Source organism: Brachyhypopomus gauderio, chromosome 6 (assembly GCF_052324685.1).
Source record: "Brachyhypopomus gauderio isolate BG-103 chromosome 6, BGAUD_0.2, whole genome shotgun sequence".
NCBI lineage: Eukaryota > Metazoa > Chordata > Actinopteri > Gymnotiformes > Hypopomidae > Brachyhypopomus > Brachyhypopomus gauderio.
This window is the reverse complement of record NC_135216.1, coordinates 5,815,762-5,876,254: the sequence shown is the minus strand read 5'-3', so window position 1 is coordinate 5,876,254 and position 60,493 is coordinate 5,815,762. Positions and strand designations below refer to the sequence as shown.

Below are 60,493 nucleotides of genomic sequence, written 5' to 3'. Positions count from 1 at the left end.
CAATTCGCGCTGATCTTCAGGCAATTCCAGAGGGTTCCAAAACTTTATGTTTAAGCTTCATGCCCAATTGCAGCTATCAAATGAAAGAAGTTAGTGGAAATGCTTTAACTGACTGCAGGTGATTTATCCAGCAGGCCCAGTGGGCCGGAGCTCCAGGTGCTGAGTGGAGCCACTGCCTCTGTGTTCGTGGGGGGAGGGATGCTGCAGGAAGGTAATTACAATGCTGCACTGCTCTTGGCGCCCCACGCACAGGTCAGCGAGTTCGCCGACAGCAGAGGACCCGCAGTGCCTTTCAGACGGCCGTCTGTCTGCACCTACACACGCCGAGCTCCTCACAGCCACTTCGGCCCAGACAGCCGGGGGATAACGTGGATGAGAAGAAAGGTGCGCAACATTTAACGCGTGCCACATTTACTAAACAGCTCGAGGTTATAGTAGCTCAGTAATTTTATGGTTAAAGCCAATCACAAGGCTTTCAATTTGAACAATCAGGTTGTCATTCAAAGGTAGGTTCAATACAGGTGGGCAGTTATGGACTGCAGAGGATCTAGAAACATCTATATCAGCTTTCATGACAGGGATAAAACTTAAAATTCCACAGCAGGTATATAAGGGATTCTTATTAGAGATTAGAGTATTAGAGTAACTATTGTGTATTATTAACTATTGTATTATTGTGTATTAGAGTAACTTTGGTCTTACTGATGCATTTGATTATTTTATGTTGCTTTTAAATAGCTTTGGATTCTGTTAAACTATGTATTTGTTATATTTTTCTCTTTGCATTTTATAACTTTTTTTATAAGTTTATAAAAAGAATGAGATGAAGCAGTTATGATGATGAAATGCTTATTTATATCTTTGCTCTGTAAGTCTGTACTACCAGGTGATCTGGTCTTTAGCTTATCACACTCTCTAATACTTCACACACACAATAGACACTGTGGTGTTAACAGTACATAATAGCTACAGGATGTGGATCCAGACTGTGAACAGTAACAACGTAAAGACCTATGTTGTAGGCCTACACAATGTGGTTGGTTTACATTTTTGGCAGAAAGAAGCCTACATGTCACACTAATGAGCCATACACGCAATCACTCCACACTGTACCCACAGGAGACCACTCCCAGCTCACTAAACATGTTGGACAGAGAAATGATAAACACATTCTCTAGAGAATTTTGGATTTTTAAGCTTTAAACTTTTAACCCATAATTAGAAACAATTTTGGAGACTGGAGTTCAAACTGCAGAGATTGGGAGTCTTTTTACTTTCCTGAGGTTTAAGAAAACATTTTGTTCTTTCTAGTTGTAATCCCCTTTCATAGGACCAACATAACAAAATTGATTATTCATAGTATGCCTATCAAGATCCTCCTTCAACAGGACAGGGTTATCATGCCATCTGGTGTCAGAGCTACATCCTTGCTAATGGTTGGCTGACCTTATCCTACACATAAAAAGTAATTTAAGTGTGTAACAACCTGTAAATAGCATAATCATAAATAGTCCTCAAGATGGCAGTGTGCTGCAGGATAAGCACAGATAACTCACTTGTTGGTAACTTCAGACAATGAAATGTCAGTGCAATAATGCACTTATACAAACTGTTGCATATTAAGATTTAAGTATACAATTTGAGTGCATCATCAAGTCCATTAAAGTTTATTTAGGCTTGTGATGGAGATCTGGGTGCTGTGCCATTGAGCTGGTTCTTCGGTCTGGTGGACAAATTTATCTATTTACCTCTGTGACGCCGGGGGCGTCGGGACAGAGGCAGCCGAAGACGGGGGTTGAACAGTAGGATGTTTATTGTCCATGGCAACCAAACCAGTAAAGCTCTTAGCGCACACTGCAAGTGATGCAAGGTAAAGCTCGTAGCGCACACTAGTAAGGCTCGTAACGCAGACACTGCAAGTGTTGCAAAGTAAGGCTCGTAGCGCGCACGCAGGTAGGGAACGCAGTGACTGACACGCAGAAACCAGAGACACTCATGTAGCGGCAATGTGCAGCACTGGACCAGACGACCTGCGGGCTTAAGAAGAGCAAAGTAAACAAGAAACAGGTGCTCAGTATGATGGTGATTGTGACTGTGGGAGTGGTTGCGTGCGCGGGGGTGTGTGCTGGGATCGGCTGCTGGCCGGGATGCGCGCCCTCTGGTGGCGACCCGGCCCCTTCACCGTGACAACCTCCTTTCTGGCCTGGGTAGGGTGGCTGCCTTCAACTGTTGTTATAAGGCTACATTAGCTATTTTGGGATATAAATTTCATATATGTAAATATTAAAATTCAAAGACCTCATCATAGGCTGTATAACGGGGAAAATGTTTTTGCTAAAAACTGTTAATTATGTTTGCTAATTAAAAACTAATAAATTCAGCAGTGGTCTAGACACCCAGGTGAATCGTGGCTACCCCATTCTTTGTGACTTCAGTTCTGTGTAACAAGTGTTTTCATAGAATATCACACAGCCTTACTCAGTGGTACTTCTGAAGCTCACAGCCTCATCCAGCACGACCATTGTCACTCTTGTGTGACTAATCTTTGAGGCTCATAACTAGGGATCCATGGATCCTGAGCTCCAAATGAGATAGTATCAGCTGGTACAGGCTTTCTGGTTTGTTCCTGCTCCTTAAAAACCTGGACCAGTTATCTAAACAAGGTGTGTCATGAGCTCGTTAAAGGCTCTCGAGGTTTATAAACCGCTGGGACAGGCCAAGGAAATGTGGGAGGAGACCTTTAGCCCCACTTACAGGCCCCTCACTTTAACTTTTGGCTTTTTTGTGCTATGTTTGCATTCTGTTAAACAATACAAGTGGATAATTTTGAGAAAACAAAAAATAACTGCAACGTTATTGCAAAAATACTGCAAATATAACTTCACACAGGCCTGAAAGACACGTGTGGAAATAGCAAACATACATACAAAAGAAAAATCTAATCTAATCCAATAACCCTTTTTGTCCAGCTTATGGTAATTTCATTTGTGTTGAACTGGTATTAGGCCAATAGTCAGCCACCTGTGGAAATGTCGCCTGACTAAACGTTCAGTCAGGAACTACATATTTTTTTGTATTTCACCTTGTCTACACGCAGCAGATCTTATGTGCTGCTACAACTGTTATGCTATGCTAATTAAAGTATGGCGTGAACGGCCTGCTAAAAATGTACAAACTAAATATCCCCTCGATGCTTATCTGTTGATGAATCACCGCCCTTTTGTCGCAGAGCATGAAGTCACCTTGTTTCGTGGTGCTAGAAGGCGTAAATGCGTAAAAAAGCGTGACCCAAGCGTTAAGATAATAAAACCAGAACAGAACAGAAGTCCACTAATAAAATAAAACATGAATCTAATATATCTCTAGTTTATATGTCTCTGATGGCAGCGATATGGATCTACAGTATACCAGGTTGTTCATGCATCTGTAAACGTGGCCAAGCTCCACACACAAAGAACGGAGACGGTAATGATCTACCATGATCCCAGCTCCACCTTCCGGTTAGATGCGAAGGATTTTTTTTTATTTTTTACCGTAGTACACAGAGAAAAGCACCCAATCTTTTTGGTTGCAAGGAGATTGTCTCTTCCACGCTCACATAAATAGCAGATTTCAAAGGATAAGAAAAACACATCATACACAAAGATTTATGGAGATATTAGTCGACTTTGATGCACCAGTGCCGTACGATAATGCAAACTTTAATTTTATGTTTTATAACAAACACACATGAAGGCCTGTGTGCACAACCTATCAACAGCTTATAAAAAGGTTATACGACGTGGATAGTGGCGCATTGGCTTTAATTCTCCACAACAATCGATTAATTTTCCGAATAGAATACAAAATTCACTAATATCAAATTAATACAACAATACCATTGACAATGCACTGTATGTTTTGATCCAGCATTACACGTCCAAACCAAAACCATCGCATTAATAATATACGTGGAAGACCAAAGACAGTGGTGTGTTTTGGTGTGAGTAGATGTATTTTTAGCTGTGTCACCTCAGTGTTTTTAAAGACTTCGTCAGGTTATGGACCAAAATGGCGCATATCTGTTCGCCAAGCTGCAAAATACTCGAAATATTTATGTGGTGGAAGCGGCGACCTTTGTGTGCGTCTTCACGAGGAAGACTACGGTAGCATCACAAGGGGTGTATACATGTAGTGGAGGGAGAGAGAGAGAGAGAGAGAGAGAAGGTAGTTCGGTTCAGGCAGTTTTATTCGACTTCTGTATACATAATATTTATATTTAAGGGGAGAGGAAGAATGAAAGAAGTCTTCCAACGAGTCGCTCGAAAAGATGAACGGCGCCCTTTACATTTCGTTTTTCCAAGGTCAACTTGAGTCCGCGCTGGAACAGGTAGTGCAACTGGCGGTTCAGGAAATAACCAAGACCGTCGGGGCCAGCTTGAACCTAATGCTGCTGGATGCAGCCACCAAAGACCAAGAGAACCAGCGTCTGAGGTCCAAGCTCCAGTCACGGAGGCAGGAATGCGCAGCCAAGGGGAAAAGCGGCGAGTCCGAGGACGGGAGAGGCACGAAGGCGACCGACGAGGGCACGAAGCCCGAGCGGAACACCCCGAGTGGAAGCGCCGATTACGGCTCGCACGCCGACGCTCTCCGGCTGGAGCAGAAACGGCGAGCAGTCGGTAAGGCCGCGTGTCGCTCGGTGGTGTTTCCGTACCGAGCTGTTAATGTTTGGGAGCGTCGGTTTGCCGTCGAGCTTGTGTTTCTCGAACCCGACCGAACCGTTTAGTTAGTGCGTAGCTGGTGGCGAGGCTCAGGAAAACAGATCACACACCATTTAAACGGAAGGAGGGGACGGTAGAAATCCTTAAAAAAGATGCGCAGCACTGGCGCTCCCGTATATTATAGACGTGTATGTAATAAATATCCATACTGCATGTGGAACTCAGAAATCTACATTATTCTGTAAAATACCTTGTGGACCCCAAAGCCAAGTTTTTTTTCACGTTTAAAAGGAACTTATAGAGACACTTATTTAAGCAATTGGATCTAGAAAATTAGGTGTTCAGACTGGAGGTGCGTATTTCTCCAGAGCTGACACGTCCCTCATCTTGGAGGAGGGTGGATCAGGGGATGTTGTGAATAAATGAGTTTCTTTGTAAGCCGCCTAAGCTCTTCTTCATGGATCCGAGTCAGCAGTATTCAGACCTTCGGCGGGTCCACGCCGCAGACACTCACGGCTCGCTGTGGGGAGGACGGGTGTCTTGTTCTCGATGCCAGTGGCCGTTTCGGGCGGTGACGCTGTTGTTGTCGAGCGGGTCCTTAGCGCTGCTTTTCTGAACGTGGTGACGGAAGGGCGCCGTGCCGAGAACTGGCCAATGGGGACTGACTCAGAGGTCGAAGCCCCTCCTTCACACTCAAACCCCCCCGTGTGCCCATGTTAGCGCGCGCGTGTCGGTGGTTGGTCCATCAGGTGCGCTGCGGTGATGGTGGGTAATAGAAGCTGAAGGGACATTGTCACAAAACGACGTCAAAAGCATGTAACATGCTGCCTGAGGGGTCAGCACAAACCTGTATCAGGGTACCCAAAATCTGTGACTTTGTGTTGATGATGCGGAGTGTCCAGAATCTTTGGTGGATTTTGTTAACCAAGAATTCAACATTCAAGCAGTCCTGTATCCTGTGGCTCGACTGTGTGTGTGTGTGTGTGTGTGTGTGTGTGTGTGTCTGGCAGTTTACCGTTAGCTGGTGGTTTTAGGACGTTTTAATGATCTTCACAAAGTATTGTGAGGAACCATTTGCATCCACTTAGTTTATTTCAACCGTTAGCAGCAGAGCCCGTAAAACTGCATTTTTTATTATAGTATCAGGCATTGTCTAAAAGCATCTTTAGAGGAACTATGTCTAGACCTCTAATGAGCCAGGCGAAGCCGGTGGTACCCCCCCCCCCCCCCCCCCTAGGTTCCACAAGGAGAGCTGAAAACCAGAACAGAAAGCAACACGGATTCATGTTGTAACCTTGGGAGGAACCAGGCATAAAAAGCAACCCTTTCTCTTTTGGCAACACTGGATTGAAGCAGTGTTCATCAATAAATTAACCTAGTCTTCATGGATTGAGATTAGTACCTCATTAGATTGTGACGTTCTGTGGTATTTGGCTAAATTGCGTTAAGACATTATGCAGGAGAAGGCACGTTGTTGACATTAAGGGATTGTGGGTAGACGACATGGTGAAGGAGCCACAGCCATCATGCAGGCTGACAATGAGGGGGAACGTGTCAGGAGGGTCTGGCGTGCCGTAGTGAAGCTGCTGTCCACAGTCGTGCGTTGGCGTGCCACCAGGGCAAGCTGACGGACTACGCTGTTAAGAAAGCAAAGATGGGTTTGGAGAATGAGAGCAGATGGTCGTAAGTCTGTTCTTCATCTTTTTTCCCATAACAGCTTAATGCTGGAGTTACAGGTCCAGATCGTTGGTCTCAGATTGGATCTGTTGAACTCGAGTCAGACCTGGGCAGAATAGCAAGGCCACTCATCACATGCCCTTCAGTGTTAATATTGTCAGTGAAATTACCGATTGTTTTTTTTGTTTTTACAGAAGATGCTTTTTTAATTATTTGTTTTGTGAAAATGTATGCTCTTAAAATCTAGATTAATATGATCTCCCATCCTTTTTAGCATGAAATATTTGACATATTTTTTGTACTGTATTGATTAACAATAACTGGTAAAAGAAATGATGGCATGGCCTCAATTCAGTTTGTAGTATGGATATTTACAGTCCAGAAAACATTCCGTAGCCTTCGCATTTTCGTAAGGGTTCTGACTTTTAGCCTTGGTGTCTTGGGAGTAAATAACAAATGAATGATGTTTTGTTATTATTTATACTACCACATTTCTGTGTAGTGGTTTAAAGGTGCAGCACGAATTTATTGGTCTTTAGATGGACATTTTTTCCATTCTTAGTCGGTGTAATTAAGCATACTGCTCTCCAAAACTACACGGGCAGGACAGACAGGAAATTTTTGTTGTGACTAAATGCTGACAGTAACCTCTTTCTTCTTGTTTCTGGGCATGTGTTTTTATTTATAGGAAAGTTGATTTCAGTTCACAAAAAAATAAGGTGAATGATTTGCTGCTGTTTATCTTCACATGACGGGCCTTTCAAGTGATACGTGATCGAGGTACTGATGTCTGCGTCAGAAAGACAGAGTGTGTCCGCGCACTCTTGCATCATATCTGATAAAACAACTGAGGTGTCAAATAGAAATACTGATTTTATCAGTGCACGAATGAAGCGTTTTGTATTTGTTTCTTCATAGTGGAAGTTTATTGCAAAGTATAAGAAGTTATGATACGACGTTCACGGTTTTATTTGAAATAATTCTATGACCGCAATTGCTTAAAAAGAAAAGGAACTTAAGAGGTGAAAGTAGACGTTCACTGGTCCTTCAAAAAGTGTTTAAAAGAATTTCATGTCTGAAATCTCATGTGCTGAACAAACGGAAATTCACCAGTGCACAAACCGCCGTTCACCCAGTCTTTCGTTCACGGTTTTATTTGAAATAATTCTATGACCGCAATTGCTTAAAAAGAAAAGGAACTTAAGAGGTGAAAGTAGACGTTCACTGGTCCTTCAAAAAGTGTTTAAAAGAATTTCATGTCTGAAATCTCATGTGCTGAACAAACGGAAATTCACCAGTGCACAAACCGCCGTTCACCCAGTCTTTCCACATATCTCCTCTCTAGCTGACCTTTTCTGCAGCCAGAAGCTTGTGATGGGAGTGTGACGTACAGTTATGAGTTACGAGCACCTCCTCCTTCTGCTTCAGGTCAGCTGAAGGCCGTTATGGAGCAGGTGCTGGAGTTCGCCGTGTGTGAGCTGACCAGAATAGTGGAGGACGGCTTTGACGACGTGCTGCTGGAGCTGGGGAAGACGGAGCGTGAGCAGGTGGAGCTGATGGAGCAGATCCAGGCTACGACGGAGGAGCACGGCGCACTTTCTGCCCAGGCCCAGGAGCAGGAAGGCAGGCCCGATTCTGCCGGAGGCTCAGAGGTGGAGAGGCAGGAGCCCCACAAGGTTCACGACAGGACATCCTCCAGGGAGCGGGGAAAGGAGCAACTTGGAGACACCAACGGTAGATACTATAGCTGTCTGTCTGATACTATAGCTGTCTGTCTGATATTTTAGCTGTCTATGTGGTCCTATAACTGTCCTCAGTTTGGGCTGCTGCTTGATTAACTCTAACAACCCAACCCCCCCTCCAAGAATGTAATATAAATATGACTCATGCACTCCTGATCTGAAAAAACCACGTATATACGTATTTAAATAATGATTAAAAGCAAGAATTAAGCAATGATAATACAGGCATGAAATAAATGAAAAGGCACCTGCTACTATGGCCCTGAAATGATACACTTAATTACGCAAGATTGATAGAAACCTTCAACATCGAAATCTGAAATCCATGGTTGAGTCCATTATGCCTTGATTCATCCAGGTTTTAGCCTGTGGTCGAACTTTGGATTTTTTGCTTGAAATACAGGGCAAAAAACAAGCCACAGTGTGTTCGAAGTCCAATGTCGTCGATCTCAGACGCCTACAAAACGCAAGGGCCTACAGTATTTTTATATATTAGGGCAGAAACTGATGAGTGTTTGTTCTCGGTTTCCTCAGCGCTGGTTGTGGTGATGCTTTGGGTTTGGAGGTCACCTTTAATAAAGCCATTTGTGTTGGACTGCACATTGCGTTCCTCTATTCCTTAGGGCATACCTGCAAAGAGCAGCACTCTGCTTGTGTTAGTTTAATTTACACATGGGCAATTTGTCAGGCCATGTCATTCAATAAATGACTAGTAAATAGTAGTAAAAGAGTAGTAATAACCACAGTAACAGTAATAAACTGAAGGCCAGGGCCACTATGTACTTCATATACCATTGCTACTGGTTGTCTAGTCTAATTCTCTGGATGTATAGATGAAAGCCTTATTATAAACCAACACATTAGATTGCCCATGTTCACTCCAGCTAAAAGTGCATGAACTATTTCTGATCCGTTTTAGTATTTGTTTTAAAGTCTTGGCTTGATTAGTGATTAGCACATTGAAGCACATCTCTGATTTCGTTTTTGGCTCTTTTTTTAGCTTTCAATTCTACATGTGCTGTAATAAATAATGGTTCATTTAAGAATAGTAGATTTCTGGAACATGTCAGCATAGAAAGCTTGGGCCATGTCCATCTCCAAGTTGTTTAAGAGACAATCCCATCAGACGATCCCAGGCTTGTGGCAGATTGTTGCATTCATGCTTTTATGGAGATACACACTCTGACATTACGAGCTGGAGCCCCCTCAGGTTATATTTATCTTTCCCTGAAGGTTGACGTAATTTAGCAGCATGGTAGCAACGCCACTGCTTGAGAGGTTCTATATGGCGTACTTTGCAGTGACCTGCTGGTGACGACTGGTGTTTGCAGTTTACATTGGAAAAGCTGCCTCTGCCTTAACCACATCTTAGGAAAATGACCACTTAGGCTAAAAATGTGAGCTTCCATTGTCAGATGCTGAATCAAAATTAGTATTTTTAAATTTTTTTAAAACATAAATTCCACATATATCTGCGTATGTTTTGTGTGTATTATTATTTTCTTACACTGTCGAGCCACATTCACCTGTTTTAGCAGAACTTGTAGTTCTCTACCAGAGCATTACCTCACCACATCCGCATTTTAGGAAATATTTCATACATGTGAACTTTTACCCTTTATTCTGACATAATGAACTAAGCCCAAAGAATGGTACTTCACAAGTTGTCTAAAGAATTTTCATTCTTTGACATTTGTATTAAGGTGAAATCACCAGTCGTACTCAATTGTTGCTAACCGTCATGAATATACGTATGCAACACATGCTTCACCTGGAAGACTTTTGAGCATACTTGTAAAAAAAAATAATAATTAATAATTAGGCCTATAACAAAGATTACCAGTATTGATTCAGCACATCAGCAGGACTGTCTTGCCAAAACCAATCAGCATTTCACAAAGCCAGATTTTCTTGGCACATTTTGAACTGAAACACACCCGTTAGACCCATCAGGATCAAACGTGTCATATATAGTGTTATGTGGTTTGAAGCTTATGGGGACATTAGTGGTGCATAGCAGCTGAAATCCTTGGACTCTTACATTATTGTTACAGCAGGTAATAAAACTTAAAAGAGGGGGTACAGTCGTGCCAAATAGAGCTCGTTAACAAATGTTTGGATGAGGGGGGGGGGGCGAAGAATGCACAAGTTTAAAATGGATTTCTTTCAGCTTTATTTACTTGCCCATAAAACTTGTAACTGCAATTCACTGTGAATTCAATAAATATTAGAAGACATTTTGAACATGGAAGTACAGAAAACGTATCAATTCCATGTCGGTTCAACAGTATTTCTAGTATGTTGCCAAAGGGCCACGCCCGTGTTGAGTCCGTACAGAGTATGTTATAAGGGTTGTGAACTGTAGATCAGATCAGACCGCAATCATGTCGCTTGACTGAGAAACTCGACGTGCTGTGGGTCGATGGCTCGCTTACAACAGCCGATCTTGATGTCCAAACATATCCACGTCGAATGCGAAACGGTATCGATTAATATTTAAGAATTTGCACTACAAATAAGAAAGATATATGGCTGTTGTTTTATGTGTAGGAGCAGAGCTGTGCTGACTACAGCCAGCATGTGCTGCTTTCTGCTGTGAACTGGTTTCTGGTTTCCTCCTTGAAAGTTCCTTGGCAGCGAGTACTCAGTAGACGCTTGGGCTGTGTTTTAGTGCTCGCCCCCAGCTCTGTGGTTAGCCATAGGAAAGCAGAATGTGCCAGCTCTAAAAACAAAGAAGAAAAAAACATCCTGTATCCACAGCAGCACTGGGTTTGAGCAATTTTATTGGCAGAATCTTAGTTATTTGGTTTTTTATTATTGGGTTAAATTGGGAGAACTTGGAATATACATTTTCACATCAACAAATGGTTGCTAATTCCTCTGCCTGTGGTACGTCTCTGCCGTTTGTGCCTGTGGGGCATATCTGCGGTGCCACTGCCTGTTAGGCATGTCTGTAGTGTTTCTGCCTGTGGGGCATGTCTGGCAGATTCAGAGGGGATGTTATGGTCAGCTTATGAGGGTAAAGTTTGATGCGTGTGAAACAGATTGAGACAAACACAAGTTAATGAGACTTGGATACATATTTGTATACATTTTGGTTAATTACTGTAATCACTAGACTGGAATAGGTTGTAACCTGCAACATTGTCCCACAATAAAAAGAGACGGGTTTTTCCAACTCTAAGAGCCATTAAGTGAAATTGTAGACTTGTCTTATGTTCAAAATATTTAATATTTAATATTCATTAAGCTTTGAGCGTAAAGTTTGGAAAGATTTTAAAGCCATGGTTTTACTTTTGGAACTCTGCACCTTTTCATGTTGGACAGCTTCGTCTGTACAGCGTCGAGTCGGGTACCGTATGATGTTCTAGTGCTGGTTCTGGTGTTTACTTCATACCCAGACCAGTTGATGAGAGGTTACACTTGGGCATTAAGACCCATGCTGCTTTCGCCACATGGAGCTTTGTAGCCAGCAAACAAAGCAAGTCCTAAATAGTACCAATTAGCAGCAGAGAGTGATGGTAACAATGAACATTTAAATAACAGCAAGCCATCGGCTCTGTCTTGAGCTCCCAGACGCTGCTTGCTGTGGCGTAGCTGAGGTTCTGACCAAGCTGCCATTGGAACTCTCAATTAGGTGAGCAAAGTGACTCACTGCCTTTAGTGTTTCAGGTCCAGCTGTCATGAATGTGTTGCCCAATACAAATTCCCGTATGGAAAAGCATATATAGAAATAATGACAGGAACTTGATATTTATGTTCGACAAATTTACATTTATGACATTTTAGATCATTAAAAAAAGAATTTCAAAGACGAAAGGAAAGCTTAACTTGGCTGTCAACTTAATAGGTGTAATTATTTGCATTATGATGTTCCTTTGTGGTCAAATGGACAGCAGACCAACCAGAAGTAGCTCCTCACATCACATGACACCACTCACAAATGTGTAAGCGCCCTGCATGATCTTGTACTGCTTCTCTCCTGCCAGAACCCAACACGGACAAACAAACGGTCATTACCGTCACACAGGACTGGGTGCCCATCCTGGACAAGGTGTTTGGTCAGAAGTGGTGCACTGATCTCTGGCAAATCAAAGAGCTTAGCAGCAGTAAAGAGGAGCGCGCAGGGTTGGGGGCGGGCCTGGGGGTGGGCCTGGGGGCGGGACCCATGGCTAATGTGGACAGCCTCATTCGGGAGAGTTTGGCGTCAGCCCCCCAGAAGAGCATGGAAGTTAGAACGGATCAGGTGCAGTGGCTGCAGACACATGATATGGAAGTGTTGTCCCCGACCTCTGACCCCCAGTGCACTTCAGTAACAAGCTCCTTAGGTGAGTCACACTCCTGCCCTTTAAATGACAAAATCTGCAAATGTGATTGGAATATTATTACCACTTGATTTCTTTAATACCGTTAATAAATTTAATGCAGTTGCAAAAGTAGTACAAAAGATTCAAAAAGAATAACAAGGACACACCGTGTCTGTGCCAATGCTCATCCCTCCGGCCCACTTCACCGACAGACCAGTTTAACTTTAGCGCAGAGATTCTAGCATGCCTGGATGGGTTTTTTTTATGTAACTAACAGCAGCTTAGAAAAAAATGAGGTGCCATTAGCAACAGTGCAGTTAGCAACTAAAATGTAATCAAAGATTTTTGTTTTTTGTTTGAGCATGTTAAAGGTGTTACAGCATGTCCTAACTGCATCACGCTAAGGATGTATTGAAACCACATATACAATGCAAGGTAATATACAGTCGGACAGAACAGTGGTAGGGGTGCCAAATAAGTTAGGTAGAGTCTTTGCCAATATGGGTTAGAATATTAATAAACAATCATTTTATAAACCAGCGGTACATTTAAATACATGAGCTAGGATGAGTTCATAATGTACATCGTCCCAAAAATATAAGAGCCTGGTATAGAAAAAAAAAATCTGCGTGGATTATGAGAACTGTGTGGATTATGAGATTATTCAGGAACTGAATCCCATGCTCTGTGTGTTGTCTGTCATTCAGGCGATGAGTTGCGATCTCCCTCGATGCTGCACCGGCTTCTCACGCTGCCTTCCCAGCTGTTGGAGGGGGACGGAGAGTCCGGCGACGGTCTGGCCGGCCTGGCCGACCCTGAGGAGCCTTGTACCACAGCCTCCCCCGCCACGGCCGCCACCGTCGACCTAGGACAGAGCGACCGCCCCCTCCCCCGAGGGAAACCAGATGTTGAGGACGAGGATGAGGAGGAGGGAGAAGGTGACACGAAGGCACTCGACGAGTATGTGGACGAGTCCTCCAGGAGCAAAGGAAGGAAGGTTCACGCGTGTAAAGAATGCGGCAGGAAGTTCAGCCGTGCGCACCTGCTCAAGGCGCACCGGCAGGTGCACAGGGAGGGGGCCCCGCAGTGCCCGCAGTGCGGGAAGAGCTTCTCCCAGCCGGCCAAGCTCCAAACCCACCTACGGACACATTCGGGCAAAGCAACATAAGGATGTCTAGGCTGGGGTGAAGACCGGAGGGATGAATGGAAGAATGAGAGTGTGAAGAAGGGTCCTGTAGTGGTTTCCCAGAGGTTTTGGTTAATGGTCCTGTGGTGGAGAAACGAACAGCATGGGGAACGCTTAGGTTTCAGTTATCAAACTGGTAAATGAAGTGCTTAACTCTGATGAGACTCTAGCCACCTGCTAGGTGGACGGTACATAAAGATGTGTACAGTAGGAGAGTTTTTATCCTTCAGATCCTTGTTCTCTGTGCTTGTGTGTGTTTTTTTTCAGTTGTTCTCTACTTTTTACCTCCATTTTGTTCTTGGTTCTGGATGTGATTGGAAAAAAAATGGACTCCACTTACTATGTTGCAAGTAGTGAAGTGACCTTTCTCTATTTTTAAATGTAGAATGTGCTTGTACAGATTACTGTCGTTTCTAAGAACTGGAGAACATAAGAGCGTGTATAAGAAATGGAAGCAATTTTGAGACCAATTTGTATTTAAGAATTAAAGAGCTATGGGTGGCTGTGACATTTACAAAAACTGTACAGCTTTTGTATTAGAACTTGAACCTCCATGAACAGAGATTTATGACGGCATCCTGTAAAAATGAATTTGACCGCTAGCTTGTCTGGAACTATGCTATAAACAGTGACTGTATTCTGCCTTCAGATAACGTTAAATGGGGGATGTTAGGACAAGGCTGAAGCTACCAGCTGCGAAGCTCCACTTGCAGTCTTCTCATTATCTGTAAATGTGACGACGTAACACGTGAACCAGGGATCTGTAAATGTTTCTTTTGTCACTGAACTTTGTGGCGTTTGCTGGTGGTCTTCATTTACACAGGACTTGACACGAAATACCTCCACAGAAACAGACTGTCATTGTATCAGACGAAGAGGACTCGAACGACACAAGTCTCCACATGAAGAATTCCGATTTTAAAATGATCGTGCCGGTTATGTGAATCAGCACGAATTTATGTCAGAACTTACATTTCCATATATGTATACTATACGTCCTTCAGAACGAAAAATTTGATGGAGGGAAAATATAATTTCATCATAAACTTCTTAACAGTGGCAATCGTGCTCTCTGACATGAGAGAAACGCATCAGGAAGTTTATGCGGAACTCTTAACAAGTGGTTTCTGGAACTTGACAGGGAATACAAGTTGGAAAGTGAACAGTACTTAACATTGCTAAGGGGGGTTCTTCCTGCCTTTCCATAAATGTCTAGGAGGTATGCACTCTCGGCAGATTCCTCTGGCAATGTCCTGAACTAGCATTGTGTCTTCCTGTTGATATTGTGTATATTTGAGTGAATAATGTAGATGTATCTTCAACCTTCAGCAGTGATTTTTGCTGACAGTTCTGAGAACGTACATGTTGGATGTCACAATGTTGGTCTACATGGAGTTCTGTTCAATGAAGCTTTACTCTCAACACACATACTGCAGCCTCCAGTGTGAAATGTCCAACCCAGGGATCCAATTCAGGTCCTGGTAAGCCAAGGCATACGTGGTTACCCTGCACTAACACAAACAAAAGCTTGGTAATTTGCCCATTGAATCAGGTGTGAATCTCCTTGAAGGAATCTGGTAGAAACCTCAACAGACGGTCAGAGTCACTTAAAGATCGCAGACCAAAACTCCGATTGAGCCTGTGGATCAAAGATGGATGCATGCTCCCCTGATTCACAGCCAGTCGTACCGACATTCCCATTGGACCCGTTTGTTTTTATTTTAAACAATGGCGAGTGTTAACGTGCAGGGTTGTACTGACTTTACATCCATCAGTCAACAGAATTATGATTTCTATGACGGCTACAATAATTAGGAAAACAAGGCAAAATGGGAAAAATTTGTATAACATTGTAACTTGAGTCTTTATCAAGTTATCAATTTTTAGGTTGGAATGTCTGCAATTATTAAATACCTGCATTATTTTCTTGTGTTCCTTATGTAACAGTGGAAAAGGTGCAGATTATGGCCACCTTTTAAGAGCTTTATTTATCTTAGATTAATTAGTGATAAGCCGCCATGAAAATGCCTTCCAAAGATGGAGAGTAATGAAATCTTCCTAACCTATCAATTCTTGGCACATTGGCACCAAATTAGTCCTCAAATGAATCTGATCTTCATGGAGCAGCTTTATAAAACTTTTGTAATGTTACGGCAAATGCATTAAATATGGATAATATTTCAGTAATAAACATAACACAGTGGCCAGTGTTAAAATGAATCCCATTAGTTTTCATTCTGTTGTTCATAGGGGCTTGTAATTTAATGCTCAGCATGTTTATTGGTTTCAGATATTCAAAACAAAGGAAAGCCAATCTTTCTTTTTATTTATATAAATTTCTCTAATAACCCAAAAATCATACTGTATTGTAATTTTATTTTCACTTGATTTCCCAGCACTTCTGAACAAAACCTACCTAGTCTAGCCAGCTGAAACGGAACCATAATTGTAACTGTGTTTTTAGCCACACTTGACATTGTTTCAGCATGTTGCTGCCTAACTGTGTCTGCGTTGGCACAGTCTGACTACTGTTGTAAGTCCTAAGTGCTGCTCACCATTTTGAGAGGTTCAGTTCCTTGATCTACTGTATGCTGACGATGGAAATTAGGGCAGTGCTTCTGAAACCACAATTAAAGGTGCAGCCATAACAATCAATTTTCGACTTCTGGCTGTCATACGTTTCCCACAGTGCATCAGGTAATTGTATGCTTTCATATTCTTTAATTAAAAGTTGATTTTAACTTGTCACTATGGAAAGGTCAATTATTGTAGATATCATTTGCTATTATTGGGGCCAGAAATTGAAGGTGTACCCTTACATTTTGCATCTTCTTTCTTAAATCTTCCGTTTTGATTTCATTGATTTAATTTCAAACATTGAAAACATTCAGTCGTATATCAGATTCTAACACCGATAAGGTGGACATAACCGCTTCCATAACATGAACCATGCACTTCACATTGGATCATGCATGTATTTCACAACACATGCAAAGTAATTTCTTGGTCCTTAGACTAACGTACCCTTGATCAAACTGCAATATGGAGACATTCTGGAATGTCTTCTTTCTCCTGCTATACACAGTTTGGTAACATGAATTAGTAGTGCAAAAATATCTGTCTTTTGTGAACCCTCTAACGTGTATACATTTATGTATACTTTGGGTTAATCCATCTTTCAGTCAAGGGGGCGTCAATGTTATTTCTCATTTAATAATATATGTTATTTTATGGCAGGTATTCTCTGAATTCTTGGCAAACACACACCATAACAGATACATGGTCTTTTTATGGTTCTTTTTCTAATGTTTGTCTATATGATGATGCTTAGTTTATGAAGCTCTTAGAAAATATATGTCCAGAATCAGGGGACATTTGATGGAAGCTTGTGATTATAATGCTCTTAGTTGAAAAGAGTATTCATGTTCCTTGTAGCAGGACGTGTTTGGGTTTGGTTGTTAGGACTGGGGACTTGTAGCAGTTAAAATGTAACCCATAGATTTGACCTGGCCAATATGTGCCAAATTATGTGTGCTGTTTCTCCCCATCTGAAAACGATGTTGCACTTACATTTTTCCATTACTTCACACAGCCATACCTCAGTGACATCAAATGATGGGAAAACATCATTAAACAGGTGGTTCAGTTCAATACCTCAAGATTAAATATTTTAGCATGTTTTTTCTTTGATTTTAATTGTGTATGCATATTTTACAAAGCTGCATTGGGATAGGCACACACATTGAGCTGTTGAGAAACAACGATGCACAAGGTTGGGCAACAAAGGTTGGAAACTGAATGAAAAGAGTATTCCATTATTTTTGCATAAAAGCTTTCTGAGCTCTGCAGGGGCATTTTCATTTGATCACGGTAATTTTTAGGCAATATTTTATGTGTCACTTAAAAAGTGGTGGAATTTTCTGGGGACTGTCGTGCATATATGTTGTTTGTTTCCTAGTCCTAGAGCTGCAAAATTCATAAGTTCTAATTTGACACCAGCAATATCATGTCAATCAGACATTAAGTAGTTGAATTATTGTTGGAAACAACATTAAACTTAAATAATATTTAATCGGAACAGTACTTACTGCTGTGAAACCTTTATAACCAGTCATAGGTGAGCGGTTTAACATTCTAGATGCTTATATTTGTCTCCAACTCTCCTTCTATGTCTTCTCAGACGAGTTTATTATATCAAAAATGAGTTGAAAATGAGTCTTTGTTGCATAATAATGGAGTTATCTGCAGAGACCATCAATATTACAAAAATCTGTCAGGCCAGGGACTTTGTTGTGCCCAAATGTTTTTAATAATCTATTATTTTGTAATGTCACATACTGAGTGCTATATTGATCTTTTTTCAGTTTTCATTGAATAAGATATTCAATGAAATTAAGGTTAAACTTTGACCAGCATTGTCACATCAACATTATTGGGGAACATGCCAAATCATTTTAGTATGTTAATATTGATATATATGATGATATATTGATTAAAAGAATTATTATATGAAATTATTCCATAGAAGATGATCTTCCTACTTGAAAATAGTTTGATTGAGTTCTAGGGATGTTACTTTAAAAATTGAGACTAAAGGAAAAAATATATCTTCCAGGAAAAAATATGTAATTTGCATTACATTCATGAATTAAAGAGAATATTTGGAGAAATGGAGTTCATAATGATGTACATGGCTGCTTTTTAATGGAAAGTTTTGAAGGCAGATTATCAAAGCTTTAATCATAGCCTGTTTTGCTTTAATTTTATATTTCCTTTAAGTTTTCCTTAACTGGCTGTAGGGATTTTTTTTGTTTGATTCATGTGCAAGTACATAAAAAATGGAAAGCTTGTATGAATTATGCCATGTGTTCTTTTTCTGATTAAATCAGACCTTACTCCCCTTGAATGGACAAATGCCTCCAATACGCCTATTTTACCCTTTGTGACATTTTATACATGTTGGACATGAAGATGGTTACTGTGTGGAAAAAATAAATCTATACATGTTAGCAGTCTGAGTTCATTGTGTTGTTATTTCAGCCTTTTGCTAGATAAATTCACATGACACACACACACACACACACACACACACACACAAACTAAATGCTGTTTTGAGTCCCAGGGAGTTGGCACCTTGGTCCCTGGATATCATGGGATTGATTCCCAAGGAGCCCAAATATGGTCACACTAATAAATATGTAACTCGGTCAGGATAACTGCCAAATGCCATAGATGTATACAAGTTCAGTCCGTTTGGATGTGCACACTATCCGGTGTGAATAGAGACTTGTTCCTCTGAGAGGTTTGTAGATCAAAGCTGCTTTTCCCCGTTCTGTGTTTTGCTAATATAATAATAATAGACTTTAGATTTCCACGTACCCAAGGTTGCTTTGCAATAACAAATCCCCTACCCATAAGTAGTAGTTAAGAGAGAGCATAAGTATTATGAGAAAAGATTTTAAACCTGTCTAGATGATACTAAGGACATTCAGAGGGTACAGGCAGCAACATTTAAAAGACCTCCCACCAATATTTGACAAACTTGACCTAAAGAGAGCTAGCAGGCCAGAATTACATGGTTTGCTAGATGGGACATAGGCTATGGAAGAAAACGTTAAAGGATGGGTACAAATCATGCATGTCTTTCAAGGCTAGCGGCAGGATTTTATGATGCACATGTTCTGTATTTGGTAATAGTGTAACTGTTGCATGAAAAACATGGATATCACTCCTGTAATTGTATTAACGATTATAAAATTACAAATGTGTTTCAGCACACAGCCTTCTGCAGCTCAGAAGGACTTGCATTTATAAGAATACTAATACTATTCTCATGATACAAATGAGACTGTTTTTTCTTCTTATTCTATATCAAATATACCTGAAAAAGACCTGAAACACACTTACTTTAAAATTATGTGATATTAGATTTTTTTGTTTGTGATTAGTTATAGCTGTCGCAAGCATGTTTTAATTCTAGACTAAATGTGTGTGTGTGAATGTTTCACAAATGAGTCAATGAGCACCAAACCTCAGAACAAGATGGAGCCTCTTCCCCTCTCATGAGCCGTAGTGAGTACCCTCATTAGGTCACACTAGTACAGGAGTGATGGAGGAATTAACTGGATTATCACTTCCCTGTGTGCTCAGAGTGATCCTAACTTCTCCAAATCAGCAAGCATGATGGCAGCTGAAACCTGTGCCACCTCGGAGTGGTAGTTTGGCAACCCTTTTGACAGCATAAAAACCATCTAGAAATTCGGTACGGACAGTTATTCCCAACTCAAAACTGCTGTGCCGCCGAGTGTGCAGCACAAAAAGTTCAGGACAGGAACTGTGGAAACCATGGCTACCTTAGGAACAAGGTTCTTCTTCTTAGTGTGTGTGTGTGTGTGTGTGTGTGTGTGTGTGTGTGTGTAAAACGTCAGTGTATGTTTTCTTGTTGTCAAAACACTCCTTTCACAGTAGTCTGTCAGAAACTGAGCCAAACTGGACAAAAACGAAATAACTAATTTCAATATACAGTTTAAGAACAATTATGCCTTGCCATTTCCTTTCCAAACGCAACCTTCTTTGATACGTTAGATTTGGTCTGAACATGACTCACTAAAACCTTCAGAAACTGCTTTCAGTCAAGCAAACCTAGACCGATATTTAGTTCAAACGAGCTTACATCTGCATATCCTTTCATCCTCTATAGTGAGAGCAGGTACTGCAGATGTGCGAGGCGTTCTGGTCGGGTTGCGTGGCGAAGCCGTCATCACCTCTGGCAGAACCGAGCAACATCTGTATCAACGCACTAGTGATGCATCCATCAGTTTAACGTGTTTACACGGACGGGACTGCGAGTAAACGTTCAAACATCCGTTCTTTAAACGTGGCGTGCGCTCCGCAGACATGCCCTCTCCGGGTCCTCGACAGAAAACCTACATTTTGTCGGAAGTGGGCTGCTGTGACGCCCGGTGCGCGCGTGCTGCGCGCGCATTAAACGTTTCGCGGCGGAAGTGGCCCCCTCGGTCGAGGCGCCGAGGAAAAAAAAAAGCAACAACGGCCGAAAACGAAGCGGAATCAGTCAATGAGAGAGGGAGGAGAGGAGAGAGGGAGAAGGGGAAAAGACGGGGAGCGTGCGACGCGAAGGCTGCTGGACGCGGGTGCCGTGGTGGACGTGGCGGGTCCGGCCGACTGCAGGTTACGCGCGGTCGCGGCGACGGAAGGCGAAATAAAACACAATGAACCGGGAGCGCGACAGGTAATCGGCGAGAAGGTGTCCGTCTCTCACACGTTTACTAAAATTATTATTTTTTCATTTTTTCTCTCTCTCTCTCTCTTAGGCGACGTGAATGTGCACGGCCCAATGCATGTGTGATAATATGAAATAAATTGCCTTCTTGTAGTTGTTTTCCTTCACCAGTATAATAGCGGGACGAGTAAAATCTTTGAGCCCCCCAAAAAAGTTGCAGCTGGCAGCGAAGTGCCGAACTTTCCCCCTCAGTGCTAGGCGGCTAACGCGTTAGCAGCGCGGTTAGCAGCGTTAGCCACCAACAAGATGGCCGCCGGGCTAGCGGGCTAACGGCGCTAGCAGCGGCGCTTCTCCTCCCTTTGTACGTTCATCACCGCCGCTGGAAGTATCAGACGACGCGGACGCCGCGACCGGCCATGTCGCACATTCACGCTCGACGTGTCGCCGCAAAATATCCGGACACTCGCAGTTTGCTACTTTAGCTAGAAAAGATACTCGGGAAAAAGATTTATTGTCTGAGGAAGAGAGAGAGAGAGAGAGAGAGAGAGAGAGAAAACCCGCCGCCAGATTCAAGACGCCAGTAAAAGTGCCTGATGCGTGGCGAACTGGCGAGCTACCGTGACTGGTAGCTGTTTGACAAGGTGTGCAGATGTTTGTTTGTTTGTTTTAATCGACATCTAGCACATCTGGACTCGTATCTCCAGATAAACCAGCTAACGAAAACGAGCGGCAGCGAGTGATGAATCTTAACATTATTAATCACGTTTATAACGACGCTCGGCGAGCCCGTCAACTTGTGGTTGACGTTTCTGGGCTCCCAGTATTTGTCGGTATTGGTGTGTTTTTAAGTTGACGTGTTCATGAACGAGTTCTGGCCGAAGTCGGCTGCACTGGTTCGGGTTCACGTCGGAACATCTGGCGGCAGTTTCCATTTGACTGATGTGATGTTTCATTATAGATGTAGCTGGTTAGCTGGCCTGGGTAGCTAGAGCAGGCGTTTGTGTCCAACTGTAGGTTTACCTGAATATTAACTTTTAATTCGTTGGAGAAATGAAGTTTATATAAATTATTTAGAATGAATCAGCCAATATGTTCCAAGTATATTACAAGTCTAATTGATATGTATTTCGCATTAGCAGTTTTGACAATGCTGAGTGGGCAAATCTTAAGAAATGATCTCCAATGGGTGGGCAGGAAATACACGTAAAGTGCGAGTAACGTTAAGATTCGTGTGAGTTTTCTTCAGCACTGTTGCTCCTCGTCAGTCCACAAACAGTGCTGTAGTGTAAAGTGAATGTACGGGGTGTGGGGTGTATTCTTAGTAGCACTTTAGTGGATTGTCAAACGTGACGAATTGGGATTCTGTTAATAATTTGTTTTAAAGATGTACTATTTATTGTGATATTACACAATCCACGTATATGCACATGTGTACATATGGCTATTCTGTTTAGGTAAACACTATCCCTTTTATGTTTAAATGATCAAATCTTGGTATGTAACATGCATTCACCAGGATAAATTTACCATATGTGTATCATAACTGGCAAATGCAACATTCAGATTTTGACTCGCTGTATCTGATCTGTGATTTTTATTCAATCAGAATTCTGATTCTCTAAAGCACTGTGTGTTTTACTTGATTGTTTCCTTATTCAGGGGCCACAGGGAAGAGTGGCGCTCCTAACCCAGGGAAGCAGCGGCCTTAGCACTAGACTGGCGCTCCTCACCGGAGGCTGACGTTAAGCACTGTGCGCGCAAGCTATCTCACTCCCGACGGAAGCTTTGTGGAGTGGGCGGACTGGCGCCCCCAGCATGGCCGAGTTGGACACGGAATGCATCGCTTTAGGACTCAGCACTCTGGCGTCCGAGTGTGACTCGCCGCCTTTGGACCCGCTGCAGGCCGACTGCACCACGCCGACTCTCGCCATGCTGTCCTCGGAGTGTGGCGCGTCCCCGCTCAGCGCCCTCGCCTCCGAGATCGCCGAACCCATGGCCATGCTGCCCTGCGTGAAGAGCGAGCCGGACCTGGACCCCATCCGCACCGTGGACCTGTCCGAGATCCAGCCACTCAGCACGGCCGAGCTGGGCTCAGAGCAGATCAAGATGGAGATCAGTGGCCTGGACTACATCAAGTCCGAGCATCACGGCGACCTACATTCCTTCCACAGCACGGAGCTGGACTCCTACAAGTCACATTATGATCCCAGCCTGGTGTTCGACTACATTACCCACGTCTCCGACAGCCTCGAGTACATCAAGTCCGAGCAGCATGCCGACCTGCAGTGTTACTATGCCATGGAGCTGGGATCCAGCAAGCATGAGTACGAAACCAACCTCATGTCCAGTCATCTGAAGTCGGAGATGAATGGCCTCGAGTCCATCCACATGGCAGAGCTACGTAGTGAGCTCAACAAGCTCCGCCCCGACGATGGCGTGGGCAAAGCAGACTCTGAGTTCTCCGCAGGCCCTCTGTACGAGCTGCAGTCTGCTCAGACAGCCAAAGGTCTGAACGCACAGAGCCAAACCAGCACAAAGTCCCATGGCACGACCCCGCGTAAACCTCGCAACCTCACGGGAGAGAAAGCCTTCTCCTGCACTCAATGTGGCAAGAACTTCAGCACTCTCGGGAACCTGAAGACACACCAGCGCATTCACACCGGTGAGAGGCCTTACACCTGCTCCCAGTGCGGCAAGAGCTTTGGGCAGGCAGGCAACCTCAAGAGGCACCAGCTCATCCACACTGGCCAGAAGCCGTACACCTGCGCCCACTGCCCCAAGGGCTTCACCAAAGCGGACGACCTGCGCTCGCACCAGAGGCTGCACACAGGTGAGAAACCCTTCACCTGCGCAGAATGCGGAAAGAGCTTCTGCCAGTCGAAGGAACTTAAAGCCCATCAGTTAAGCCACACTGGGGAGAGGCCCTACTGCTGCTCACACTGTGGCAAGACCTTCACCAAGGAAACCAGTTTCCGCAACCACCAGCAGATCCACACAGGTGAGAAGCCGTTCAGCTGCACTCAGTGCGGCAAGAGCTTCAGCAATTCAGGGGTTCTCAAAACGCACGAGAAGATTCACTCTGGGGAGAGACCTTTTGGCTGCACACAGTGTGGGAAGAGCTTTGGCCGCTTGGGACATCTAAAAGCACACCAGCAGATCCACACGGGGGAACGGCCGTACGCGTGCCAGCAGTGTGGGAAAAGTTTCAGCCAGTCGGGCCACCTCAAAGCACACGAGCAGATTCACAAACGGGAACGGCCAGATCTCAGTAGTGGCAGCAGTCGCAGTAATGATAGTAGCTAAACACCTCTTAACCTCTCAAAGTATTACTCTTTTTTATTTTTTAAACAAAATCTACAGTATATATAAATATATATGTTTCCTTATGTTTTTCATACCTTACGTCCTTTTTGCAATATGTTTTTGGGTCCATTTGTGACTGATTTGCTCTTATGCAAGTGTCTGTGTTGGGGATGAATGATGTTGCGGAGTTTCTCGTAGAAAGCTTTGTATCTTGTCTGATGTGTTGTAGTGAGTGCCATTCTAGTTTTTTTCTTCCTCCAGAAAAAATACTCACTGTGTACACATTTATGGATAACATGTAATTCCTAAACCATGTACTGGAATGACTTATTAAAGAAACTAATGTAAAAACCATCACTGTTCCATTCTTTTGCTGATTTTATGTATTTTTAGGTTTATTTATTATTTATTAGTAATGGATTTACACATTGCATTTTGAGATTTGTAATTCTCAATGTTACTAACAAATGCTCATACCAAGAGTATAGGACTACAGTATGGGTGAGAGGAGAAGTGGAATTGGCTGGATTTCTAGTCAAGGCTATTTTTAAATTATGGGAATGCAGTGCATTTGGATATTATTAAGAGTTTGGGATCTAGCAACAGTACATATGACATTATGAACCATTATCCAGTCGATACGTTTACTAATCAAGAATGTAATACATGTCTGATTTGAACCACATATTCACGGCATGGTTATGGTATTGATGTACAACATATTTGCATTAATTCACTTTCCATTTGCTTCATCCATGTATATGTATTTGAGAAATGTCAGTCTCAAGTCTGTGTTGCTTACAATGTAAATTTGAAAAAATAAGATTTAAGGCGTCTTCAACTCCAATTTTAAAGCTGTTCTGCATGTGTGTTGACTATACACATAAAGGTGGCACTCCTCAAGCACAGCAATTCTGAAAACTGTAAATGTTTTTTTTTCTTCAAGTTTTTTCTCTTTTTTTTTGCTTAAGAACATACAGTATTTCTGTTTCATGTTCAGTGACCTTTTCTCTGACAAAGGGCATCGGTGTCCTATGAGGGGGATTAAGCACAGCCTGCTCTAAACTCAGGAGAGAAAAACACTTTGGAATAACCTAATCCTAAAAGCTAATCCTAAAAAAGTGGATGATGTGTTGCATATTTGAAAATATGAATTTCTTGTACATAGCTTCATTTTGCTACATGTTTCTTGATGATTAAGTCCTAGATTAAGATGGACATATGAAGAGTGAATGTACATGGGTGAGGATCTTTTGCTGCCTTTAGGTCAGCTAGACTGGCATAAATCATGTTGAGCAGTGCTATCTTTGTTGGTCGGTCTGGATATGGCCATTCTGACCCGTAATAAGCACCATGAAGTCCCAGTCCTGTTTGTTGCTGAGGTGTTATTCACATACCTTTGTGTCTTGCTAGTTTTATACTTTGGTCTAGATTGAGCAGTATATTTATAGCTGAAGTTTACATCCCAATAATCTTTTTTGTTAATTTATAACTTCGCTCGTCCTTAGATAATTTCATGCAAGATGTCAGATTTCTAGTTCTATATCTAGTTACAGATTTCAGTAAACCATGTAACACACATTTATATTTAAGAGGAAAATATTTGTACCAACAAAATATAATTGTCAGATTGTCTTGTACAATCTATTGAAAATCACTGCTGAACCTTGTCAAAAGGTAGTTTTATATACGATTAATAAAATAGGATGTATTTTCATTATGTTTTTTATATTTTTTCTGATTCATGTTAAAACATTGTTAGCTTTTCCAGGTGCAAATCTCACCTGGAAAAGAACTCCGGTCAGCATACTAAATTTCTATTTAATGAAAAATGTATGCCCTCTTTGCTTACACATTAGTTTTGAAATAGAACCATATGTACAATCTAGAATGTCAGCTTCATTTTGAGTGTGTTTACATCTGTACTTGTGGAACCATATAAGACCCACACCCCCTTTTATACATTGTTACTTCTAAAACTTTCACAGTCCATTTTTTATGGTGTGCATTGTATTGCATCTGATGAAATATAACATTTAAAAATATGTTGTACCAAGACAATGATACACAATGTTTTTTTGAATTAGTCATACCCAGTCTCAACAATAGGATGCTCTCCAGCAAGGCACAACATTGAGGTTTGTCTGTCATGACCAAAGCCACGAACCACAATCGGAGCCTTCAGACAATCTCACTGTAATGTGTATACGCTGTGGAGGCTGCAGCTAACCTCCTCCATCACTCACATGATATCAAATGATTTTCTATAAAGTAAAGCTGATCTCAGATCAGTGTCGTTTCATGGTGGTATTTGTGACATTGGAGATGCAAGTTTATATAACGTGACACCCCCACCCCTTAATAAACCTGTTTACTTCCTAGAAAGTAATCCTAGAAAGTAATGCAATTATATGAGTTAAACGTAAAGGTCTATAGCAGGGGTACTCAAATAGAAATGATGACGGGCCACATTTAATTTTTTCAATCACTGAAGGGCCGGTTACGGTTGGGGGGGGGGGGCTGGCGAACGTAAACTGTCGACGGGGGGTGAACGCATTGGGGCGTCTGCTACCTGTTTGTTGTTGCCATAAAGGCAATCCCCGGCATCGTCTTGAGATTTCAAAATAAGAGCGGATAGCGCGATTGAAAAAAAAGATTCCTAAAAAAAAAACACTTTTCAAAACAGCTCACGGGCCAGAAATAGATATTTGAGTATGGGGGGTCTATAGTAAGATGTGAATAGTGTAGGTGACCTCAGATGAGGCTAGATCTAGTCCAAGATCTGAGCTCATCAAGTCTAAGTCAGGACCAAGACCTAGACTACGAATCTGCATAAATTGAACATTGCTTGCAACACTAAGTACATCAAAATATAGGTATATTTATCTATTAAGCACACATGTAAGAGCACACCATTTGCATGTCATAATTTCAACAATCTCAATATGAATTGTTAACAAAATATGGCTGCATTTTGTCACCACAGAAATTGAACTAATGGCTCCAGAAGGTAACATTTGATATCAACATCCACGCTCTATTCCCTACTTTCTACTATACTCCCTACGCTCTACTATACTCCCTACACTGTCCTCCCTATGCTGTACTCTACTCCCTACGCTCTACTCCCTGCTCTGTACTCCCTATGCTGTACTCTACTCCCTACGCTCTACTCCCTATGCTGTACTCTACTCCCTTTGCTGTACTCTACGCTCTGCTCTGTACATCTCTGCTGTATTTACAATGTCTACAAAGCTAAATATGGCTTAATGTAGCATGTTTTGTATTTATTAAAGAAGCTGAGCAGAAACATGGTGCTTCCTCACCTGATCCTGAATGACATGGTGATGAGGACCTGGACTGATTTTGATCCTGAGGGATATGATATGTTGTTTGTTTTGTTTGCTTGTTTGTGTTTTTTACACTAGTTTTTCCTTCAAATTTTTTGTTTAATTATAATTTCTGTTGTAAATGTGACCCGATGGCAAAAGTTGATTGTTGTTGTTGTTTGCATATAATAAATGTGAGTCTACTCTTTTCGAACTCTCTTCAAATGTGTGAACTCTTTGTTATATTTCAGCAATAGGGGTGTAACGGTTTACAAACTTCACGGTTCGGTTCACACCACAGTATGGACCCCATGGATCGGTATTGGGGGAGGGAGTAGCAGGCTACTACAGCCTAATACATACTAAAATACTTAAATTACTTCAATTTAGCCCATTTGATCAAAATTCTCCCAGACATAGTATGTTTTAAAAAATATTTTAATTTTTTTTAGTACACTCCAGTGCACAAAGGCGGCAAACTCAAAGTTCAGTCTAACGGTTCTAACAAATTATGGGTCAGAAAATTAACGAGCCAAAAAAAAAAAAGCACTCTAGTCCAACACCATCATTACTCATCACTGCTCACTGCTACTGTGAACTTGTGGGAAGGACTAAGAGGATTCTTGTAGTACTTCCCCATTGGCATGCAGTGTTTTGCTAAGACAAAGCTTAGGTTATTGGGCACTCAGTGGAGGTGTATTTCAGCTGAAAAGTCCCACAAGAGTTTATAAGAAAACTGAACAAAACTAATTTTTCATCTATATTATTGTGCTAAAACAGCACTAATTGTACTGTTAATTATCAATGGTTGCATCTGTTTTATTTTATATAATTTAAAGCAGTTTTGAAGATTTCAGGCAGTCAAATCACACTGAACTTGATAATGCATTATTATTGGATAAGTCATTCTTTCAAAGTGAGCTGCTTTGAATTTGTAATTAGAGTACGGTTACTGCAGTTTGTGAAGACAGCGGCAATTAAATAAACTTATTTCCTGTTTCCTGAATTTTTAAGTGCACGCCTACATCTTGCATTGCGGTAGACCGTAATGCGTTCTACAGCTTAAACATATTTTAATGCAGAGGTTAATGCACCAAAAATCCTTTGAAAGAAAATATTTATTAGAAGAAAAAATCTAAAATTTCCAGGTTTCAAATCCATGCCTATTTCTTTCAGTAAAATTCTTTTTTTGGCCAAGCTGAGTGACACACACCAGGCCACACCAGAGTCTCAAATCATTATCTACTGGAACAGCCTAAATGCTGCCCAACTTAACTACAAGAAAGCATATGACTCACACATGGATTCTTGAATACCTAGGCCTAAAGTCACCATGAAGGCCTTCATTCAGAACTCAGTGGAATACTAAAGGACAACATTAGAAGTCAACTTTAGAAGCTAGGACAGTTGTCCACATCGTGATAAAGTTAGCTATATACCAAGGAGATGCATGCTGTTCTGCATAGGCCTGAATCCTCTCAGACAGATCATCTCTAAAGAGTGGGTGTGGTATTCAGGAGTTGAACTGCTGTCAGCCACCTGCTGTTCATTGATGAAATCGAGCTGTATGCTAAAATGGAAAGAAACATTGACTCTGAGCCTCTTGCCAAGAATCTACAGTTAGTCAGTTAGTTAGTTAGTTTCTGATTTCTATTACAATAGATAGAAATGTAATGTTATATATGAGACACACGCCGTACATCCGATTTCTCACGCTGACAAAAATCTAGTTTATTTATCTCTGATCTACATCTACATCATTGGCAGGTGCACTTGATAAGAAACAGTTGGAAGTTAATTGCATGACAGTTGCTAGTTCCAATAGAGTAAGTTCAATGAGTTACTAGTTCGCCAACCACTGGCGATCGGTCGATCGCGATATAATACTTAATTTGTGTCCATTTTACACCCCCCCCCCCCCCCTCACTCCAAGTGATCTTGAAAAGTTGGCAACCCTGATATATACATATTATACATTCATATACACACTTACAATAAAAACTAGATAATTGTAAACTATCGAGCTAAATAATTAATTGATTAAATAAATTAGAAAATTATTACACAAACTGATATTGTTATAATGATAAGAAATTTCCGTAACGAAAGGACATGGTAGATTTCATCTTGTTTGCCCGAGTTCTTTAACGACATAATTATCTGGCAATACCCACTCCGCCCTGTAGATGGCAGCATTGTGTCATTGAATCACTATTTCAGTCAGTATTATACTTCCAAACTCGTCCATTCATTCAAGGGAGTTGGTAATGGTGGATCAGAACCGATATGAAATTGACCACTCTCCAGGGCTCTGACGTTTTGATTTCGGTGCAGAGTGAGATTTTGTGGGCAAAGGCAGGGGTGGTGTTGGTGGGGGTGTCTGGGCACAGGGGTGGTGTTGGTGGGGGTGTCGGGGCACAGGGGTGGTGGTAGCTTGTATGTGTGTGTGTGCCACCCAGGGTAGGGAGGGGGTAGCTCAAGTATTGTAACTGACGTAGCTCTTCAAAGGGTGACAAAGGTGTTTTCATTTGACCAGCTACAAAAGAAGAGAAATCTACCGTTTTTTCACAACTTTACTGTCATGGTTTAAAGAACATGGGTTCTAACTACAGGAGATGGGTAGATTAGTAAGTAAGCTAGGAAATTACCATATTTTTGTGTAAGGAAGTGCAGTATTGTTATTATTGAATTGTTGGATAGGAAATTATCAATCCAATTTGACAACACTAGTGAGCATATTGCCATCTACCACAAACATGTCACCAACAGGTTTGTGTATTGAATTGAGTTTGTCACATGTTCAGTAGATTAATGAACAAGGAGCAGTCCATTTGTCATTTTTTAAATTTTCATTTAAATTGGTGAGCTTCCTCGCCTTTGTTGTACTTCAACTTCTCTTCAGTACCTCAGTGTAGCGTGTTCGTTGATACAGAAGGAAATAATTAGAAACAGACCAATCTACTGCAAACAAAAAGCTTTATTTGTACCAAGATATCTTAGGAGACCCCACACATACAATGCATGTATATGCTCCCCACCCTAAGAGGTAGAGACTAGAGATCTGAAAATAACTGCTGCTTATATGCCGCTTCTCCCATCTGCCTGCCCTTTCAGTGATCTTCCATTCCATCCATTCCATAGATGTAGTTGAAAACCATTTCATATCAAGTTGATCGCATCAATATCAAGTTTACTACTTAGCAAAATATATTGTTGCCAAGTTTGCTGCTAAGCAAAGATGATTTTCACAACACATCCCACAGATCCTTGAGAAAGCTGAGGAGAGTCCATTAAACACAGACTTCCTCCTGGGCTTAGGGGTGGTCTCGTTAGAGGAAGATACTGCCTCAACATTGGGAGATTGGATATCTGTAAAAGATGAAAGTTGTACAGAAAAATAGCTTAAGAAATAATAATAATAATAATCTTTATTTGTATAGCACCTTTCATACATACATGCAACTCAGTGCTTTACAGTATAATTAAAAATAAACATTAAAAGGAGATAAGACAAAAAGAAAATGTTAAAAGAAATTAAAGATAAATATTAAAATAACAGGGAGTCCAAGGCCCACTTGATGGCCAGGCACTCCTTTTCCATCGTGGAGTACCGTTGCTCTCTTGGAAACATCTTATGACTCAGAAACGCGACTGGCCTGCGCTGTCCTTCCAACTCCTGCAGTAACACCGCTCCCAGGCCAACACCTGAAGCATCAGTCTGCAGAATAAATGGTTGATCGAAATCTGGAACAATCTTCACACTGCTCCGTCCAGATCACCTTCTTGGGAGCCGATGTCCTGGTCAAATCTGTAAGGACAGAGGCTCTCGCAGAAAAATTAGGTATAAACCTGCGGTACCATCCCATCAATCCCAGGAAGGATCTCACCTTTCTCTTAGTTGTTGGGGGACTGCAGCTGCGAATCGCCTCCACCTTTTCCAGCTGTGGACGAATCACCCCATTGCCAATGACAAAGCCCAGGTAACTAATCTCCTTCTTTGCCAAGGCACACTTCCTCGGATTAATAGGCATCCCTGCCTCCTTAATCCGTCCCAAGACCTGCCTAAGCTGCTCACAGTGGTCCTCCCAAGTTTCACTAAAAATGACATCATCCAGGTATGCTGCCGCAAAAAATTCTGTCCCCTTCAATAACCTGTCCATAAGTCTCTGAAAAGTTGCAGGTGCCCCCTGCAAGCCAAATGCCATGACCCTAAAATGGTAAAGCCCATAAGGAGTCCTAAATGCAGTGAGTTCTTTCACTTTGTCAGTCAGTGGAACCTGCCAGTACCCTTTAGATAAATCCAGAGATGTAATGAACTTGGCTTTTCCCAGCCGCTCTACCAGATCATCAATTCGAGGCATAGGATAAGAGTCAAACTTGGAGATGGCATTAATGTGTCTGAAATCTATACAAAATCTAATGGTCCCATCTTTTTTTGGCACTAGCACTACTGGGCTACACAACTCACTCATAGAGGGTTCAATAACACCCATGGAAAGCATTATGTCCAATTCTTGTTTCAGAGCAGGGAGCAAACGTTCAGGAATGCAATAGCTTTTTTTCGCGCTGAGACATTTTCAATGAGGGTGATGTCATGGTGAACCACATTCGTATATCCTGGCTTTTCCTGAAACAGATCTGGCTCGAGGAGCTCCTTCAGCTGCTGTTGCTGGAATGGCTGTAGATGATGCACATCCACTGCCTGTGAGCTGCTACTGGTAGGGTAAGTACTGCTCTGTTGGTTCCTCCTCTTCCCCCACAGCTCGTACATACAGGTGAGCTTCCACAGACTCTGACATTGGATGGAACTCTTTAAGGAGATTCACATGAAAGATCTGCTTCTGCTTAGACCTCTCAGGCATATAGATCTCATAAGTCACTGTACCAGTCTTGCGAAGTACCTCATATGGCCCATGCCACTTGGCCAAGAGCTTATTTTCACTGGTCGGCAGAAGTAACAGCACCTGCTGGCCTGGAGACAAGGATCTCTCCCTGGCATTACGGTCATACCAGGCTTTCTGGTTCTTTTGAGCTTTTTCCATGTTTTCCCGGGCCAGTGATGTCATCTGCTCTAGACATTCCCGCATCTGGATTACATACTGGACCACATTCTTTTGCTCACCCCTTGGACTCTCCCAGAACTCCTTCAACAAGTCAAGAGGCCCCCGTACTGGTCTCGAGAACAACAGCTCAAAGAGAGAAAATCCTAAGGATGCTTGGGGTACCTCCCTGTATGCAAACAGCAGATATGGCAACCACTGGTCCCAGTCTTTTCCAGACTGAGAAATGAACCTGCGAAGCATAGTCTTTAGAGTTCGGTTAAATCTCTCCACTAATCCGTCTGTTTGAGGGTGGTAGGGTGTGGTCTTAATGCCCTTAATACCCAGCAACTTATAGACCTGTTTAAGAAGTCCAGAGAAAAAATTGGTGCCCTGATCTGTAATAATTTCTCTGGGTACCCCGACTCGTGAAAACAACTGAACCAAGCAGTTAGCAATCTGTCTCGCCTTTATATCTCGGAGAGGAAAAGCCTCGGGTATCTTGTGGCATAATCACAGATCACAAGGATGTACCTATTACCACTCTTACTCCTCTCCAAGGGCCCCACTATGTCCATCCCTATTCTTTCAAATGGTGTATCAATTACTGGAAGATTTTGCAACTTAGCATGGGCAATCCTTCTCCCCGAGGTAAGCTGGCACTCTGGACAGGTTTTACAGAACTCACTCACATCTGTATACAATAATTGCCAACTAAACCGGCTACCAATTATTGCTAATGTTTTGTACTTGCCCAGGTGTCCACCCCATGGAACTGTGTGCGCTAGTGTCATTACTGTACGTCTGAGAGATACCGGCACAGCTAAGGACTCAACCCCGCCCTTTACTTGGTACAGAATGCCCTTTTTCACGACATACTTTTCATCAGCTAAAACCTGTGGCTTTCCCTGCCTCACTTCATCAGCCTCTGACACTTTCTGGAACCAACCCTGCAATGTAGGGTCTGCTTTCTGCAACTGAACTATGTCTTCTGGAATCTGCATATCCATAATGACAGGAGGTGCTGACAAAACATCCTCACAACTTAATTCAGTGCCCCTGATTTTTCTCTGCGCCTCTCTTTTCTGGACTTTTACTGGTTCACTCTCAATCACAGAATCCGCAAAAGGCAACTCTCTCCAGCTGTCCTTAATACCCTGAGCTCTTGTTACCACATTACACATTTTAACCTGTGAAATCAAATCACCCAAAATGGGCAGGTCCTGGCCTAACACCACCGGATGCGGCAAATTGGAAGCTAGTGCAACTGGCAAGAGAAAAGTTTGACCATTGACTGTTAAATAAACCTCTACTGTGTTGTAGACTTTAACATCCCCATGTACACAACAAACTTTAACCGGTACCTGTTCACTTCCTTCTGCCTCAGGGACTAGGCTCTCTAAGACCAACGTTTGTGTGCTTCCTGTGTCTACTAGGGCCTGGGCTGCCTGCCCATTAACCAGGACCTGAACCACATTCTCTGGTATCACCTGAGCAATGTGTGGCAAGTGTGGTCTAGGAACATAGCACATAGCAATGTTTTTAGCTTTCCTAGCCTGACAGTATGGCTTAGTGTGCCCCTTTTCTCCACAGTAATAACATTTCACCTCCTGTTTACTGGGCTTATCTGGCTGCCTGCTAAATGCATTACTTTTACCACGGGCATGACCATTAACCCCACCATCCCCAAAAGACTTACTTTGAGGTCCTGGAGTCCACTGGCTGAAGCGGTTTCCCCTGGTGCTTTTCCGTGCGGAGATATAGACCTCTGCCAGTCTGGCGGCCTCCTCTGCTGTTTCAGGGTCATGCTCCTTAATCCACACTGCCATGTCTGGGCTCACCATCCTCATAAATTGCTCCAAGATGAGTATTTCTGCCATTTGTTGAACTGTATGTTCCTCTGGTTTTGTCCATTTTACAAACAGTTCCTTGAGTCTTACATATAGCTCCCGTGGTGTCTCATCAGGCCATATGTCAGTCCCTCGGAACCGTTGCCTGTAAGTCTCAGCACTGATCTCATATTTCTTTAAAATATGTCCATTGCCACATAGGCACTACGAGCCTTACCCGTCAGCAGGGGTACCAGACGTATGGCCCAATTCTCTCTTGGCCAGCGACATGCAGTTGCAATTCTTTCAAACGTTGTTAAAAAATGTTCCACATCATCACCTTCAGTTAATGGGTGGAGTTTTGGCTCTTTGAAGTCCCCCACTTGTGGCATTCTCAGAGGTGAAACTGCTCCACTACTGGCCACCTCACTTCCTCGTTCACTCAGGGCTGGGATGCTCCCCTCCACGTGACCCTGGAGCTGCTGGAACTGGTGCTGGACATTTTGCCACCGCTGCTCTTGCTTTGCCTCCGCCTGTGACATTCTTTCGTCCCGTGTCGCCTGGGACTGAACCAGCACTTTTACCATATTTGCCAGTTCTGCAATCATCCCCTCTGTGGAGGTTGCTGGTCTTGCTGCTGCCTCTCGTTGCCTGGAGTCCTGCACTGCCTCTGTTGCTTGATTTTCTGAAGAGCTCTGCACCCTTGCCTGTTCCAGCTCCTGTGTTTCCGCTGCTCCTCGGTCTTGCTTGGACTTGGGTGGCATATTTCCTTCCTGCTGTTCTCAGCTGAGGCCTGGACCACTTCTGACACCAAAATGTTGTAGCATAGCCGAACGGCATTTGAAAAAAAACTGAAAAACAGAACCGGAAGTTCCACCATACCAGATTTATTTAGTCCACCGTGTAGAGTGCCTTGGATTCCACAAACAATCATAAAGAATGCACCAAACAAAATCAAAAACAAAACAAAAAAACAAGTTAACATACACTAATCAACTCCATTAAGACATAGCAACCAGGCCCTCACTCGTCTGCCTTTCCAGTCAGCTCTCCCCCCCTCTCTCCTCAGAGTTCTGTCCTTAACAAACATTTAGTCTTGGGTTCCACCACTGACCGGCACGCCCGCAGGGGAGGTTTAAAATGCACAGGTTATAATTACCTTCTTTTATTTTATGTTAAATCAAACATTTTATTATATACGCAATAGTTGAATATGAATATAAAACATTTTATAATAAAAATTCATGTTGGAATGACCTTTTAGAACTAGAACCCTCAAAGCAGGTCCTCTCTGCCCCCGGCTCAAACATCCAAAATGGCATGGTCCACTTGCAACACAACCTCCTACCAAACTACAAAAACCCACAAACCCCTGGGCTCAGGTCCTTTGACCTACCAGAGGTTGCCAGCATACTAGGACAAACAGGTAAGCCGAACCATTTTTCAAAACACACTATACACAGTCAAAAATGCATGGAATGATTGTAATAATCTACACCATCAGTTGGCCACCCTGAATAGTGCAAGATAATCCCAGCAGTTTATTGTGTTTCAGAGTTCTGACAAGGTCCACCTGCAGTCCTGTGGGTTTCAATAAAAAGAGTCTTTAAAACTGAGGTTGTCTCGTGGTTGATTCTCCAACTGTGAAACATGGAATGGACGAGAGCTCCGTTACACTGCTACAGGCACTACCACCATCCGTCGTAACCTTCATTCCATCTCTCCATCAGCACTTGCCTCTACTATCACCACAGCCCTCCAGCCCCATGACTTTCTCTTGTCTCTCCACAGACACCTTTATTGACACTTTATTGTCCTCCCTCTCTTCATCTATTGACCTCTTATGTCCCCTCTCTTCCAAACCCACAAGATCCTCCCCACCTGCTCCTTGGCTCTCAGACCCCCTGCGTAACAACCGACGAGAACTGAGGATGGTTGAGAGGCAATGGCGGAAATCGAAGCTTACTGCTGATCTTCACTTGTATCAGTCTCTCCTGTCCCTATTCTCCATGGACCTAACTGCAGCCAAGACATCATTCTACAGAGAGAAACTGGAGACATCTATATCAGATCCACGCAAGATGTTCAAAACCTTCTCTCCTCTCCTCAAACCCTCCCCCCTCCAACTCCCACTTCTCTTACTGCAGATGATTGTCACCTTCTTTGAAGACAAGGTCAATACGATTCGCAGCACCTTTTCCCTAGTCCCTGTGCCCACTGTGTCCCCTCCTACTCCTCCCTTTTCTCTAACCTCCTTCTCTCCTCTCTCAGCTGAGATGGTGCTTCAGCTGCTGACATCCAGCAGTCCCACCACATGCCCTCTGGACCCCATCCCATCCACACAATCTCCCACGAACTCTTCCCTTTCATCTCAACCATCATCAACAACTCCTTATCTTCAGGAATTGTGCCATCATCATTCAAGGCGGCTAGGGTGGTGCCAATCCTAAAGAAACCCAACCTTGACGCCACCAACATCAGCAACTACAGACCGGTATCTCTCCTCTCATTCCTTTCTAAGATCCTTGAACGGGCTGTACACAACCAGCTATCCTCTTTTCTCTCACAGAACCAGCTTCAGGACCCCAACCAATCTGGCTTCAAGCCGGCACATTCTACAGAAACTGCACTCATTGCAGTAACTGAGAAACTCCATGCGGCTAGAGCAACTGGACTATCATCAGTTCTGATTCTGCTTGACCTTTCGGCGGCCTTTGACATAGTCAGTCACGAGATCCTCCTGTCCATCCTTTCAGGCCTTGGTATCACTGGCAATGCATAGATGTGGTTTGCATCCTACCTGGAGGGATGTTTCTACCAAGTAACATGGGGAGGATCAACATCCACGCCATGCAAACTCTCCACCGGTGTTCCACAAGGCTCAGTGCTGGGTCCACGTCTTTTTTCCCTTTATTTATTCCCGCTCACTGGGCGAGACAATTTCTGCACATGGCTTCTCTTATCACTGTTATGCGGATGACACCCAGCTCTTCTTTTCCTTCCCGCCTTCTGACACACAGGTTTCAGCTCGAATCTCTGCATGTCTAAAAGACATTGCCTCTTGGATGGCAGCTCACCACCTAAAGCTTAACCCAAGCAAGACATATATGCTGTACATCCCTGGAAGAGCCAGTCCTCATTGTGATCTTTCTATCTCATTCGAGAACACTGTGATCACTCCATCCATGGAAGCGCATAGCCTTGGTGTAGTTGTCAACAATCAACTCTCCTTCACGGCCCACGTTGCTAATACAACACGATCATGCATTCGCCCTTCACAACATTCGGATGATTCCACCATTTCTCTCTAGGGAGGCCACTCAGGTCCTTGTCCAGTCCCTTGTCATCTCAAGACTGGACTACTGCAACTCTCTCCTGGCTGGTCTTCCTATGCATGCTATCAAACCCCTGCAACTGATCCAGAACACTGCAGCTCGGTTGGTCTTCAACCTTCCTAAGTTCAGCCATGTCACTCCCTTGCTGTGCTCCCTCCACTGGCTTCCGGTAGCTGCCCGCATCAAATATAAAACCCTGGTGCTGGCCTACAAAGCAAAGAATGATCCAGCTCCTCCTTACTTGATGGCCATGGTAAAACCCAGAAGCATACCTAGAGCCCTCTGTGCCTCAGGTATGACTCCTCTTGACCCTCCATCATCCAGGACACATGGGAGACAAGCATCCAGACTTTTCTCTGTCCTGGCTCCAAGGTGGTGGAATGAACTTCCCTTGTGTGTCTGAACATCGGAGTCACTTGCTGTCTTCAGTTGCTGACTGAAGACCCACCTCTTTCAAGTGCACTTTACATAATTATGCTTTCGTCTACTGTGCTTTATCGTCCCTTTCCTCAGGTGTTTCTTTTTCTCAGGTATTGTGCATATTTGGGTTACAGGAATGGCTTACTGTCTTTTTCCTCAGGTGATGTGTATATTCAGGTATAATAATAACTTGGCATAATTGTTAGGTATCATATGACTTTCGTCTAGTGGTTTTTCCAGCTTCGAGTACCTTGTGTTCAGGACTATCTATACTACTTTGGAGATTCCAAGCAACTACGTAGCACTTTTGTAAGTCGCTCTGGATAAGGGCGTCTGATAAATGCCATAAATGTAAATGTAAAAATACAGGCTGTGGACATCTGAACTGGGTTGGGAGAAAATTAATGCTTTTTTTGCACTAACCGCTAAAGATGAGAATAGTATTGGTCAGAGATTTTGATCGTAATAATGTCCTCAGATGGTTTCAATCCCTCAAACCTAATCACACCAAACACTAAAGACATATTCCCCATAAAATTACCTGACTTCGTCCCTGACGTAAAGCAGCATCATGAACACTTACGTACATGAAAGCCAGTGCCACTTACTTCATGATGGTCATTTTGGATAAATCATTTACACATTCTATTTTGCAACAATCTGAATTGTAATTAGACCTACTATAAATAGTTAAAATGTAACCGAGTAGCTAGGAATTAAGATACCATCTCAAAGGAGCTTGAATTTACGCTCATCAGTAGTCCAACTGGTCCAATCATGGTCCAGTTGCTTACGTATATTGCAGAAAGCATTGCGCAGCAATCAAAAACGTTGTCTGTCGTTTTAAACAGCGGCCGCACTTTTATAGTCACTTTAATTGTGACGTCACCAGTGATGTCAGTAACGCGTTACTTAGTAAACAGAGACCGTATATATAAGTGGACTGGACGACACGAGTGAAAAGTGAAGCCTCCGTGTGTCAGCTGCCCTCTAGTGGCTGGCTGCAGTACAAATTTTAACCCCGCCCATTCCCGTGTAAGTGAATGGGCCGGACGAGAAACTTTGAATTTTTAGTACACATAAAATAAGTTTTTTGAGCAATTATATTTTCTCAATTCTATAACACTCCATTGCGTTAGTATCTCTCCCAGTGTTTTTCTCTACGATAAACAGATTTTATAGAAGTTATTAAGCGTTACTTAAAGGGGTGTGGTGATAAGGTGATTGACAGTTAATAACTGCGTTGATTGACATCTAATACCAGAAGCTCAAATGTGAACACGCTCAACAGCAAAACTCTATCAAAACTCTCGACAGCAGTATTAAAACCTTTTTACCTTTATAAAACGTAAAACGTCAAAAGTGTCTTTATACCACACCTCAATGTCTTGTTCTGCAGTAAATTGTTGTAACAGACCATTAGGGTCAAGTTCTTTGCAGTTCTTTCGGTAAGTAGCTCAGTTAGATATTTGACTAGCTAGCCAGATGTTAACTTTAAATAGTCACTTGGACATTTTTTTCAACATTACTTAATCACATTTCGCGAAATGCGAATTCCTCTAACGCAGTGGTTCCCAAAGTGGGGGGCGCGCCCCCTAGGTGGGGCGCGGAGCTATTGCAGGGGGGGCGTGGAGCTTGAAAGTAAAACGTGCACATGTGTCTTAGGGATGCACCGATTCCGATATTAATATCTGAAAAAAATCTAGATCGGGTATCGGGGACAATGTGACCGATCCATAAAAGCAGATATATTCAGTCTAATTCTATGCTTGTATTGCTTGCTTTTCGGAGTTAGTTCAACCTTAATACTCGCGCTGGTGGTATTACACTTAGTCCGTTTATTTGCTGGTTGACCAAAATAAGCCTGGGCTCCAGCAATACTTTACTGTTCATACATGAACTGGTGAGTTGTCCAAAGCTCATTGAATGTGTTACTTACAGAAATAAATTAAAGAGCAGTGGTCTGAGTCGGTCTACGGCAGAAAGCTAAAAAAACAACAATATTCCGTACGCGCGCTCAACTCGCTCCCTTAAAGAGACAGTACACATATTTCTGGCCGTTATATGCTTTGTGCTCTGCGTGATGTCTGCGCTTGCAAACTAGCCGCATATGTATTGCTGTTTCTCTTATTTCATCTCCTTATTTATTTTAAATTATATTTAGAATTCTTGAACCATTTAAAAGGTTTCTTGCAGTTTATTTTTTTCATGTTTGACCAAAGTTGTGAACCTATTGTTTTTGTAAGTTTTCAACACATCCCTAGTCAATGGGGGGGGGGGGGGCGCAAAAATATTCTCATCTACTAAAGGGGGTCACGGCAGAAAAAGTTTGGAAACCACTGCTCTAACGGGATGAGAGAAAGTGGTCATTCTATTATGCCATATTACCAAAACTCTGGGAAGAACCTCCTACAAACTGATGAAAACGGCGATTTATTACAGTGCACTTGCGATCACTGACCTCGCTTAGACAGTGCGACCAGAGAAAAATGGCCACGGCTCAATCATTATCATGCGGGGAAATCCAAGTAACTACTTTAAATCCTCTCAGGTTAGCAAATTGTGCTAGCTAGTTCGTAGTTTAGCGAATTGAACGAAATGTACTTGAAGCATAGACCATGTATGTGTGTGTGTGTTATGTCCATGTGTATTTGGGGGGGTTATTTTGTTCTGCATGTCTCTTCTAGACAGAGTTGCGCTGCCCGGACGAGGGGGTGGTTTGCGGACTGAGACCTGTGTCGCGGAATGCGGAAGTGATCGGAATGCGGTGGAATGCGGAAGAACACTCCAATAAATGCGGATCATTTGTTTGCGCCAGGGCGGCGTGCTGGTTCTAATGCTTGGGACTCGTTTGCCGTCTGTGTTGTCGATATGTGATTGTGCTGACTTCCTATATGGTAGTTTAGTTCGGTGGACTTTATTTCTGAGCAAATATTGTCGTGGCTGTTCGTTGTTTATTAATGTGTTGTATATATTATGGTTTTGTATGGTGCATGTCCTGGTCACCCCTGGGTAGGGTTGGTGGCTGTTTGATTTAACATTTGGGTAGTGGTTATTCTTTTGTTGTGGGTTTTCAGCCTTAGCCAACCTGAAGACAGTGGGATTTCTCTTTTATGTTTATATATATGTATATTTATATGTATATGTACGTCTATCACCTGTATATATAATCACCTGTAACCTCCATAAACTCATTTCACTATACGCTATTGGTCGTATGTGATCTGTCACTAGAGAAGGTTGACCATTATTTCACAGTGTTATGGGCCCAACCTAGACTGGGTCGTAACATATTGGGGGCTCGTCCCTTCTTTTCGTTCTTCTCTCTCTCTCGTTTTTGTTGTGTTGGTTTGTCGGGCGCATTTTTTTTTGTGTAGGGGGGTGTGGGGGAGGATGGCTTCTTTTAGTATAGTGGAGTTTTCCATGTCGCCTTCCCTGGAGGCATTCGACAGGTGTCGTAAGAATGACCTGCGGGCTATCGCAGATTTCTTTGAGCTCGCGATACCGTGGCCTGCCTCCAAGGCAGAGGTGAAGGCAGCGCTTTTTGAGGCGTTGGTAGCCCAGGGCATTTTGCCCGAAAGAGATGAGGTCCCTGGTGGGGCACCTCAGACTCCCGTAACGTCGGAGCCTGGTGGTGAGTCCGAGCCTCGATCAGAACCACAGTTACAGATACGACTACGGGAGTTGGAGCTGGAAATTAAACGGCAGGAGTACCACACGCAGCTGCTGAATCTACGGACTATGCAGGTAGAAGCAGACAAGGAAATCGCTTTAAAAAGGCTGGACTTGGAAAACGGGAAACCTATTCCGCCTCCCAGAAAGGTCAGTTCTCCTTGAGAGCCTACAGGTTTCTCTGCTAGTGAGCTGCCTGTTCCTCCGTTGTCTCCACGCCCTCAAGACGCTGATGGTCATAGGACGGACTTCGATGTCAGTAGACAAATCAGAATAGTACCTGTATTCAGGGAACATGAGGTAGACTCATATTTCCCCGTATTTGAACGGATAGCCACTACCCTGAACTGGCCGAAAGGATTGTGGTCTCTCTTACTTCAATGCAAATTATGTGGCAAAGCGCAGGAGGTGTGTTCGTCATTGTCCTTAGCCGATAGTATGGACTATGAAATAGTAAAGGCTTCGGTATTGAGGGCCTATGAATTAGTCCCCGAAGCGTATAGACAAAACTTTAGACAGTTGGAAAAACCCGCCCGCCAAAAATTCGTGTAGTTCGCCCGTGAAAAGGCTATGTTATTTGACAAATGTTGTGCAGCCAGTCATTGTCACACTTTCAAGGAGCTGAAAGAGCTTGTGTTGTTGGAGGAGTTCAAATTGCAGTCCGATACTGGCCCGAAGACGGATTGGAGCTCTGAACAACGAGACTATTTATTGTCATGAACGAGGGCACTTGATTGCTACCTGCCCTGTTCTCATGCGCAAAAACGCCAAAAAGATTGGTGCAGTGGGTTCGCAGGACCAACCACCATCGGGTGCTGGGCAGGGGTTTAAGCCCTTCATGTTTTCTGGTTTTGTTACCGATACATCGGGGATCTCGGAGAAACGCTCCATTCGTATTTTAAGAGACACGGGAGCTGCACAGACGCTGATGTTAGAATCGACTTTACCTTTGTCGGAGGACAGTTATTGTGGTTGTGATGTGTTAATTCAGGGAATCGAGATGGGAGTTATTCGAGTGCCTTTGCATAAAGTATGTTTAGAAATGACGGAGTTCAAGGGGGAGGTGAAAGCCGCGGTACGCCCTACGTTGCCCATCAGTGGCATCGATCTCATTTTGGGAAACGATGTCGCCGGTGGCCGGCTATTTACCCTTCCTGAAGTGGTATCCGAACCTCAAAGCACTGATTTGCATCCACTGTTCCCTGCATGTGTGTTAACTCGTGCTCAGAGTAAGAAATACACTGATGTGATAGACCTGTCCGACACTTTCATGGCTGTTGCGAAGCCTGCTGCAAGAGGGGAAAAAGTAGAAGAGTGCAGTCCTGAAAAGGACCGGGCCACTGCCCTCCACCTCTCTATGTCGGAGAAGACGTTCAGCAGGTCTCAATTAGCTGCTGCCCAAAGGACGGATGCTTCCTTAGAGCCGTATCTCACAGTCGCGACTGATTCTAATGCTGAGCGGTATTTTGTTATGGATGGTTTGTTAATGAGGAAATGGTCTCCTCCAAACGCAGTAGATGACTGACATGAAGTTCATCAAGTGGTGGTCCCTGTAGACCTTAGACCGCAGGTTTTAGCTTTAGCCCATGACCACCCATGTGCAGGTCATTTCGGGGTGCGAAAAACCCTGCTGAATTCATTGAAATATTTTTATTGGCCTACCGTAAAGTCTGACGTTGCTGAATATTGTCGTACCTGTCATACCTGTCAGCTGGTGGGAAAACCTAACCAGAAGATACCGCCTGCCCCCCTGTGTCCTATCGCTGTCACCGGCAACCCCTTTGACCATATTATTATCGACTGTGTAGGTCCTTTGCCAAAGACTCAAACTGGCTACAGTTACCTGCTTACGTTGATGAGCGCTGCAACGAGATTTCCTGAGGCGATACCCTTAAGGAGCTTACATACGCGATTGGTGGTTAAAGCTTTGGTGAAGTTCTGCACCACTTTTGGTTTACCAAAAGTCATACAATCCGATCAAGGCTCAAATTTTACCTCCCGGTTATTCGCCCAGGTGATGCGCAAATTGAAAATAAAACACCAGATGTCGAGCGCATATCACCCTGAATCACAGGGAGCTCTCGATCGTTTTCATGAAACGTTTAAAATCATGCTTCGGTCTTACTGCCTAGAAACTGAAAAAGATTGGGATGAGGGGATCCCCCTCTTGTTGTTTGCAATTAGAGAGGCTGTACAGGAATCCACTGGATTTACTCCCTCTGAATTGGTTTTTGGGCATGTGGTACGCGGGCCATTAAAGCCCTATATGAGCAGTGGTTGGCTCCGACATTGCCTGCTGAAAGCAAGCCTGTGGGTGTTTACGTGCGCGCCCTAAGAGAGAAAATGAAGTTGGCTCACTCAATGGCTAAGAAAGCGCTAGTATCGTCACAGTCCGTTATGAAGACGAGATATGATAAAAAAGCCGTGTTGCGATCCTTCGAAGTAGGTGATCAAGTTCTGGCCCTGTTACCAATAGTGGGGTCCCCTTTGAAGGCTAACTTTTCTGGTCCCTATGATGTGAAAGAAAAGGGTGACGACACCACCTACGTCATTACCACCCCAGACCGAAAATGAAAAACCAGGGTCTGTCACATTAACTTGTTGAAGTTCTACAAAGCCAGAACCCCTGTTTCAGTAACGCCCACCTGCAACGCGACCCCTGTTTCGATCACATCTCCTCCCACGCTCGCTGATTACGCACCTGAAATGGACAATATCAAGTTAGGCATATACAGTCTTCCCTGTGCCCGTCTCCCGAATTCGGAGGCTTTAGCCTTACTGGATGCCAAATTAGTTGATGTTCCCCATTTTTCCCAGGATATCAAGAAAATGATTACAGATTATCCTTCCCTATTCACAGACACCCCGGGCCGTACAACAGTGTTGGAACACGACATAGACATTAGTGGTCATGCTCCAATCAAACAACATCCTTACCGCGTAAATCCTAGGAAAAGGACAGTACTCTCCCAGGAAACGTCCTACTTAGTGGAAAACGGTTTGGCCATACCCAGCCGTAGCCTGTGGTCGTCTCCGTGTTTGTTGGTTCCGAAACCTGACGGAACTCATAGGTTATGTACCAATTTTCGTAAAGTGAACGCAATAACCACACCTGACTCTTTCCCCCTTCCTCGTCTGGAGGACTGTATTGACAGTTTTGGTTCTGCGAAAATCGTAACCAAGTTGGACCTGTTAAAAGGGTATTGGCAGGTACCGCTCACAAAGCGCGCTTTGGACATCTCTGCGTTTTCAACCCTGATGCGTTTTTGCAGTACACGGTTATGCCGTTCGGTCTTCGTAACGCACCTGCCACATTCCAGCGTTTAATGAACCTCACATTGGGGGACGTCAAGAATTGTGTGGCCTATCTAGATGACATAGTCTTTTATAACAAAACATGGGAACACCATCTGGAGGTTTTGGATACTGTTTTCAGACGCCTACATGAAGCCTCCTTGGTTTTGAACTTGGAGAAGTGTGAGTTCGGTAGAGCGGTTATGTCGTATTTGGGGAAAATGGTGGGGCAAGGTCATGTGAAACCCCTTGATGCCAAAGTGCGGGCTATTGCTGATTTTTCTGTACCGACCTCTCGGCGGGAATTAAGGCGTTTTCTGGGAATGGCGGGTTACTATCGATGTTTTTGTAAGAACTTCGCAGTGGTGGTGGCGCCCCTCACAGACCTCCTCCGCAAAAATGCTCTCTTCTCGTGGTCCCATGGGTGTGATGCCGCTTTTCGGGCTGTGAGGTTGTTATTGAGCAGCTCACCAGTTCTGGCTGCTCCTAAAACCTGTACTCCCTTTAAGTTAGAAGTAGATGCTAGTGACACTGGAGTCGGAGCGGTTCTCCTCCAAGAAGGCGATAATACTGTAGACCACCCTGTATGTTACTTTTCCAAGAAATTCTTGAAGCATCAGCGAGCATACAGCACCATCGAGAAAGAAGCTTTAGCTTTGATGTTAGCATTACAACACTTCGAGGTCTATTTAGGTGACAGCCCTCATCCGATACTCGTGTTTACTGACCACAACCCTCTGGTGTTTGTACAGCGCATGTGCAACAAAAATCAGAGACTCATGCGTTGGTCTCTGATTTTGCAGAGTTTTAATTTATCCATTCAGCACAAAAAGGGAACAGATAATGTGGTTGCAGACGCACTCTCTAGGTGTTGAGCTTCGCCCCAGAGGTGCGTTTTTGTGTGGGGGGGTGTTATGTCCATGTGTATTTGGGGGGGTTGTTTTGTTCTGCATGTGTGTGCAGTGTCTCTTCTAGACAGAGTTGCGCTGCCCGGACGAGGGGGTGGTTTGCGGACTGAGACTTGTGTCGCGGAATGCGGAAGTGATCGGAATGCGGACGCCAGTGGAATGCGGAAGAACACTCCAATAAATGCGGATCATTCGTTTGCGCCAGGGGGGCGTGCTGGTTCTAATGCTTGGGACTCGTTTGCCGTCTGTGTTGTCGATATGTGATTGTGCTGACTTCCTATATGGTAGTTTAGTTCGGTGGACTTTATTTCTGAGCAAATATTGTCGTGGCTGTTCGTTGTTTATTAATGTGTTGTATATATTATGGTTTTGTATGGTGCGTGTCCTGGTCACCCCTGGATAGGGTTGGTGGCTGTTTGATTTAACATTTGGGTAGTGGTTATTCTTTTGTTTTGGGTTTTCAGCCTTAGCCAACCTGAAGACAGTGGGGTTTCTCTTTTATATTTATATATATGTATATTTATATGTATATGTACGTCTATCACCTGTATATATATATATCACCTGTAACCTCCATAAACTCATTTCACTATATGCTATTGGTCGTACGTGATCTGTCACTAGAGAAGGTTCACCATTATTTCACAGTGTTATGGGCCCAACCTAGACTGGGTCGTAACAGTATGTGTGTATGCACCAGAGACCGTATATATACACAGTATACACATACAAGATTAATATAGTTGAAGTCATTCACATTAAACCTTATCAAACTATTCCTCCTTTGTGTAGGTCATTTCAGTCGTCATCGTACAGCAATTTGTAATTCGTAGCAAGATTCCGCTGAAAGTCAAGTTAAAGGAAGCACAGTCCGTATGCGTGACCCCGTCTATACTGGTGGGCGTATCCTAACGAATGTGAAGCTGGGGTGGAGATACTGTCCTGCCTACCGGTTCTAATGCGCATGCTCTGGCTCCAATTTTCATCTGCGCAAGCGCATCCAAGATGGCAGCGTCCATGCAGCCATCTTGGTGGCTTCAAATATTCACAATGGGAGTCAATGGTGATGTACTGTCCATTATTTATACGGTCTCTGTTAGTAAGATGGTAAGACTCTAATCTTACCATTTTTTTCAGTAACGAGTAATATAACACGTTACCAGGGTTGCCAACTTTTGACGTTTGCTTGGAGTGAGATTTTAACCTGGAGCCGGTGGCGAGTGTATTTTGTTGAGCGGGGGGGGTGGCGACGAACGAAAGTTGTTGAGCGGGGGGGGGTATGGCGAACGTAAAATGGACACAGATTCAGTGTTATATCGCCGGTGGATGGCGCCAGAGCTAGCGAACTAGTAACGTATTGAATCATATATGTGGATCTGAGGTAAATAAACTGGATATTTTTTTTCGGCGTGAGATATCAGAAGTGTGGCGTGAGAGCGTGTGAAAACGGTCAAATGTCAAATGTCAAATGTCAAGTGTCTCACGCTCAATGCGTGAGAGTTGGCAACCCTGCGTTACTATTTCCAGTCCAGTAATCAGATTAAAGTTACTTATCCAAGTAACTGTGCGTTACTACTTTTATTTTCCTTAGTAAAAATTTATATTTTTGCTTTGTTCTTTGCTCAGTTATACTTTTGCGTCTGACCGTAGCGCTTGACTACGCACGCTGCGCGCAAACCTGTGAGAGTCATTCTGTGCAGTGTTGTATGGCGTCAAAATAGGTCCTGGGGTGTGGCCGGCAAGCTATGGAGTAGATGTGCGTTACTAGGCTCTCCAGAGCTTTCAGTTTAAAACACTGTTTTTAGGCACTTTTGGATCAAATAAACTGGACTTTTATATACTTTAAACCACGATAACGCGCTTCCAACACACCCAAGCGATAGAGAATGGCTGGCAAGGCAACAAAAACCCAAAACACAGCTACATCTGCTCCAAGGCCTGGTGCCTCCGGCTCATCCTCGGACCAGCGTGACATCTCGGGCCCCGCTGACGTGACGACAGCGCTGGACACTATCACCTTCTCGCATTGCTCCGTGAAGATATTGGAGGTATAATCAAGTCCGAAATTAGAAGCGTTTTAGAGAAAAAGATGGCAGGGTTCAGAACTGATATTAATATGGTCAGAACTGAACTGCAGTCCTATCAGACAGACCATGGCCGCCACAGACCTAACCACGCTAAAGAATACAACCTGAGAGATGGAGAGAAACCTGTCAACATGTACATATGATGATATCACTCTATAGCGGGAGGTAGCTCATCTTAACACCCAGTCAAAGCTACTAGAAAACGAATGTGAAGATTTAAAGGCGAGGTTGAGAAGGAACAACATCAGGATTGTGGAGGTGCCGGAGAGCCAGGCTAGCTCCACCGTTGCTGTCTCGGCGTTGCTGCAGAGGGCCCTCAACCTCACAGAGGCGCCAATCCTGGACAGATCCCACTGTTCCCTGGCGCCGGCGCAGAGACAGGGTGAGCCACCTCGCACTGTCGTGGCTCATCTGCACTACTTTCGAGATTGCGCCAATACCCTTCGCCTGGCCAGAGAAAAACAACGGATCAAGCTGGACGGGATGACCATCTCAATCGACCCGGATTACACTGTGCGGGTGGCAAGGGCTCGGGCAGGCTACACTGCGGTGAGGCAACAGCTTCGTGTTGAGGGGGTCTGGTTCAGCATTCTGTATCCAGCTCGTTTTCGGATAAATCACAACAATCAGGAGCGGATCTTCTCTACACCGGAGGAGGCCCAGTCTTACGTTACTGAGTAGTGGAATCCTGTTGCATTTTGTTTTGATTTGTGGCAACTTGTGGGCACTTAATTTTGTGTGCATTTTGTTTTTTGAATAATTTCTAATTTAAATTTCTTTATTCTTATCATAGTGTTGTCCGTTGGACAATAGGACTAAAAATTGTTTGCACTTTATGGTAAAGGTTGTGACTGTCCTTGTGCTGTGAGGAACTATGTTCCCGAGCACAGCTGATCTTTTTTGCAAGTGTAGATGTGCACTTAAATACACTTTGAAATCGATTAAAACTACTTGTGCTGAATTTGGTTCATGATCAGTGGCGGACTTAGCAATTTGGGGGCTCAAGGCGAATTTAGCTAGGGGGCCCATCAACATTAATATGCGAGAAATAAGTTCAGGTTCACACATTAGGCTGGTTTTTCAGTCGCCGACTGTTTTTTGTAGATCGCCGACAGAAACTGTGGTCGGAGGCAAATTGGCGATCACTCGGCGTGTAGTGTGAACTGCTGAAAGACGCTCGCCGAGCCGTTGCCGAGTGGTCGCTGACTCATCGCAGACGACCGGCAGATATCTAACATGTTTAATATCTAGCAGTCGGCGACTGAGAGTCGGCAGCAGCGTCTAGCTACAGCCAATGGGAACGCGGAGAGAGAACCGCGGCACCGCTGAAGATATCTCTGCACATGTAGCCTACATTGTTTTTTTTCTTCTACGTGGTGTTGCTGGTTCTCGCGAGAGTTTCGTTTTCGTGTTCTCGTGTTTTTGGTCGGGAGCCAGATGAGTCGGCGATTCCCCAGTCGTTTAATTCGTGAGCCCGCGTCGCCGATCAGTCGTGTAGTGTGAAAGCCACAACTGAAAGACTCGATTACAGCAAAACCAGTCATGTAGTGCGAACGGCACAAAAACCTGACGACTGAAAAGTCGTGTAGTGTGAACCTGGCTTAATCAGGGGGCCCCTACAGTGGGTTGCAGTGGGAGGGGCCCAAGGCAGTTGCCTAGCCACGCCTCTATGCAAAGACCGCCTCTGTTCATGATTCATCCATGCATTAAATAACTGAAAGTAACTAAGTAACTTTTACTCAAATTACATTTTAAATGAAGTAATATTGTACTTTTACTCGAGTAAATTTTGAGATGGGTAATTTTACTTTTACTCTGAGTAGATTTTAGGCAAAGTAATGATACTTTTACTCAATTACAATTTTTCAGTACTCTTTCCACCTCTGTGATTGGTCAAGATGTGTGGAGCACATGCTTGACACAAAGACAGCAGAGGAAAAAAAAAGTGGACAAACTTTTTTCAGTGTTTCCCCGTCACCTTATTAATTGAAAGCTGTGTGTGATTGGTCAGATGTGTGGAGCACACGCTTTACATGCGTGCAGTGGAGACATTAAGGCACCGACTAAGGAAAAAAAACTGCTCTGTAGCACTGGCAGAAGCAGAGCAAGACGCGCAAGGAGGGGGAGGGGATGGGGAGGGGAGAGACAGCGAGGCACGAAAAAATGACGTTGGAAAAAAGGGCCCTGGCACTTGCAGAGCACAAGCGCAACAACAGGGATGCGGTAACCATGGAGGTGAACAATATCTCTAAATGTACAAAAGGAAAGACTACATATTTAAACAAAGGGAAACCAGAACTAAAACAGGGAAGACAAACCAGAACTAACCCGACCAGCACGAGGGAGAAGCGAGGAGAAGGCACAGGCTACAGAATGTGGAGAGGAATGAGCACAGGGGAGACTGGGAACATAGCAAACACAATGACCGACACAGGGGAGACTGGGAACATAGCAAACACAATGACCGACACAGGGGAGACTGGGAACATAGCAAACACAATGACCGACACAGGGGAGACTGGGAACATAGCAAACACAATGACCGACACAGGGGAGACTGGGAACATAGCAAACACAATGACCGACACAGGGGAGACTGGGAACATAGCAAACACAATGACCGACACAGGGGAGTAAAACCGAGGGGAATATATACACTAAAACAGGGGAGCGAATGAGACACAGGTGTGGGCACTAAAGACAGGGGCGAGACAGACAGAAGGGAAACCAAGGAAACGGGGAAAACTAGGCGGGACCAGGGAGGAGGGAGGAGCTGGACATGACAGTCTAAGGCTGGTCAAGACGGTGTTTCATTTTGTACTGTATATAAAAAAAACACGCATCACATATCTATACACCCATGTACACACGCACAATGACATGCAGTGTAAAAATCTGGAACTCTTTTCAGGATAAATGTTACAGTGGCAGTAAGACAACTGAAATACAAACTGGAAAGATGATAAAAGTACTCATGTTCGTGTGCTGCGTTTCTCCAAACTCGTGAAGTTTTTCCGTGATTTGCAGTGGGTGAGTCATGCCAGTGTTCGATCACATTAGCGTAAGCATCACTTAATAGCTGTTACAGTACATGATTATGAAAGCCATTCAGCTTTACTTCAGTGTAGTGAAAATGCACCTGAATTATCTTGTGGACTTAAAGACACTGAATATCTGTACGCATGTTGGCCCTTATCATTTACCGCTGATTCTTGGTGCAGGGAACGTGCAAACAAAATAGAAACCAACACAGATGTCTGACATAAAAAAATGTATATAATTACAAAAGGCGATCTAATATAAAAACCTGTGATGTTTTAAAATAAGACACAACCAGCGACGGGCTGGTACAAACATACAAATGAACAAATACACAACCCTCACTAATGAGCACCACCCATTTGAGAGGTGTTCACACAACGTACAACACAGGACAGCATGAACACTGCCGCTGCTGATGGAGGCAGCCGGTATGGGGCCTCCGTACCATCCTCAAAGGGACAGTGTTACACATTTTATTCACTTTTATCTCACGTGTCTTGTGTCTCATCCATTTACAGGATTTGGATATAAGTCTTCAGAATGACATTTTTATTCGTGGTGATGATTTTGCTGCATTTGTTCCAATGCTTCAAGGATTTCCATCAGACTGCTGGATTGTAAAAGAGAATATTTTGGTGAGCTTCCCCTTCTGTGCCATGTGCTATAAATCCAGTAATGAAAGGGTTATGTCGTCATGTCTGTGTGGATGGAGGCAGACATTTTTTCCCTATTTTTAATATGGGATTTGAGAGGTGAGGTTATGTGCATATTTTGTAGTAAATTTTCTTTTAAACTTTACAGAATAGTACATTTGAGGAAAAATACATATTTTGCCTGTTTCGAGCAGTATCTAATATGGTCAGGATTTCTTATGGATCTGAATACCCACCCACAGGTATGTCAAGGTTACAAACCCTGTCTTCCATTTGACTCGGGTTGATTTTGAGTATTAATTATAGATAATATGTATGTTACAATGTCAACATCAGTTTTTGTGTTTGCTAACAAGCCCTTAAGACAAACTGGTTTATTAGCTACTAAATACAATGTTATGTACATTGAACTCAGCGGAAGTGAGCTGAGTTCAAGATACTAGTGTCATTGCACAAGCTACTGCAGACTATGCTTATATAAAGACTAAATGGAGAATGAGACTGTTAGAACTGTTTTCTTATATATGACCCCTTTCTTCAGATGAGTGGGATATATGGGTTGTCATGATAAGTACGGTGTCTGGAGCAGTAATGTACATAATGTTATTTACCAATATGCTCTCAGTGATGGTTAACAACGATGGATCAGAATCCACATTCAAGAAAAAGGTACTTCTGTATGTACCATGTCAGAAAAAGAACTAGGCCAATCTTAACATAAAAGTACTTGTACCCAATTTCATCAGTCTGTTTCTTATAAGACCCTGTGACCAGACACCTGATGATATGCCTGGCAGAATAAGTGAGAGAGCTGAGCTTTATTGGCCCAATATCAGTAAACAACACAAACTGTTGTAGCTCAAGCTGAGTTCAGTTCCAGCAGGAGGAGCATCACTGCACTGCCATGCGTGCTGTATTTCAGATGCAGCATCTAGAAGACTACATGACCTACAGGAAGCTTCCTAGGGAATTGCACGCTCGCATCAGAGAGTACTACAAGGCACGTTACGAAGGACAGTGGATTAATGAGAAGAGCACCCTCAGTTTGGTGTCAAGGTCTTTGAGAGAGGTGCTTAACAGTGTTGATTGAAGTATTTTTCCTTTAGTATTATTCTAAAGTACAATCTTCTATGAAGCTGCGATGTATTTCTTCCTTCTCTATAGGAAATCTTGATGGTGATGTGTGGAAACCTGCTGAAGAATTGTCCCATGTTCCAGAACTCTGATATACATTTTATCAGTGCCATAATTTTAAAACTGAAATATGAAGTGTTGCTGGAAGGAGACGTCATTATTCAGCAGAATGCTCCAGGTGATCGTATGTTCTTTATCAAGCATGGACAGGTCATTGTGGAGACAAGCTCTTTTCAGGAGGAACTGTGTGATGGGGGCCATTTTGGAGGTTAGGAAATACAAGAAAGACATGTTGCATTGTGAGATTACACAATAGGATTCACAGAAGCTCTGTGGTGTTATTTATTATAGAAGACAGGGCTCCGTTAACCTTTGACCTGGCTTGTGCTTTTGTCCAGAGATTACCCTCCTGGCCAGAGAAGGGCAAGGAGCTACAGTTCGCGCTCTGTTGACCTGCCGTCTGTTCTCCTTATCCATAGATGACTTTGATCAGGTCCTGCAGGAGTACCCCGACGCCATGAACATACAGAGTGAGCAGCGCAGTGAGGAGTGAGTAGTGAGGAGTGAGGCCGTAGACTGCTTACGTGTTTGCAGTCAATTGTAGTGTCGAAAAACCAAGTCAGTTTTGCTCATTTCTGCATATACCAACCCCCTAACATACAGTATGTTGGAGGTTGTTAGCCAGACATAGTCTGACAGAAGCTATGCACATAACTGGCTACATTTTATAGATGGAGTTGTCCAACGCTGCAGGATTATTGTGAGTTTTGAGGGGAGTGTTGATGTAGCCTTTGAGTTATGTTCACCACAACGTTTGTAGTAAGATGTAGCATGTAAACAATGTTTTGTGTGTTAGTCATTCATTCGTAACACCTGTTCCTTGTTTTGTTAATGTGATGTGTAGCGCTTGTGTCTTGTTTGTTCTTGTATTTAAGTGTGCATTTTGTCTAGCGTCTTAAGTCAGTTCATGTCGAATTCTCATACGTGTGTTCATATGAACTCCCTATGCTCTACTCTACTCCCTACGCTCTACTATACTCCCTACGCTGTACTCCCAATGCTGTAGTATTTTGTCAGGACATTCATTGCATCTTAACGGTGTTAAAGGCGCTTAAAGACATCATATTCTCTCAAATACTGGAGTGGTACGTACGTCACATATTTTCTTGCCATCTTTTAAAGGACTTTATCAATCGGTATTCTGTATATTCTTGATTCAAGAAAATGCAGTATGCTAAACCGCCACTAGATGATGCCAGTCATACAAGAAACACAAAAACATCGCCTTGATTCTGAATTAGGCTATATCTGAATTTACTTTGTGATTATTTTCAGTGGATGTATATGCAGTTTATATTTCCAACAAAAAGATTATATTTCAGGGACTTGTTATAAAAATTAACAGCTGAATCAATCCATTCGGCTCTGTAGATGGAAGAAAATGCCAGTTTCTGTCAAGTTCACTCATTTAAAAAGGTTCATGCAAGTGTTTGTGGAAAAGTCGGTGGAAAAGGTCTAGTGTTCACATACAGTGTTAATTATGTTGTCTATCAGTTTGTTTCACACTGTCTGAAGTTATTTTTCGAAGTTAAAAATTAAGGAGAACCAAATTGTTTTTTTCTAGCTATTTCACAGGTTTTGTAAACTTTTCAAAGCCAGTGCAAAAACGTAACGTATCCATATGATTCACAAAATGTGCAAAGCCAGTTTGGGTGTTCCCGAAACAAGTGGCATATGCCAACATGGGGAGGTTTATAATTAAGCGCAATTGTCGATATTTGTCTCTACAAATCATTATTTGACCGAGTAGACCGTAATAGACTATTATATGTGATTACATCGATTCATTGTTTCTTCCAGACATTGTTTCTGTTGTTGTTTATCTTGATTATCAAGACCGTCTCTAGTGTACATCTAAGACAGGCGCTCTTATCTAGTGTACATCCATGAGACTGGAAGGCATGGAATATCACACATCAGTTACTTGTATGCTCTCCCATGCTCTCCATACATTAGATATTTCCTGTTTTCAGGAAAAACACCAATAGACTTTCTCGAAATGTATGAAATCCTTGCCACTTTCCACATTTTTGATTAGGTCTCACCCTCCAAGAAAAAAAAAACAGGATGGAACATGCATCTGTGATGCTGGGAGCGCAGCGAAGGACGAGACACGGATCCCTCTTGTGGCGACAGAAGTCACTTTTATTACAGACAATTATAGCGCAGTATGCGCACAGCTAACATGCAAACACGCACACACAACGTGTAGACTTAGACAACGACGAGCACAAGACACTGCGCGAACGCACATTAAATAGACAGACCACATCAACCCCATGTGATGACGAGACGAGCCACAGGTGAGACGGATAATGACAAGACGCACCCGCACCCACGGAGATACACTGACGCAGACGAATAGACGCAGACAGCGTTAACACACGCCCCAAAGGAAGGGTTCGGGGACTGTAGCGTGACAGACGCCCCCACCAAGGGCACTACCCGTCCCGGGGTGCCAACAGGACTGAGTGCCCCGAACCCACGTCGATGGGCGGATCTGAAGCGCCCAGTCCTGCGTCTGGGAAATGACCGCCCTCGGTGGAGAGTCCGCCACGCACAGTCTAGAACACCCTCCCTGGGAAGACGGGGGAACACACGTTAGACACATTTAACGGCACGTTTACGAACATACACACAGGAACACCCATACACAAAGGAACAAACGGGAAAAAGGGATTTGGTAGACATACGGGCAGACTTACAAACACTAGCACGCACACACATGAAACAGGCGCCAGACTACGTGCCAGGAGTAGGGCGATAAGGGGAGAGAGCTGGAGGTGCTGCAGCAGACGGTCCTCCTCCGGTCCTCGCTACGGACCCTCCACTGGGTGCAGCGTGACCGGCGGACGTGCCGGGTGCAGCGCGACCGGCGTACCGCCTGGGAGATCCCCTGCGGTCTCCATCTCCTCCTCCTCTTCTCCTTGGTCCCACTCCATGGACTGCTCCGGGCTGCCACCCCGGGAGCAGTCCATCCTCTCTCCTCCGGAGCGATCGGAGGATGGGACCGTCTCTGGTGTCCACCTCCCCTTTACAGTCCCAGCGGAACACTCAGAGGGAGGCGGACTGCCTTCCTCCTCCGACTCGAACTCCTCCACCTCCTCATTGTAGCCCACGGCGGGGGAGGAGCGTTCTGACGGAGGGTAATCCTCGTCTTCCTCCCAGTGGGGAACCGTCAGGGCCCTCTACGCCCTCTCAGAGGGCCTAAAATATTCTTAAAGCATTATATATATAATTATCCAATTTTATTTTATCTACTTACAGTTTGACATTCGACATCTAAACAATTACAAAAATATAAGCAAATAAAATATTCACCCGTGTCTATTCAATCTGTGTTGGAAGGTGAGGGGTTGAGTGGAAGCCTGTGAGCCTGTGTCTCCCCCTATCAGGACTGTGATGCCCGCTGTTCGTTTACAGAGGGCCTGGCAGTTATAATTCAGCGCAATACCAGTTTCAAATGACAGCAAAATTGACCAATCATATCTTCTCTCTTAGTGGGCGGGCTTAACTGTATGATAATTTCCGCCCGCTGTGGCGACGCTAGCTGTCGTTAGCACCATCGCTAGCTAGTTTCGATTCATCCCTTTGACGTCCTCGTGCGCGTTGTTTACATATTCCGCTTCCGAGAACCACGGAGCTGTGAACCTTATTTTGTTTGTATACTTATTTTGCTTAAGATATTATCTAGTACAGATATTATTGTTTATTGCGTTTTTAAAGCTGTACTGTCGTCTCAGTTTTTCTTTATTTAGTTTATTAAGAAAGGAAAAAAAAAATTTCGGGGGGGAGGGGGGGGGGGGTAGCGGGCCCAGGTTTAAAGGTCATGGTTCGCTACTGCTTCCTCCTCCTCTTCCTCACCGTAGCCAACAGCCAATTTCCAAGTACTGTACTATTATTCTGGACTATAATTCTTATTATAGGATAATATGAATAATTATAACTGTTTTTACATATAAGTTATAAACTCACATGTTTTTGGTAAGGGTGTAGCATTGATGAATTGTAACATTCTTTGAATCATATGGATACGTTTAGTTTTCAGATGTGAATACTGTTCAGTGGTAGTCCTGTTCTATGTTATACAGTGCCTTGCGAAAGTACTCACATCCCTGGCATTTTTCATGTTTTGCTTGCCATATTTTTGCCCATATCTCAAAACAAAACTACTCCAGCTCCTTCAAGTTAGAAGGTTTCCACTGGTGAACAGCAATCTTCTTGCCTGACCACAGCTTCTCAGTTGGATTAAGATCTGGGCTTTGACTAGGCCATTCCAGTACATTTACATATTTCCCCTCAAACCACTCAAGTGTAGATTTTGCAGTAGGCATTGGATCATTGTCCTGTTGGAAGGTGAACCTCCCTCCCAGTCTCAAATCAATGACAGTCTGAAATAGGCTTTCCTCAAAAATATCATTGTATTTAGCACCATCCATCTACCCCTCAAACCTTCCCACAGCACGATACTGCCACCTCCATATTTCACTGTGGTGATGGTACTGCCACCTCCATATTTCACTGTGGTGATGGTACTGCCACCTCCATATTTCACTGTGGTGATGGTACTGCCACCTCCATATTTCACTGTGGTGATGGTACTGCCACCTCCATATTTCACTGTGGTGATGGTACTGCCACCTCCATATTTCACTGTGGTGATGGTGTTCTTGGGGTGATGAGATGTGTTGGTTTTGCTCCAGACATAGCGTTTTTCTTGGTGGACAAAAAGTTCACATTTGCTCTCCTCTGACCAGAGCATCTTTCCCCATACATTTGGGGAGTTTTTCATTCGCCTTTTGGCAAACACAGAACGAGCCTTCCTATTTTTATCTGTAACTAAAAACTTTTATTCTGGTCACTATTCCATAAAACCCGGTTCTATGGAGTGTGCAGCTAATTGTGGTTGTATGGACAGATACTCCAGTCTCTGCTTGGAACTCTGCATCTCATTCAGGATTACCTTTGGTCTCTGTGCTGCCTGTCTCATTAATGTCCTCATTGCCCGCTCTGTTTTCGTGGGCGGCCCATGGTTCCACAGGTCTATGTGGTACCATGTTCTTTCCATTTGCTGATGATGGATTTGATGGTAACCCAACCCACACTTATACTTCTCTTCACTTATACTTTCTTCCTGACTTGTTTAGAGATCTCCTTGATCTTCATGGTGTTCTTTGGTAAGTGGTGCCTCTTGCTTAATGGTGCTGCAGCCTCTGGGGCTTTTGAGAAAAGTTGTACATATACAGACTGGTCATGTGACACTTATATTGCATACACATAGCATGTGACTTCTAAAGGTAATTGCATCAGAATATTTTAGGAGCTTCATAGCAATGGTGGTGAATACAAATGCACATGCCAATTTTCCATAAATTTTTTTTTTTTTTTCCTCATTTCACTTCATCAGCTTAGACTATTTTATACAGATGCACCACATACAATTCAGATTAATAAACATTTAACTACAGAATGTAATGTAATAAAACAGCCAAGGGGGTGAATACTTTTGCAAGGCACTGTATGTTAATAATGTGTTAATTTAGTTATTGATGGTGAAGCACTAATAACTAAGCACTAATAAAAACTACTACAATAATTATATTATCAGTAGCTGTCCAACAGAGTGCTTATGGATGTGTTAAGAAGTGTTATTACTAATAATGTGTAAAGCAACAAAACAACTATTTGAAAAAATCTGCTGCATACAGTGTTAAATATTCTTAACTAGTCAGTTTGCACAGCAGTCAAGAGCTGGCTAGTGGTAGCTTGCTGACTACTTGATGGATTGTGACAGCCATTATTGATGAGGCGGTACTGGAACAGGTCTAACTAACACTATGCTTCACTAAGTTTTTGCCCAAACTCTTCTGTCTTTTGACATATTTTCATATAACTTGACCTCACAAATGCTCTTGTTATTTGATGTCTTCTGTGTCAATTGTCTGTGGTGACTGTTCCCCATACATGTAATCACAGACTAGCCTCAGTCTACATTTACATTTGAGTTGGCAAATTAACAAAGTGAATACTTAATAATTTTAAAGAATCCAGTGGGCATTACACAGACAAAGTTAATAATCTGAGTCCTGATAATGCTAAAATACAGAGATTGCTTATCACTGTCAGGTTAGTCATGGAATGTTTCAAATGGAAATCATCCGAAGCACTGATTAAGTTAGACTTGTTGAGCAGGTTTAGCTTTATATCAGGAAGCTAGATTATATATTTTTTAAAACCCTGTTGAAATTGTTTGGTGTTTTTGAAAGTGTTTCTTTGTTTTCTAGCTACTTAACTGTTAAATACTAGCATTGAATGGGTGTGTGTTTTTCTGTTGTGTCATTCCATGACACTTTCACCTCTCACTGACATTGTTTGAATACTTTGTGTTAAAGGCATCCAGTGATTCCTTGAATTTTAAAACTGCTTTATTTGTTAACTTCCAGCCACAGTATGGTGCAAGAACTGATAGTTGCAGCGGCGGCTGGTGCAAAAAAACAAATTAAAAACAAATAAAGCAGTCTTATTGCCCTTTATTTATTTGAACATGAATTCAAGTGAATGCTTTGTCAAAGGATTTTTTTGTAAAGATAAAACTGGATTTTCTCTCATTTTGTAAGAACTGCTGCTCTAGCCTGCTGATATTCAACGTGAACCGAGTTACGTTGGAGGTTTGTGCGAGGTGGGCGGAGTCATGCGCTAAGGTCACTCGCGAAAGTATAAACCTAGCTTTAACGAACTGCAGCTGACTGACACTACAAGAGTGGGTGTGTCCAGGGTGCAGAGAGCTGGGCCCGTGGAAAATCTGAAACCAACCAATTAAACTGCAGCCTCAGATCACGTGCTTGGCAAAAGTTTATGCATCTACATGCGATCTCATTAGACCGGCGAGAGTGTCGGGGGGCGGGGGGGTGGTGAGTGTAAAATGGACACAAATTAAGTATTATGTCTCTATCGACTGATCGCCAGTGGTTAAAATGACCATTTCCAGTGGGGTGGCACAGGCTCTGTTGGGGGGGGGGGTCAACCCCCCGGCCCCCCCTTTGGCTCTGCCATTGGAAGTGTGCACAATGTAAGCAATTAAATACAATTATGTGTTTACTCTTTTAATAAATTGTGTGTCTAATAGCCATGTTTGAGTGTGACTAAATAATTTCCTCACTATCGCAGTTTATAATGAACTCATTTTAATATCGGAACAATATTAAGGGGGTGGCGCCCTAGCGCCCCATATTGGCCAGCCACCACTGGATATTTGTTTCATTTGGTAGAAATCGAGGAAGAAGTTGATGAAGAAACCACTTTCCCATCCACAACCTCTTCCACAACGGTGATGATTTTTGTCCTCGATTTGGAGCTGGAGCTGGAGTTGGAGGTGGTTGTGACACTGTTGAAAAATTTGGACGAGCACATGCATAAAGTGTATTTGAATATAATTTTATGACTCTGGCTTATGTTGGCTTTTTAACTCACACGTTAGTATCGCCATCCAGCAGTCTCCTGTACTCAGCGATCTCCAACTCGAGTCTCGTCTTGATG

General features: G+C 43.3%; 3 protein-coding genes across 3 annotated transcripts in view; 2 read left to right on the top strand and 1 right to left on the bottom strand.

Annotated features, from left to right (window-relative positions):
- Positions 1-4,172: 4,172 nt before the first annotated feature.
- LOC143516573 (uncharacterized) lies at positions 4,173-24,509 on the top strand. Its single transcript, XM_077008259.1, has 5 exons — positions 4,173-4,658; positions 7,806-8,111; positions 12,109-12,447; positions 13,134-13,585; positions 23,436-24,509. Exons 1-5 carry the CDS (start codon positions 4,310-4,312, stop codon positions 24,153-24,155), a joined length of 2,166 nt encoding a protein of 721 aa, XP_076864374.1. The 5' UTR covers positions 4,173-4,309; the 3' UTR covers positions 24,156-24,509.
- A 25,722-nt stretch (positions 24,510-50,231) lies between these two features.
- Positions 50,232-53,450, top strand: LOC143516180 (potassium/sodium hyperpolarization-activated cyclic nucleotide-gated channel 2-like). The gene is made up of 7 exons (XM_077007754.1): positions 50,232-50,303; positions 51,629-51,745; positions 51,912-52,005; positions 52,389-52,432; positions 52,686-52,832; positions 52,928-53,165; positions 53,296-53,450. The coding sequence occupies exons 1-7, from the start codon at positions 50,232-50,234 to the stop codon at positions 53,448-53,450; spliced, it is 867 nt and encodes a 288-aa protein (XP_076863869.1).
- A 6,674-nt stretch (positions 53,451-60,124) lies between these two features.
- Positions 60,125-60,493, bottom strand: part of LOC143516568 (keratin, type I cytoskeletal 13-like) — a 2,339-nt gene continuing 1,970 nt past the window's right edge. The window contains exons 7-8 of the mRNA XM_077008244.1: positions 60,428-60,493; positions 60,125-60,341 (exon numbers count right to left, since the gene is read on the bottom strand). The exon at positions 60,428-60,493 is cut by the window's right edge and continues 80 nt beyond it. Coding sequence (XP_076864359.1) covers positions 60,215-60,341; positions 60,428-60,493 — 193 coding nt within the window. The 3' untranslated portion in view covers positions 60,125-60,214. The remainder of the gene's footprint in view (positions 60,342-60,427) is intronic.

Excerpts from the sequence above, each read along its gene's own strand:
- LOC143516573 (XM_077008259.1), top strand. The coding sequence starts at position 4,310 with ATGAACGGCGCCCTTTACATTTCGTTTTTCCAAGGTCAACTTGAGTCC. Across the intron at positions 12,448-13,133 it reads TTCAGTAACAAGCTCCTTAG|GCGATGAGTTGCGATCTCCC; the intron begins GTGAGTCACACT and ends TCTGTCATTCAG. Across the intron at positions 13,586-23,435 it reads TACGGACACATTCGGGCAAA|AAAGCCTTCTCCTGCACTCA; the intron begins GCAACATAAGGA and ends CTCACGGGAGAG.
- LOC143516180 (XM_077007754.1), top strand. The coding sequence starts at position 50,232 with ATGACGTTGGAAAAAAGGGCCCTGGCACTTGCAGAGCACAAGCGCAAC. Across the intron at positions 50,304-51,628 it reads GGGATGCGGTAACCATGGAG|GATTTGGATATAAGTCTTCA; the intron begins GTGAACAATATC and ends ATCCATTTACAG. Across the intron at positions 52,833-52,927 it reads TGTCAAGGTCTTTGAGAGAG|GAAATCTTGATGGTGATGTG; the intron begins GTGCTTAACAGT and ends CCTTCTCTATAG.